The 71,612-nt window shown below is 43.9% G+C and overlaps 2 protein-coding genes and 2 long non-coding RNA genes across 5 annotated transcripts; all 4 read left to right on the top strand.

The window, feature by feature from the left end:
- The first annotated feature begins 27,582 nt into the window (after positions 1-27,582).
- LOC149402448 (uncharacterized) lies at positions 27,583-30,559 on the top strand. Its single transcript, XR_016296017.1, has 3 exons — positions 27,583-28,355; positions 29,139-29,439; positions 30,375-30,559. It is a non-coding gene; the product is annotated as an uncharacterized LOC149402448 (long non-coding RNA).
- Positions 30,560-32,195: 1,636 nt separating this feature from the next.
- LOC149402447 (uncharacterized) lies at positions 32,196-33,790 on the top strand. The gene is made up of 5 exons (XM_089608384.1): positions 32,196-32,665; positions 32,920-32,989; positions 33,053-33,374; positions 33,471-33,554; positions 33,648-33,790. The coding sequence occupies exons 1-5, from the start codon at positions 32,196-32,198 to the stop codon at positions 33,788-33,790; spliced, it is 1,089 nt and encodes a 362-aa protein (XP_089464510.1).
- A 505-nt stretch (positions 33,791-34,295) lies between these two features.
- On the top strand, positions 34,296-35,364 carry LOC149402446 (uncharacterized). Its single transcript, XM_089608383.1, has 3 exons — positions 34,296-34,555; positions 34,786-35,010; positions 35,076-35,364. Exons 1-3 carry the CDS (start codon positions 34,296-34,298, stop codon positions 35,362-35,364), a joined length of 774 nt encoding a protein of 257 aa, XP_089464509.1.
- A 393-nt stretch (positions 35,365-35,757) lies between these two features.
- Positions 35,758-38,787, top strand: LOC149402445 (uncharacterized). 2 transcript variants are annotated; one of them, XR_016296227.1, is made up of 5 exons: positions 35,758-36,248; positions 37,032-37,077; positions 37,168-37,332; positions 38,266-38,359; positions 38,509-38,787. It is a non-coding gene; the product is annotated as an uncharacterized LOC149402445 (long non-coding RNA). The 2 variants fall into 2 exon arrangements; XR_016296226.1 differs by having other exon boundaries at positions 35,763-36,248; positions 38,266-38,787.
- Positions 38,788-71,612: the final 32,825 nt, after the last annotated feature.

The raw sequence follows: 71,612 nt of genomic DNA, 5'->3' as shown, positions 1-71,612 counted from the left end.
CCTTGAGTTCGTCCAAGTACCTGAAAAGGAAGAAAGAACAGGTGAACTAGGAAGGGAAAACAGAGGGGGTGCCTCTGTTTACCTCTCCGACGCTCAACATTAGTAGGATTGAGGTGGAGTATAGAGGTTTTAGAGGTGGTGAGAGGCCAAAGATGATCGAAACGAGTGAAGTACGAGTTCGACAGCGTTTCGGGACTCAAAATTGGATTACCTTGACCAGGGGAGGGACCCCGGTATTTATAGGCAACCAAGGGGCGTTTTGAACAACCCCTTGGCCGAGGATAGCTTGGCTCGGCCATTGGCCGAGGATGGCCCTAGGGCCGGCCAACGGCCGGGTATAATTTTGGCTCGGCCATTGGCTGAGACTGGCCCTAGGGCCGGCCAATGGCCGAGGATATTTGGGCCGGCCATTGGCCGAGGCTGGTCCTAGGGCCGGCCAATGGCCGGGTATAGCTTTGGCTCGGCCATTGGCCGAGGCTGGCCCTAGGGCCGGTCAATGGCCGAGGATATTTGGGCCGGCCATTGGCCGAGGCTGGTCCTAGAGCCGGCCAATGGCCGGGTATAGTTTTTGCTCGGCCATTGGCCGAGGTTGGCACTTTGGCTGGCCAATGGCCGAGGATATTTGGGCCGGCCATTGGCCGAGGCTGGCCGTAGGGCCGGCCAATGGCCAGGTCTAGTTTTGGCTCGGCCTTTGGCCAAGGCTGGCACTTGGGTCGGCCAATGGCCGAGGATATTTGGGCCGGCCATTGGCCGAGGCTGGCCCTAGGGCCGGCCAATGGCCGGGACAAGCCATCGGGGAGCGTTTGACGTCGTTTCGCCTTTGTTCGGCCACGATCAGGATCGGGCCGATAACATTAGCCCCCCGAGTTTCTGGTCGAGCGTAGGTCGAGTGGAAACTCAAGCATCACATTGACGCGTGGACCTCAAGCGAACACTCTCCAGTTCGTGAGTGTGTCGTAGAGAGGCTTTAGTGCATCACGAGGGACGACTTTGTGCGTCGCGAGAGACGGCTTTGGTGCATCACGAGGGACGACTTTTGTGCGTCGCAAGGGACAACTTTTATGCGTCGCGAGGGACGGCTTTTGTGCGTTTAGAGGGACGGCTTTTGTGCGTACCGAGGGACGGCTTTTCTGCATCGTGAGGGACGGCTTTGATGCGTCGCGAGGGACGGCTTTGGTGCGTCGCGAGGGACGGCTTTGGTGCTTCGCGAGGGACGGCTTCGGTGCGTCGCGAGGGACGGCTTAGTTGCGTCGCGAGGGATGGCTTTGGTGCATCGCGAGGGACGGCTTTGTTGCGTCGCGAGGGACGGCTTTGATGCGTCGCGAGGGACGGCGTTGGTGCGTCGCAAGGGATGGCTTCGGTGCGTCGCGAGGGACGGCCTTGGTGCGTCGCGAGGGATGGCTTCGGTGCGTCGCGAGGGATGGCTTTGACGCGTCGCGAGGGACGGCCTTGGTGCGTCGCGAGAGACGGCTTTGGTACGTCGCGAGGGACGGCTTTGGTGCGTCGCATGGCCGGCCAATGGCCGACCCTAGGTATGGCCGGCCAATGGCCGACCCTAGGTATGGCCGGCCAATGGCCGACCTTAGGCATGGCCGGCCAATGGCCGACCTTAGGCATGGCCGGCCAATAGCCGACCCTAGGGTATGGCCGGCCAATGGCCGACCCTAGGGTCTTCTCACGGCCAAGGGGTTCCCCAAACACCCCTTGGTCGCCTATAAATGAAGAGGTTCGCCCTCTCCCAAAGATGATCCGAATTTGAGTACTGAAACGCTGTCGAACTCGTAACTTACTCGTTTCTCTCAAGTCTCGGCCTCTAAACACTCAAACCCTCTATATCCACCTCAATCCCACTAATGTCGAGCGTCAGAGAGGTAAACAGAGGCAACCCCTCTGTTTCCCCTTTGTAGTACCTGTACTCTCTACTTCTTTTCAGGTACTGAGACGAGGTGAGCTTCATTCACAGCTAAGGGACGACTTGGGATACCAAGTCCGACACGCTCGAGCCGAAGTGAGACCACTTGCTCCGGCCTTGGGTCTAACCACTTTGGGCTCCTAAATGGTTGTCCGAGAATCAGCGACAACATTTTGGCGCTAGAAGGAGGGGACCACCGACCTTAGCGCGCTCTCCCTTCCACTCCACATTTTTGCTACTTCTACGACTCTCGAGAGATGAGTCGTCTCCCCGCCACCTCTGTGGGCGCCCGAGCGACTAGCTCGAGGCACGACCTCCAAAGCTCCACGCACCGTCTCGAAGGGCAACCTCATGATAATGAGAGCCAGCCCCGAGACCCGACGAATGACCTCGAGGCCGCAGTCCGAGAGGACATGGCTCGAAGGCTCGCCGAGTTCCTAGACCGCCCCGGCGTCACCGGCATGCTCATCGCCAACCTCCTCGACTCCAACGACGTTGACGATGTCAACCACGACGAGAAAGACCCCGATTACGCGGCAAAGTCGAGAGCCAACGAGACCAACCTCCACCACGCTGTTCACGAAAGGGGACGCACGCGCACGCTTCCAAGGGGACACCCTCGGGTGACCGCGCCGAGACGTCAACTTTCTAACGAACACGCGCACGCATCCTCGAGGGGACACCCTCGGGCGACCACGTCAAGGCATCAAGTTGTTGTCAATGGTGCCAACAAGAAGAGTTGTAGTCTTTATTTTGTACATTCGATGTTATAAAGTCTCATGAAGACTCTTGCTTGTAATTGCCTATCTATTCATTAATAAAGTTGAAACGTTCATTCATTCTTTGTTTGTTTGAAGCTTTATGAAAAAAAAAACCTTAGTCTTTTAGTCCATAAACAAACTTAACAACTTACGAAGAGACAAATGTAGATTCGCATGAACAAACTCTTCGTAGTTTGCTTAAAACGATATATTCGCAATCTTAGGGTCAAAGGACTATTGACCTCAGTATGATTGTTAGAAGAATCTATGATGTCTGGTTATGAGGCATTGAGAGTTGGGGACTCTATAGTTCTTCTAGGTATCTTCCGAAGGTACTGAATTGACCAGTGCACTTCTAGAGACAATATAAGAACAAACCATTTAACCTCTTATGTCTCGAAGTCACTATGTATGAATTGCATCATGCTTACCTTAATCCTGAAATCAGACATGCCATTTCACACCTTAGTATTCTCATTTGAGAAAGTCAAAGTTCGGACTCACTATGTGATTCCGAACAAGGCCTATTGGTGAAGTACTAAGTTGTGAGTCTGTCATGAGTAACTTTGTGAAGTTCTCATAGATATGGAATTCATGTACAAGATTGCTTAAATGCAATGTATGTCACCTCATGCTTTGTTCCTTGGAGTGTGAATAAATGAACTGGCCAGTGTCCAAATTGAGTCCTGACTCTTTTGGATGAAACAATGTGACTTGTTAGCTCCTCGTCAATACATTGTTTCTAACTTATTCACAAGCGACAAAGGAGTTGAGGAAATAACAGCTAGAAGGGTAAAATGGTAATTTAGTAAATCCCGACTAGCTGATGATATTCATGAATGGTAAACATAGATAATATTCAGTGGATCCGCTCATCATAATTAGGTCGAATTCTTGAGTAGAAAACAAATTCATTTGAACCGAGAGATTTTCAGTGTAAGCTCTTTAGTGGAGTCAGTTGGCATTAAGCTAAACTTGGAAAAGGTTTGTGAACTTTTGAGTCCAAGTGTTTAGCTCAAGCTTTGTTCATTTGGGTCCATGAGGTCACTGTCACTAATCACATCGATAGGAATAGTTAAACTGGAAGCTAAGTCAAAACAAGAACGAAAATAGTCAAAAGGGTATTTTTGTCTTTTGAGACAAAGGATGAAATGAATGTTAATAAATTTTTTGACAAGTTCATTTGATGACTTAATGTCACTCGGCCATGACTTGATCATTGGGCCTTGTGAATTAATTTCATTTCATAAAAATTTTATTGAAAATTCTAAATGGGCCTTTTCTTATGTTGTCATGAACAAGTGAAGAAAATTCTAGAAGCCTTTTCTAGAAGATTATGGGCGCCTACCCTATAGAGAAATAGGAGAGTTTATTTTGTGCATAAATGTATTTAGATACTTGCCAAAAGAAAAAGAGGAAACAAATTTCCCACACATGCATGGGGAATTTCGGCCAAGTGAGAAAAGGGCAAGCCAAGGAACAAAAAAGGACACAAATCCAAGCCTCTAGGAGGCAGCCTTGGGCGCCCAAGATGGAATGGGAAATAAAGGATTTTTGCTCATGAATATGTGATATTCTATAGAAGAGGAAACTACCTTATTGAAGGTAAAACCTCTCCTATAAATAGGAGCCCCATTCCTCATATTTCATTAATCCAAGTTTAAGAGATTGAGAGACTCTCTCTCTAGAACTTGGCCGAAAATCCTCTCTCTCTCTCTCTAGTTTATTTTCGATTTTTTCTTGTCTTGGCACCTAGGTCCTCACTCGACCTAGTGTTTAGCTCTGCGACTTCGAGACTTGTTCTTAAGTCGTAGTGTTTAAAAGTGCCCACTCACTGATTCCTTCTTTTCGAGTGATTTAGTGATAGAAACTTTCGTGGTTGCTCGAGGTGCCGAGGAAAGAAAGAGAGACGTGCTGCGAGGGGAGACGAGCGTTGCAAACTTTCCACAAGCTTCTTCAAAGTTCAAGCTTCAAGAAAGGTTAGTAAACTTCTAGCTCATATTGGTTTTTAATTACATGTACTTGTTTTTTTGTCTAGGTTAGTAAAAACTGTTTTTACTTGAAAAGAAAATTTTTAAAATTCCGCCGCTTCCCGAAGCGTTTAATCTTTTTCTTAAACCCTAGATCAATTCCAACACAAGTGTCGAGTAATAATCGGGGACGCTCGACCTCCAGGTCCCGAAAGGGATGCCCCAAGCTCACCATCTGCGTCCAAAACCCCCGGGGAGATGACGACGTCAGTGCCCGTGGCAACGCTCTCCCTAAATAGTTGTCCGAAAATGAGCGACAACATTTTGGCGCTAGAAGGAGGGGATCTCCCAACCTTGGCAACACTCTCCCTTCCAATCCTTTTTCTTCCTTCTCCTACGACTCTCGAGAGATGAGTCAAGTTCCCGCCACCTCCGTGGGCACCCGAGCGACTAGCTCGAGGTGCGGCCTCAGAAACCTAGCACATCGTCTAGGAGGGCAACCTCGTGACAACGAGAGCCAGCCCCAAGACTCGGCAAATGACCGCGAGGCCACGCTCCGAGAGGACACGGCTCGAGGGCTTGCCGAGCTCCTAGACCGCCCCGGCGTCGATGGCGCGCTCATTGCCGACCTCCTCAGCTACCGCATCGAGGACCATGTCAACCATGACAAGAAAGACCCCGACTACGTGGCGAAGTCAAGAACCAACGAGACTAACCTCGACCACGCTACTCACGAAAGCGAACACATACATGCGCCCTCGAGGGGACACCCTCGAGAGACCACATCGAGGCATCGAAGATCGCACCATACCCGACGATGCTCAATCTCAAGGTCCCAAAAGGGATGCCCCGAGCTCACTATCTGCGTCCAAAACCCCCGTATGGGCGACGACACCGAAGGACGTGGCGCCCATCAAGGACACCGCTTGAACGACATATCCTCGCCAAGGGTGATAGGGACGACTGATGGAGACTTGAGAGACCACCTCAATTCCCAAAGGGAATCTCATGGATGCGACTTGAGAGAGAAACTCAACGCCCGACGCGAGACCGCGAGAGAGGCTACCTTGGGACAACAATCACCCAACATTGTTGACCGTGCATCCAACAAAAAGCGCCGCCACACTCATGGCACTGGCCACCGGTCCCGGCTCGCGAAGGAAGAGGCGTAGAAATGGTTAAGTCCCTAATGACCATCCTTCTCCGGCCCCGAAGCAATCCTTCATCCATCTCAACGTGATGCCCGATAGGATCCTGAGCTTACACAGAGGGAAGCTGGGATCCCCGCCTCCGATGAAGAAGGACCCCGCAGCGCGAGACAAGAGCAAACCGTGCGAATATCACCATGACCACGGGCACACGACAACTGAATGCTACCAACTTAGGAAGCATATTGATTCCTTGGTTCGAAGTGGGGATCTCAAGGAATTCGTCGTGTCTGATAGCAAGCCATGATTGTCATGGCTTCCGCCGTTAAACTCGCGCCCGAACTCGCTCAACTTTGTGCTCACTTTATTTCAAACATATAATTTTCTTTTTCAAAGAAGGCCAAGTGCCATGGCAACCTGTAATGACCTCCTTATTGCAATAAAGAGTTATTCTACACATGGTGACATATTATTGTAGATCCCTTACATGAGAGTTTCGTGCTTTTCGTCTCAATAACGCAAGAAACTCGGGGGGCTAATAGGGAGCAATACTCAATCAAAACAACTCAAAAACAAAACAAAAAAAAGTAATAAAAGTATAACAAAGTCTTAAGGGGCCGATGGTTAGGCCGGAGGTCCCAAAGAGAGACAATCTCTACATGACTCCTCGAGTTGAGTTTGTTGTCAATGGTGCCCACAAGAAGAGTTGTAGTGTGTATTTATGTACATTTGATGTCAAATAGTCTTACGAAGACTCTTGCTTGTAACTGCTTATTTATTACTAAAAGTTGAAACGTTCATTCAATCTTCCTTGTCTGAAGCTTTATGATAAAACCTTAGTCTTTTAGTCCATAAACAAACTTAACAACTTACGAAGAGACAAATGTAGATTTGCATGAACAAACTCTTCGTAGTTTGCTTAAAACGATATATTCGCAATCTAAGGGTCAAAGGACTATTGACCTCAGTATGATTGTTAGGAGAATCTATGATGTCTGGTTATGAGGCATTAAGAGTTGGAGACTCTATAGTTCTTCTAGGTATCTTCCGAAGGTACTGAATTGACCAGTGCACTTCTAGAGACAAAATAAGAACAAACCATTTAACCTCTTATGTCTCGAAGTCACTATGTATGAATTGCATCGTGCATACCTTAATCCTGAAATGAGACATGCCATTTCACAACTTACGTATTCTCATTTGAGAAAGTCAGAGTTCGGACTCACTATGTGATTCCGAACAGGGCCTATTGGTGAAGTACTAAGTTGTGAGAATGTCATGAGTATCTTTGTGAAGTTCTCATAGATATGGAATTCATGTACAAGATTGCTGAAATGCAATTTAAATCACCTCATGCTTTGTTCCTTGGAGTGTGAATAAATGAACTGGCCATTGTCCAAATTGAGTCTTGACTCTTTTGGATGAAACAATGTGACTTGTTAGCTCCTCGTCAATACATTGTTTCTAACTTATTCACAAGCAAGAAAGGTGTTGAGGAAATAACAGCTAGAAGGGTAAAATGGTAATATTGTAAATCCCGACTAGCTGATGATATTCATGAAGGGTAAACATAGATAATATTCAGTGGATCCGCTCATCATAATTTGGTTGAATTCTTGAGTAGAAAATAAATTCATTTGAACCGAGATATTTTCAGTGTCAACTCTTTAGTGGAGTCAGTTGACATTAAGCTAAACATGGAAAAGGTTTGTAAACTTTTGAGTCCAAGTGTTTAGCTCAAGCTTTGTTCATTTGGATCCATGAGGTCACTGTCACAAATCATATCGAGTAGGAATAGTTAAACTAGCAGCTAAGTCAAAACAAGAACGAGACAAGTTTTGTGAAAATTGTCTAAAGGGTATTTGTCTTTTTAGACATATGACGAAATGAATGTCAATAAATTTTTTGACATTGTCATATGATGACAAACGAAATTTAAATCACACGGCCAACTTAAAGAATATGGGCCTTGAGGATTAATTTCATTTCATAGAATTTTACTTGAAAATTCTTAATGGGCTTTTCTTATGTTGTCATGAACAAATGAAGAAACATCTAGAAGCTCCTTCTAGAAGCTCAAATTTCATCCAACCCTAGGAAAATAAGGCTGAATTTCGTGCATGCCATAGTGGGAAAGAGATTTTATTTTGTGCATTAATGTATGAAGATACTTGCCAAAAGAAAAAGAGGAAACAAATTTCCTCTAGAAGGAAAGTGCATTTTCGGCCAACTAAGAGAGAACGAATGAGGAAACAAATCCAAGGACTTGCATGACATGTCATGAACGTCCAACATGGGTAGAAAAGAGGAAATAAGAGTTGCTCATGCCTCCCCTATAAATAGAGACCTCATTCCTCTCATTCTAGTCATTCCACATAAGTTAGAGATTGAGAGACTCTCTCTCTAGACCTTGTGGCCGATTTTTCCTCTCTCTCTCTCTAGTTATTTTTCGTTTTGTTTTGGCACGTAGGTCTTCATTTGACCTAGTGGTTTTAGCTCCACTACCATGAGTTTTGACTTAGCTTCTAGTTTAACTATTCCTATCAATGTGATTCGTGACAGTGACCTCATGGACCCAAATGAACAAAGCTTGAGCTAAACACTTGGACTCAAAAGTTCACAAACCTTTTCCAAGTTTAGCTTAATGCCAACTGACTCCACGAAAGAGTTGACACTGAAAATCTCTTGGTTCAAATGAATTTATTTTCTACTCAAGAATTCAACCTAATTATGATGAGCGGATCCACTGAATATTATCTATGTTTACCCTTCATGAATGTCATCAGCTAGTCGGGATTTACTAAATTACCATTTTACCCTTCTAGCTGTTATTTCCTCAACTCCTTTGTCGCTTGTGAATAAGTTAGAAACAATGTATTGACGAGGAGCTAACAAGTCACATTGTTTCATCCAAAAGAGTCAGGACTCAATTTGGACACTGGCCAGTTCATTTATTCACACTCTAAGGAACAAAGCACGAGGTGACATACATTGCATTTCAGCAATCTTGTACATGAATTCCATATCTATGAGAACTTCACAAAGTTACTCATGACATTCTCACAGCTTAGTACTTCACCAATAGGCCCTGTTCGGAATCACATAGTGAGTCCGAACTCTGACTTTCTCAAATGAGAATACGTAAGCTGTGAAATGGCATGTCTCATTTCAGGATTAAGGTAAGCATGATGCAATTCATACATAGTGACTTCGAGACATAAGAGGTTAAATGGTTTGTTCTTATCTTGTCTCAAGAAGTGCATTGGTCAATTCAGTACCTTCGGAAGATACCTAGAAGAACTATAGAGTCTCCAACTCTCAATGCCTAATAACCAGACATCATAGATTCTTCTAACAATCATACTGAGATCAATAGTCCTTTGACCCTTAGATTGCGAATATATCGTTTTAAGCAAACTACGAAGAGTTTGTTCATGCAAATCTACATTTGTCTCTTCGTAAGTTGTTTAGTTTGTTTATGGACTAAAAGACTAAGGTTTTATCATAAAGCTTCAGACAAGGAAGTTTGAATGAACGTTTCAACTTTTTATTAATGAATAAGCAATTACAAGCAAGAGTCTTCATGATACTATATTACATCAAATGTACACAAATAGACACTACTACTCTTCTTGTTGGCACCATTGACAACAAACTCCCACTTGACTCAAAGAAGATGTGAGTAGTCCTACATGCCTAATCCCTCTCGAAGTTGGTCGAAGACCATGTTCGCTAGGGCCTTGGTGAATGGATCTGCCAGAGATCTACTTCACCTCCACATCTCCGCGCTGCACGATCTCTCGAATCAAATGGTATTTCCTCTCAATATGTTTAGAGCGCTTATGGCTTCGACGTTCCTTTGAGTTAGCGACAACCCAACTATTATCACAATAAAGAGTCATGGGCTCGTCGACGTTTGGAACAACTTCCAAATACTTAAGGAATTTCCTAAGCCATACATCCTCTTTGGATGCTTCACAAGCAGCCACATATTCTGCTTCCATTGTGGAGTCAGCAATGCAAGATTGCTTAATACTTCTCCACACAACAGCTCCACCATTAAGGATGAACACAGATCCTAAAGTGGATTTCCTGGAATCCTTATCCGCTTGAAAATCGGAGTCGGTATATCCCGTCATAGTCAGGTCAGTATCTAAGTATGTAAGCATCAAGTTCCTAGTTCTTCGAAGATACTTAAGAACATGCTTAATAGCAATCCAGTGCTCGGGTCCAGGGTTATATTGGAAACGGCTAACTACGCCAACGGCGAAACAGATGTCAAGTCTAGTGCAAAGCATAGCATACATAAGGCTTCCTACGGCAGAGGCGTAAGGAATTTTCCTCATGTCTTCAATCTCTTGTGCAGTCTTGGGAGACTGGTCCTCCATGCCTAAAGGGTGTTTGACCCTTCTTGGAGTCTTGCATCGAGAAGCGATCCATTACCTTATCAATATAAGATGCTTGAGAGAGCGACAGGGTCCGGTTTTTCCTATCTTGAAAGATTTGGATCCCCAGAATGTACGCGGCTTCTCCTAGATCCTTCATATCGAATTGCTTTCCTAGCCAGACCTTAACCTCAGATAACTTACCCACATCATTACCAATGAGTAGTATATCATCGACATATAGTACCAGAAACACAACTTTGCCTTCGTGTATTAACTTGTAAACACAAGGCTCATCTATTGACTGTTCAAAGCCGAAGCTTTTCACAGTTTCATCGAATCTGATATTCCATGACCTAGATGCTTGCTTTAATCCCTAAATGGACTTAAGCAACTCACAAACCTTGGTCTCTTGACCTTCTTCCACGAAACCGTCTGGTTGAGCCATGTAAATGCGCTCGTCAAGATTTCCATTCAGGAAGGCTGTCTTGACATCCATTAGCCAGATCTCATAGTCGAGAGCTGCAGCTATGGATAGGAGTATGCGGATGGATTTAAGCATCGCGACTGGTGAGAAGGTTTCTTCATAGTAAATCCCTTCTTATTGGGTATAACCCTTCGCCACAAGTCGTGCTTTGAACGTCTCGACGTTCCCATCAGGACCCCTTTTCTTCTTGTATACCCACTTACACCCTACGGGTTTAATCCCTTCAGGAAGGTCTACAAGTTTCCAGACATTGTTGACATACATTGAGTGCATTTCAACTTTCATGGCGTCAAGCCAAAGGTTTGATTCAGAACAAGCCATCGCTTGGCTATAGGAAACAGTATCATCCATGTCAGAGACAGCTACAAGAGAGTCTCCATAAGACATGTACCTGTCAGGCTTTTGAGTAGCCCTCCCACTACGTCTAAGTACTACTTGACGAGATTCTGATGAGTTAGGTTGTGTTTCAGTTGGGCTAAGAACAGTTCTTACAGATGAGGTAGAAGCTTCCTCACCCAACTTTTCTTCAAGCACAATTTTGCTTCTAGGTTTTGCATCCTTCATAAAGTCCTCCTCAAGGAAACGAACATTCGTGCTAAAGAAAGTCTTATCGTCCTCGGGACTATAGAAAGTAAAACCTTTGGTTTCCTTTGGATATCCCACAAACAGGCACAATTCTGACCTACTAGCCAACTTGCTAGTCTTTTGCCTCAGCACGTGTGCAGGGCAACCCCAAATTCGGATGCGGCCAAGATTCACTTTACGGCCAGTCCATCGTTCATAAGGAGTACCAGGAACCGTTTTGGACGGAACTTGGTTCAGAATATAGGCGGCTATTTCAAGGGCATATCCCCAAAAGGAAAGAGGGAGTGATGAGTAACTCATCATTGATCTATCCATCTCCATAAGAGTTCGGTTTCTTCTCTCTGACACTCCGTTTTGTTGAGCCGTGCCAGGTGCGGTAAGCTGAGAAGCGATACCTTCTTCTTTAAGAAAGTCATCGAACTCTCCAGACATATACTCACCACCTCGATCAGATCGAAGGGTTTTGATCACTTTGCCAGTGTGCTTTTCCACTAAAGCCCTAAAGACCTTAAATACGTTAAAGGTCTACGATTTGTGTTTGAGCAAATAGACAAACCCATATCGTGAGTAATCATCGGTAAAGGTAACAAAGTATTCGTATCCTCCACGTGCATGTTGGCTGAGCGGACCACATACATCAGAATGTACTAGTTCCAGCAACTAAGTGGCTCTTCGACCCTTATCGGAGAAAGGTCGCTTAGTCATTTTTCCTTCTATGCAGGATTCACAAGTAGGCAGTGAACCTATTGCAGAGGCTTGGAGTGGAACGTCCCTCACAATTCTCTTAATCCTATCTATACTGATATGACCAAGTCTCAAGTGCCAGAGGTATGTTGATTTTGTTAGATCGGAGGATTCAGAAAGTTTGATCCTCTTTGGATCCCTAATTAGATCATTATCTACTTCTGTGTCTAAAAGAGAAGGTTGAGTGGGATAGGTGTAAAAAAAGAGCATTCTTCATACATGCATCAGTGACAAAAGAATTATCAGGAAAGGAAATACGAATTCCATTCTTAATGAACTTTAAACAATAATCTTGCTCAAGAAGACGAGCAACGGATATTAAGTTCTTCCCAAAGGTAGGAACAAAATAAACATTATTCAAGTTTAAAGTGCGGTCTTCAAAAGACAGCGTCACGGATCCCACAGTCTTCGCAGACACCAGGCTCCCATCACCCCATTTGAAACAGAACTCGCCTTCCTCTAAGATTTTGGTTTTCTTTAAACCATTCAAGGAACAACAAATATGGTAATTAGCAGCGGAGTCAAGAATCCACATTGATACATTATCAGCTACTAAGCATGCTTCGGAAACTAGTACAATACTATATTCCTTTGCTTTGAGATATGCGGGACAGTTCTTTTTATCGGCCTTGTAAGGTACCTTCTCAGTTCTAGAGGCGGAGGCATTGTGCTCAGTAGCATGTGCCTCTCCTTGATTCCTCTTTCTCTTAGTGAGACCTACAGCAGTGTGAAGTTCCTCCATAAGCTTGGTAACAGTGTACTCTAGCTTGTTAATGGAGTAGTTCATCTTGGAGGTATCAAGAGATGCGGGGAGAGTTTCTAAGTGTTGTCAATGGTGCCCACAAGAAGAGTAGTAGTGTCTATTTGTGTACATTTGATGTAATATAGTCTTACGAAGACTCTTGCTTGTAATTGCTTATTCATTAATAAAAAGTTGAAACGTTCATTCAATCTTCCTTGTCTGAAGCTTTATGATAAAACCATAGTCTTTTAGTCCATAAACAAACTTAACAACTTACGAAGAGACAAATGTAGATTTGCATGAACAAACTCTTTGTAGTTTGCTTAAAACGATATATTCGCAATCTTAGGGTCAAAGGACTATTGACCTCAGTATGATTGTTAGAAGAATCTATGATGTCTGGTTATGAGGCATTTAGAGTTGGGGACTCTATAGTTCTTCTAGATATCTTCCGAAGGTACTGAATTGACCAGTGCATTTCTGGAGACAATATAAGAACAAACCATTTAACCTCTTATGTCTCGAAGTCACTATATATGAATTGCATCATGCTTACCTTAATCCTAAAATGAGACATGCCATTTCACACCTTAGTATTCTCATTTGAGAAAGTCAAAGTTCGGACTCACTATGTGATTCCGAACAAGGCCTATTGGTGAAGTACTAAGTTGTGAGTCTGTCATGAGTAACTTTGTGAAGTTCTCATAGATATGGAATTCATGTACAAGATTGCTGAAATGCAATGTATGTCACCTCATGCTTTGTTCCTTGGAGTGTGAATAAATGAACTGGCCAGTGTCCAAATTGAGTCCTGACTCTTTTGGATGAAACAATGTGACTTGTTAGCTCCTCGTCAATAAATTGTTTCTAACTTATTCACAAGCGACAAAGGAGTTGAGGAAATAATAGCTAGAAGGGTAAAATGGTAATTTAGTAAATCCCGACTAGCTGATGACATTCATGAAGGGTAAACATAGATAATATTAAGTGGATCCGCTCATCATAATTAGGTCGAATTCTTGAGTAGAAAATAAATTCATTTGAACCGAGAGATTTTCAGTGTCAGCTCTTTAGTGGAGTCAGTTGGCATTAAGCTAAACTTGGAAAAGGTTTGTGAACTTTTGAGTGCATGTGTTTAGCTCAAGCTTTGTTCATTTGGGTCCATGAGGTCACTGTCACGAATCACATCGATATGAATAGTTAAACTGGAAGCTAAGTCAAAACAAGAACGAAAATAGTTAAAAGGGTATTTTTGTCTTTTGAGACAAAGGATGAAATGAATGTCAATTAATTTTTTGACAAGTTCATTTGATGACTTAATGTCACTCGGCCATTACTTGATCATTGGGCCTTGTGAATTAAATTCATTTCATAAGAATTTTATTGAAAATTCTAAATGGGCCTTTTCTTATGTTGTCATGAACAAGTGAAGAAAATTCTAGAAGTCTTTCTAGAAGATTTAGGCGCCTACTACCCAAGAGGAAAGGGAGTTTATTTTGTGCATAAATGTATTTAGATACTTGCCAAAAGAAAAAGAGGAAACAAATTTCCTATGCATGGCATAATGGAATTTCGGCCATAAGGGTCAAGAGAGAAGCAAATAAAAGAGGAAACAAATCCAAGGACTTGCTTGGCAAGTCTTGGCCGTGTGCCTCATAGAAGAAAAGAGGAAATTGGCTTATTAATATGTGATATTCTATAGAAGAGGAAACTACCTTATTGAAGGTAAGACCTCTCCTATAAATAGGAGCCTCATTTCCTCACAATTCATTCATCCAAGTTTAAGAGATTTGAGAGACTCTCTCTCTAGAACTTGTGGCCGAAATCTTCTCTCTCTCTCTCTCTCTAGTTTATTTTCGATTTTTTCTTGTCTTGGCCTAGGTCCTCACTCGACCTAGTGTTTAGCTCTGCGACTTCAAGACTTGTTCTTAAGTCGTAGTGTTTAAAAGTGCCCACTCACTAATTCCTTTATTTCGAGTGATTTAGTGATAGAAACTTTCGTGGTTGCTCGAGGTGCCGAGGAAAGAAAGAGAGACGTGCTGCGAGGGGAGACGAGCGTTGCAAACTTTCCAAAAGCTTCTTCAAAGTTCAAGCTTCAAGAAAGGTTAGTAAACTTCTAGCTCATATTGGTTTTTAATTACATGTACTTGCACTTGTCTAGGTTAGTAAAAACTGTTTTACTTGTAAAAGAAAATTTTTAAAATTCCGCCGCTTACCGAAGCGTTAATTATTTTCTCAAACCCTAGATCGATTCCAATAGCTGGAGGCCGAGCTCACGAGGTCGGAGGTCGCCATGGAGCTGGAGGCCGAGCTCATGAGGCCGGAGGTTGGCCAGCGAGCTGGAGGCCGAGCTCATGAGACCGGAGGTCGGCCAAGGAGCTGGAGGCCGAGCTCAAAAGGTCAGAGGTCGGCCATGGAGCTGGAGGCCGAGCTCATGAGGTCGGAGGTCGGCCAAGGAGCTGGAGGACGAGCTCATAAGACCGGAGGTCGGCCATGTGTCGGGGGAGTCCCGGGGTGGTCGCTATCGTGGCCGTCGCTGCTCTACCGGGCCGAGATGTACCGGTAACATTAGCCCCCCGAGTTTCTGGTCGAGCGTAGGTCGAGTGGAAACTCAAAATCTACGCTTTCATGCGGATGCGGGATGAACGCTCTCGGGTTTGCGAGCATGCCGTAGAAGGGCTTTCAATGCATCGCGGGGGACGGCCTCTGGTGCGTCGCGCGGGACGGCCTTTGTGCGTCACGAGGGAAGGCTTTATGCGTGTCCTATGTTCTCGACATACTATCGTAGTCGACTCGCAGGGTTTTGTGGGTGAGCGTCTTATTTTCTCGACTTACCAGCGGAGGTGTAATCGATTTGCGCGGACGCTGGCTAGACCAGATACGTCCGGCGGACGCAAGCCTTTGAAATCCATTTGTGACTCGCTGCCTTTCGACTCACGAGTTGGGCGGCGAGCGCGGTGCCACATTTGCGTGGCCAGGTTTCCCGCGGACGCGGGCTAGACCAGATACGTCCGGCAGACGCAAGCCTTTGAAACCCATTTGTAACTCGCTGCCTTTCGGCTCACGAGCTAGGCGGCGAGCGCGGTGCCACATTTGTGTGGCCAGGTTTCCCGTGGACGCTGGCTAGACCAGATACGTCCGGCGGACGCAAGCCTTTGAAACCCATTTGTAACTCGCTGTCTTTCGGCTCACGAGCTGGGCGGCGAGCGCGGTGCCACATTTGTGTGGCCAGGTTTCCCGCGGATGCTGGCTAGACCAGATACGTCCGGCGGACGCAAGCCCTTGAAACCCATTTGTAACTCGCTGCCTTCCGGCTCACGAGCTGGGTGGCGAGTGCGGTGCCACATTTGCGTGGCCAGGTTTCCCGTGGACACTGGCTAGACCAGATACGTCCGGCGGACGCACGCCTTTGAAACCCATTTGTAACTCGTTGCCTTTCGGCTCACGAGCTGGGCGGTGAGCGCGGTGCCACATTTGCGTGGCCAGGTTTCCCGTGGACGCTGGCTAGACCAGATACGTCCGGTGGACGCAAGCCTTTGAAACCCATTTGTAACTCTCTGCCTTTCGGCTCACGAGCTGGACGGCGAGCGCGGTGCCACATTTGTGTGGCTGGGTTTCCCGTGGACGCTGGCCAGACCAGATACGTCCAGCGGACGCAAGCCTTTGAAACCCATTTGTAACTCGTTGCCTTTCGGCTCACTAGCTGGGCGGCGAGCGCGGTGCCACATTTGTGTGGCCATTCCACCTCACGAGCGTGGCACCCTTGGGTGCGCGTGTCGTGTGATAGGTGGGGTTAGGTGTAGACTTGATCCCCCGGCGAGTGTGGCACCTTGGTGCACTGGTTGCGTTTTCGGGTTGAGTCTCTTGGGTCGAGTCTTGTGCCCTGGTGAATGCGACGCCATGGCGCGCGCGTCACGCTTGGGGACTCAATTGGCCCATTCTTTCTCTTGAGAGAGAGTCGTGGAGCGAATTCTGGTTTATCGTTTAGGGGCGATTTTTGCCGCTTGCGTGAGGGCATTTAGATTTATCATCGAATCTTGTGAGTCTATCGTTGACTGGTGACTCAGGAAGTTGTAGGTTTTTGACACGAGGACATTCAAGTTAATTCGTGGGCTTTGGGACTCAACTTCAAGAACAGACTCGACTCAAGGAGTTATGCGTAAGGTCGATTCGAGGGTCAGTAAGGTGTAGAGTTGGCACGAAGACTTATCGGTCGACTCGTGGACCCGGACCCATCCTCGAGGAGTGATCTAAACTTGAGGAGTCATGTAGAGCCGGCACGAGGAGTAGTTAGTCGACTCATGGGCTCGGAACTCAACTCGAGGAGTGAACTTAACTCGAGGAGAAATATAGAGTCGGCACGAGGAGTAACTTGTCGACTCGTGGACTCGGTACTCGACCCGAGGAGTGAACTCAACTCGAGGAGGAATGTAGAGTCGGCACGAGGAGTAGCTTGTCGACTCGTGAACTCGGTGCTCGAGTCGAGGAGTGAACTCAACTCGAGGAGAAATGTAGAGTCGGCAGGAGGAGTAGCTTGTCGACTCGTGGATTCGGTGCTCGACTTGAGGAGTGAACTCAACTCGAGGAGAAATGTAGAGTCGGCACGAGGAGTAGCTTGTCGACTTGTGAACTTGGTGCTCGACTCGAGGAGCGAACTCAACTCGAGGAGAAATGTAGAGTCGGCACGAGGAGTGGCTTGTCGACTCGTGGACTCGGTGCTCGAGTCGAGGAGCAAACTCAACTCGAGGAGAAATGTAGAGTCGGCACGAGGAGTAGCTTGTCGACTCGTGGACTCGATGCTCGACTTGAGGAGTGAGCTCAACTCGAGGAGAAATGTAGAGTCGCCCCCAGGAGTAGCTTGTCGACTCGTGGACTCGGTGCTCGACTCGAGGAGCGAACTCAACTCGAGGAGAAATGTAGAGTCAGCACGAGGAGTAGCTTGTCGACTCGTGGACTCGGTGCTCGACTCGAGGAGTGAACTCAACTCGAGGAGATATGTAGAGTCGGCACGAGGAGTAGTTTGTCGACTCGTGGACTCGGTACTCGACTCAAGAAGTGAACTCAACTCGAGGAGAAATGTAGAGTCGGCACGAGGAGTAGCTTGTCGACTCGTGGACTCGTTACTCGACTCGAGGAGTGAACTCAACCCGAGGAGAAACGTAGAGTCGGCACGAGGAGTAGCTTGTCGACTCGTGGACTCGGTACTCGACTCGAGGAGTGTACTCAACTCGAGGAGAAACGTAGTGTCGGCACGAGGAGTAGCTTGTCGACTCGTGGACTCGGTACTCGACTCGAGGAGTGAACTCAACTCGAGGAGAAATGTAGAGTCGGCACGAGGAGTAGCTTGTCGACTCATGGACTCGGTACTCGACTCGAGGAGCGAAATCAACTCGAGGATTGAACTTAACTCGAGGAGCGAGCTCAACTCGAGGAGTCATGTGTAGATTGTCTCTCTTTGGGACCTCTGGCCTAACCATCGGCCCCTTGAGACTTTTTTATACTTTTATTTTTTTTGTTTTTGAGTTGTTTCGCATCGTTTGTTCTTGTCTCGCGTTGCGGTGTCCTTCTTCATCGGAGGCGGGGATCCCAGCTTCTCTCTGTGTACGCTTAGGATCCTGTCGGGTGTCGCGTTGAGAGGGACGAAGGATTGCTTCGGGGCTGGAGAAGGCTGGTCATTAGGGACTCGACCATTTCTACGCCTCTTCCTTCGCCAGCCAAGACCGGTGGCCGGTGCCATGAGTGTGGCGGCGCGTTTCTTGTTGGATGCGCGGTCGGCAACGTTGGGTGGTTGATGTCCCAAGACGACTTCTCTCTCGATCCCGCGTTGGGCGTTGAGTTTTTCTCTCAAGTCGCTCCCATGAGATTCCCTTCGGGAGTTGAGGCGATCTCTCAAGTCTCCGGTGGCCGTCCCTATCACTTTAGGCGAGGGGACATCATTCGAGTGACGTCCTCGACAGACGCCATGGCCATTGACATCGTCACCTCCCCGGGGGTTTCGGACGCTGATGGTGAGCTTGGAGCGTCCCTTTCGGGACCTAGAGGTTGAGCGTCCCCGAGTATTACTCGACACTTGACGCCTTGGCGTGGTCGCCCGAGGGTGTCCCCTCGAGGGCGCGTGCGTGTGCTCATTAGAAAGTTGACGTCTGGACGCGGTCGCCTGAGGGTGTCCCCTTGGAAGCATGCACATGCGTCCCCTTCCGTGAAGAGCGTGGTGGAGGTCGGTCTCGTTGGTTCTCGACTTTGCCACGTAATCGGGGTTTTTCTCGTCGTGGTCGACGTCATCGACGTTGTTGGCGTCGAGTAGGTCGGCGATGAGCGGGCCGGTGACGCCGGGGCGGTCTAGGAGCTCGGCGAGTCTTCGAGCCGTGTCCTCTCGGACTGCGGCCTCGGGGTCATTCGTCGGGTCTCGGGGCTGTCTCTCATTATCATGAGGTTGCCCTTCGAGACGGCGCGCGGAGCTTTGGAGGTCGTTCCTCGAGCTCGTCGCTCGGTCGACCGCGGAGGTGACGGGCAATTGACTCATCTCTCGAGAGTTTTGCCGTTGAAGGATGAAGAAGAGCGGTAGAGGGAATGCGTCGCCAAGGTCAAGAGATCCCCTCCTTCTAGCGCCAAAATGTTGTCGCCGTTTTTCGGACAACGATTTAGGAGTCACAGGCGATTAGACCCAAGGCCGGACCAAGTGGTCTCGCCTTGACTCGAGCATGTCGGACTTGGTATCCCAAGTCTTCCCTTAGCTGTCAATGGTGTTTGAGCTCGCCGGCATACCTGAAAAAGATGAGAGAACCGTGAGCTAAGAAGGGAAAATAGAGGGGGTGCCTCTGTTTACCTCTCCGACGCTCAACATTAGTGGGATTGAGGTGGAGTATAGAGGTTTTAGAGGTGGTTAGAAGCCAAAGATGAGTGAAACGAGTGCGTTATGAATTCGACAGCGTTTCGGGACTCAAAAGTGGATTACCCGGACCGGGGGAGGGACCCCCGCATTTATAGGCGACCGAGGGGCATTTTGGGCATCCCCTTGGTCGAAGGCCGACCCTGGGTCGTCCATGGGGCTGGAGGCCGACCCTAGGTCATCCATGGAGCTTGAGGCCGGCTCTAGGTCGTCCATGGAGCTGGAGGCCGACCCTGGGTCGTCCATGGAGCTGGAGGCCGACCCTGGGTCGTCCATGGAGCTGGAGGCCGGCTCTGGATCGTCCATAGAGCTGAAGGCCGGCTCTGGATCGTCCATGGGGCTGGAGGCTGAGCTCATGCCGAGGTCGAGGTCATGAGACCAAGGTCGAGCTCATGTCGAGGTCGAGCTCATGAGGCCGAGGTCGAGCTCATGCCGAGGTCGAGCTCATGAAGCTGGAGGCCAAGCTCACGAGGTCGGAGGTCGCCATGGAGCTGGAGGCCGAGCTCATGAGACCGGAGATCGGCCAAGGAGCTGGAGGCCGAGCTCATGAGGTCGGAGGTCGGCCATGGAGCTGGAGGCCGAGCTCATGAGACCGGAGGTCGGCCATGCGTCGGGGGAGTCCTGGGGTGGTCGCTATCGCGGCCGTCGCTGCTCTACTGGGCCGAGATGGACAGGTAACAGTACTCACCACCTCGTGTCCTCCTCTGACGAATAATGATTCGACTCAAGAGGACAAAGACGCCTTGGCGGCCTGGCTCTGCTCCGATGAGATTGTGAGGTGCTATTTCTTAGCATCTATGAACAATGTGTTACAACAACAACATCATGACATCTAGACTGCCGCCGACATGCTCAACAATCTCCATGAGATGTTTGGAGGGCAAAGGCGTAAAGCAAGGCAACAAGCAGTCCGACAGTTTATGAACTATCACATGAAGGCTAGGACTCCTGTTGAAGACTTTATGATAGTGATCATTAGTTTTCTAAATAAAATAGAAATTCTAGGATCTGAGATTAATGGGAAGAATGTCATAGATATGATCTTAGAAACTCTCCCCGCATCTCTTGATACCTACAAGATGAACTACTCCATAAACAAGCTAGAGTACACTGTTACCAAGCTTATAAAGGAGCTTCATACTGCTGTAGGTCTCACTAAGAGAAAGAGGAATCAAGGAGAGGCACATGCTACTAAGCAAAAAGCCTCCGCCTCTTGAACTGAGAAGAGACCTTACAAGACCGATAAAAAGAACTGTCTCAAAGCAAAGGAACATAGTATTGTACTAGTTACCGAAGCATGCTTAGTAGCTGATAATGTATCAACGTGGATTCTTGACTCTGCTGCTACTAACCATATTTGTTGTTCCTTGAATGGTTTCAAGAAAACCAAAAGCTTAGATGAAGGCGAGTTCTGTTTCAAATGGGGTGATGGGAGCCTGGTGTCTGCGAAGGCTGTGGGATCCGTGACGCTGTCTTTTGAAGACCGCATTCTAAACTTGAATAATGTTTATTTTGTTCCTACCTTTGGGAAGAACTTAATCTTCGTTGCTCGTCTTCTTGAGCAAGATTATTGTTTAAAGTTCATTAAGAATGTAATTCGTATTTCATTTCCTGATAATTCTTTTGTCACTGATGCATGTATGAAGAATGCCCTTTTCTACATCTATCCCACACAACCTTCTCTTTTAGACACCGAAATAGATAATGATCTAATAAGGGAGCCAAAGAGGATCAAACTTTCTGAATCCTCCGATCTAACAAAATCAACATACCTATGGCACTTAAGACTTGGTCATATCAGTCTAGATAGGATTAAGAGACTTGTGAGGGACGGTCAACTCCAACCCTCTGCAATAGGTTCACTACCTACTTGTGAATCCTACATAGAAGGAAAAATGACTAAGCGACCTTTCTCCGATAAGGGTCGAAGAGCCACTGAGTTGCTGGAACTAATACATTCTGATGTATGTGGTCCGCTCAGCCAACAGGAACGTGGAGGATACGAATACTTCGTTACCTTCACCGATGATTACTCGCGATATGGTTTTGTCTATTTGCTAAAACACAAATCCGAGACTTTTAACGTATTTATGGTCTTTAGGGCTTTAGTGGAAAAGCAAACTGGCAAAGTGATCAAAACACTTCGATCTAATCGAGGTGGTGAGTATATATCTGGAGAGTTCGATGACTTTCTTAAAGAAGAAGGTATCGCTTCTCAGCTTACCGCACCTGGCACACCTCAACAAAACGGAGTGTCAGAGAGAAGAAACCGAACTCTTATGGAGATGGTTAGATCAATAATGAGTCACTCATCACTCCATCTTTCCTTTTGGGGATATGCCCTCGAAACAGCCGCTTATATTCTGAACCAAGTTTCGTCCAAAACGGTTCCTGGTACTCCTTATGAAAGATGGACTGGCCGTAAAGTAAATCTGGGCCACATCCGAATTTGGGGTTGCCCTGCACATGTGCTAAGGCAAAAGACTAACAAGTTGGCTAGTAGGTCAGAATTGTGCCTGTTTGTAGGATATCCAAAAGAAACCAAGGGTTTCATCTTCTATAGTCCCGAGGACGATAAGACTTTCGTTAGCACGAATGCTCGTTTCCTTGAGGAGGACTTTATGAAAGATGCAAAACCTAGAAGCAAAATTGTTCTTGAAGAAAAGTTGGGTGAGGAAGCTTTTACCTCATCTGTAAGAACTGTTCTTACCCCAACTGAAACACAACCTAACTCATCAGAATCTCGTCAAGTAGTACTTCGACGTAGTGGGAGGGCTACTCAAAAGCCTGACAGGTACATGTCTTATGGAGACTCTCTCGTAGCCGTCTCTGACATGGATGATCCTGTTTCCTATAGCCAAGCAATGGCTTGTTCTGAATCAAACCTTTGGCTTGACGCCATGAAAGTTGAAATGCACTCGATGTATGTCAACAAAGTCTAGAAACTTGTAGACCATCATGAAGGGATTAAACCCGTAGGGTGGAAGTGGATATACAAGAAGAAAAGGGGTCTGGATGGGAACGTCGAGACGTTCAAAGCACGACTTGTGGCGAAGGGTTATACCCAACAAGAAGGGATCGACTATGAAGAAACCTTCTCGCCAGTCGCGATGCTTAAATCCATCCGCATACTCCTATCCATAGATGCAGCTCTCGACTATGAGATCTGGCAAATGGATGTCAAGACAACCTTTACATGGCTAAACCAGACGGTTTCATGGAAAAAGGTCAAGAGACCAAGGTTTGTGAGTTACTTAAGTCCATTTATGGACTAAAGCAAGCATCTAGGTCATGGAATATTAGATTCGATGAAACTGTGAAAAGCTTCGGCTTTGAACAGTCAACAGATGAGCCTTGTGTTTACAAGTTAATACACGAAGGCAAAGTTATGTTTCTGGTGCTATATGTCGATGATATGTTACTCATAGGTAACGATGTGGGTAAATTATCTTAGGTTAAGGTCTGGTTAGCAAAGCAATTCGATATGAAGGATCTAGGAGAAGCTGCGTACATTCTGGGGTTCCAAATCTTTCGAGATAGGAAAAACCTGACCCTGTCGCTCTCTCAAGCATCTTATATTGATGGATCGCTTCTCGATGCAAGACTCCATGAAGGGCCAAACACCCTTTAGGCATGGAGTCTCACTCTCTAAGGACCAGTCTCCCAAGACTGCACACGAGATTGAAGACATGAGGAAAATTCCTTACGCCTCTGCCGTAGGAAGCCTTATGTATGCTATGCTTTGCACTAGACCTCATATATGTTTCGCCGTTGGCGTAGTTAGCCATTGCCAATCTAGCCCTGGACCCGAGCACTGGATTGCTGTTAAGAATGTTCTTAAGTATCTTCGAAGAACTAGGAACTTGATGCTTACATACTCAGGTACTGACCTGACTATGACGGGATATACCGACTCCGATTTTCAAGCGGATAAGGATTCCAGGAAATCCACTTTGGGATCTGTGTTTATCCTTAATGGTGGAGCTGTTGTGTGGAGGAGTATTAAGCAAATCTTGCATTGCTGACTCCACAATGGAAGCTGAATATGTGGCTGCTTGTGAAGCATCCAAAGCGGCTGTAAGGCTTAGAAAATTCCTTAAGTATTTGGAAGTTGTTCCAAGCCTCGACGAGCCCATGACCCTTTATTGTGATAATAGTGGGGTTGTCGCTAACTCAAAGGAACCTCGAAGCCATAAGCGCTCTAAGCATATTGAGAGAAAATACCATTTGATTCGAGAGATCGCGCAGCGCGGAGATGTGGAGGTGAAGTAGATCTCTGGCAGATTCATTCACCAAGGCCCTAGCGAACAAGGTCCTCGACCAACATCGAGAGGGATGAGGCATGAACGACTACACACATCTTCTTTGAGTCAAGTGGGAGTTTGTTGTCAATGGTGCCCACAAGAAGAGTTGTAGTGTGTATTTATGTACATTTGATGTCATATAGTCTTACGAAGCCTCTTGCTTGTAACTGCTTATTTATTAATAAAAGTTGAAACATTCATTCAATCTTCCTTGTCTAAAGCTTTATGATAAAACCTTAGTCTTTTAGTCCATAAACAAACTAAACAACTTACGAAGAGACAAATGTAGATTTGCATGAACAAACTCTTCGTAGTTTGCTTAAAACGATATATTCGCAATCTAAGGGTCAAAGTACTATTGACCTTAGTATGATTGTTAGGAGAATCTATGATGTCTGGTTGTGAGGCATTAAGAGTTGGAGACTCTATAGTTCTTCTAGGTATCTTCCGAAGGTGCTGAATTGACCAGTGCACTTCTAGAGACAAAATAAGAACAAACCATTTAACCTCTTATGTCTCGAAGTCACTACGTATGAATTGCATCGTGCTTACCTTAATCCTGAAATGAGACATGCCATTTCACAACTTACGTATTCTCATTTGAGAAAGTCAGAGTTCGGAATCACTATGTGATTCCGAACAGGGCCTATTGGTGACGTACTAAGTTGTGAGAATGTCATGAGTAACTTTGTGAAGTTCTCATAGATATGGAATTCATGTACAAGATTGCTGAAATGCAATGTATATCACCTCATGCTTTGTTCCTTGTAATGTGAATAAATAAACTAGCCAGTGTCCAAATTGAGTCCTGACTCTTTTGGATGAAACAATGTGACTTGTTAGTTCCTCGTCAATACATTGTTTCTAACTTATTCACAAGCGACAAAGGAGTTGAGGAAATAACAGCTAGAAGGGTAAAATGGTAATTTAGTAAATCCCGACTAGCTGATGACATTCATGAAGGGTAAACATAGATAATATTCAGTGGATCCGCTCATCATAATTAGGTCGAATTCTTGAGTAGAAAATAAATTCATTTGAACCGAGAGATTTTCAGTGTCAGCTCTTTAGTGGAGTCAGTTGGCATTAAGCTAAACTTGGAAAAGGTTTGTGAACTTTTGAGTCCAAGTGTTTAGCTCAAGCTTTGTTCATTTGGGTCCATGAGGTCACTTTCACGAATCACATCGATAGGAATTGTTAAACTGGAAGCTAAGTCAAAACAAGAACGAAAATTGTCGAAAGGGTATTTTTGTCGTTTGAGACATAAGGATGAAATGGATGTCAATAAATTTTGACAAGTTCATTTGATGACTTAATGTCACTCGCCCATAATATGATTAACTGGGCCTTGTGAATTAATTTCATTTCATGAGAATTTTATTGAAAATTCTTAATGGGCCTTTCTCATGTTGTCATGAACAAATGAAGAAGCTTCTAGAAGCTCCTTCTAGAGAGACTTGGGCGCCTACCCTAATAGAGAAATAGGAGAGTTTATTTTGTGCATAAATGTATTTAGATACTTGCCAAAAGAAAAAGAGGAAACAAATTTCCTCCAAGAGGAAAGTGGGAATCGGCCAAGTGAGAGACAAGTCAAGGCCTTAAACAAAATAGGAAACAAATCAAGGCTTCTAGAAGCCTTGAGTTGGCCGAGTGTCTCAAAGGGAAAAAAGAGGAAATTGCTCATGAATATGTGATATTCTATAGAAGAGGAAACTACCTTATTGAAGGTGAGACCTCTCCTATAAATAGGAGCCTCATTTCCTCACATTTCATTCATCGAAGTTTAAGAGATTTGAGAGACTCTCTCTCTAGAACTTGTGGCCGAAAATCCTCTCTCTCTCTCTCTAGTTTATTTTCAATTTTTTCTTGTCTTGGCACCTAGGTCCTCACTCGACCTAGTGTTTAGCTCTGCGACTTCGAGACTCGTTCTTAAGTCGTAGTGTTTAAAAGTGCCCACTCACTGATTCCTTCTTTTCGAGTGATTTAGTGATAGAAACTTTCGTGCTTGCTCGAGGTGCCGAGGAAAGAAAGAGAGACGTGCTGCGAGGGGAGACGAGCGTTGCAAACTTTCCACAAGCTTCTTCAAAGTTCAAGCTTCAAGAACGGTTAGTAAACTTCTAGCGCATATTGGTTTTTAATTACATGTACTTGCACTTGTCTAGGTTAGTAAAAACTGTTTTACTTGTAAAAGAAAATTTTTAAAATTCCGCCGCTTACCGAAGCGTTAATTATTTTCTTAAACCCTAGATCGATTCCAACATAACGCGGGTCTCTACTTTGGCTAACCTGTTCTTCAGGTCGCTCCGGGTGTTTGCTCGAGGAGCGCAACTCGATTCGAGGAGAATGGCTCAACTCGAAGAGCAAGGCTCGATTTGAGGACAGTGATTTGACTCGAGGAGCGAAGCTCGACTTGAGGAGAATGACTCGACTCGAGGAGCGACGCTCGACTTCGAGGAGAATGACTCGACTCAAGGAGCGAAGCTCGACTCGAGGAGAATGACTCATCCCGAGGAGCAAGGCTCGACTCGAGGAGAGTGACTCGACTCAAGGAGCAAAGCTCTACTCGAGGAGAATGACTCGACTCGAGGAGCGAGGCTCGACTCGAGGAGGACGGTGATTTGACTCTAGAAGCGAAGCTCGACTTGAGGAGAATGACTCGACTCGAGGAGCAAGGTTCGACTTCGAGGAGAATGACTCGACTCGAGGAGCAAGATTCGACCCGAGGAGAATGACTCGACTCAAGGAGCGAAGCTCTACTCGAGGAGAATGACTCGACTCGAGGAGCGAGGCTCGACTCGAGGAGGACGGTGATTCAACTCGAGGAGCGAAGCTTAACTTGAGGAGAATGACTCGACTTGAGGAGCGAGGCTCGACTTCAAGGAGAATGACTCGACTCGAGGAGCAAGATTCGACCCGAGGAGAATGACTCGACTCAAGGAGTGAAGCTCTACTCGAGGAGAATGACTTCCTCGAGTCTCGACTCGAGGAGGACGGTGATTTGACTCGAGGAGCGAAGCTCGACTTGAGGAGAATGACTCGACTCGAGGAGCAAGGCTCGACTTCGAGGAGAATGACTCGACTCAAGGAGCGAAGCTCGACTTCGAGGAGAAAGACTCGACTCAAGGAGCGAAGCTCGACTCGAGGAGAATGACTCGACTCGAGGAGCAAAGCTCGACTTGAGGAGAATAACTCGACTCGAGGAGCGAGGCTCGACTTCGAGGAGAATGACTCGACTCAAGGAGCAAAGCTCGACTTCGAGGAGAAAGACTCGACTCAAGGAGCGAAGCTCGACTCGAGGAAAATGACTCGACTCGAGGAGCGGGGCTCGACTCGAGGAGAATGATTTGACTCGGGGAGCAAGGCTCGACTCGAGGACAACGACTTGACTCGAGGAGCAGGGCTCGACTCGAGAAGATTCTACACGACCTCATTCGTCACCTGGGACTTGAGGAGCTTGCTCGACTCGATGAGCTTGCTCGAGCGAAGTCTCAGCTAGCTAAGGCCGAGAGAAGTTCTTGCTAAGAGGCGGAGTTCGCGAGTCTTTGCGAGCAGCTTCAATTAGATCGCATGGAATGGGGAGTGTAAAGGATAACTTTTGAATCTCGCCATTTGTAATTTACGTTGAATAAACAAGCTTCCGTTTGTTACAATTAAATTAATGAGTGAATGATGGACGTATAAGTTTATCGAGTTAATTTAAATTATTTTAAGGTAATGGAAAATCTCGGAATAAATAAAGGATTTATCGAGTTCGCCTCGAATAATAAATTATTTTCCGAGGATATATGTCGGAATTTAATTTAAGAAATAAATTCTCAAGGACGAGAATTATTTCCGAGAAACCTTGAATATATTTAAATTAATCGAGAACGAACGAGAAAATTCTCGGTTTGAATCATATAATTATAATCCGTTTGGTTATGGATTTAATTAAATAATTATATGATGAGGACTTAGTTGTAACAATTTTTCTGGACCCATTTGAAACAAAAAGGAGAAAAAAAGGGTTGGATTGTAAATAGAAGGATAAGTTTAGCATTGCCAACTCATCACTTATCCTCATCTATTGCCTTCCTCATTAAGTCTCTCCAGCCGAGCAAGACAAAACCCACCAGCCCAAAAAGAGAAGACCACACGCAGGAAAGAAAAAAAAAAGAAAAGAGAAGAAAGAAAGGAAAAGAGAAAGAAGAAGAAGATGACCGAGAGGGAGAGAGAGAGATATCGGGGGAGAGAGAGAAGCCGAGAGAGAGAGAGCGAGTGAGCGACGGAGATGGAGTCCGAGCTCCGTGCGCGCGCGCCACCAGCCAAGAAGAGCCGCCGCCGTTGAGCCGCCGTGGTCGCCGACCGAGAATGGACGCCGGAGCAAAAGAAAACGCCGGGGAAGGCGTGGTGACTCGCCAAGGAAGCTTAATCTCACGTTTGGAAGTGGTAATTTCTTCTCCTTGGTTGGATTGAAATCTAGGGTTCTTGGAGAATTGGGGGTTTTTGATTTCGGGTTGGAATTTGTGGTTTTGGCTGTGGTTAGATGATGTTGGGGTTTGATTTGTGACGTTGATGATTTGAATTGAAAGTTTGAACTCGTTTTCTTGTGTGGTTTGGTTTTGGACGAAATCTGAGAGTAAACGGACGTGGACAGTCCGATATACTTTGATATTATTTTTGTTAGTATTTTTCCTTGAAAGTAGACGTTATGGGGTTTCTAAAATGACCAAGAACGTAATAATCCGTGGAGTATTGGAAGAGTTATGAATTTTTGAAATCTGGTACTCAAAGCTGTGAAATGTGAATTTCCAGAACAGCGACCGGAAATTTCGGATAGTTTTTCAGATAGCTATGATTCTTGAAATTGGTCTTATAATATGTTTTTAGAAAGCTACGGAAGTTGTCTTTCTCATGGAATTGGAATCGTTTGATTTGAGTTTGTGTAGCTAAAGTTATGATTCAATTTTCAGTAGTGTCTGAATAGTACGAGCCGAATGGTCGGGCCGTGAATTTTGTGACAAGTTATGTATTTGTTGACTTGTTGTGGCTGGTTGTTGTTTATGGTTACGTCGTGTTTTTACGGTTTAGTTTCGTAAACCACTCGGCCAATCAAACCGTATGGTGTGGAAATCGAATTTGAGACTTATCGGTTATCGTGGGACTCGGGGTCTCGTACATGTTTGTGAATACGAGTTGGGATTAATTTTGTGTATACGTTTTGATTCGCAGCGAGACACGCGCGAACCGTGTACGAACCGAGAAGACGCTCGAAGATGTAACGAGAACTCGAAGACGAACCTCGATCGTGAATTTTGTTTCGGGGCTGCGAAATTTAATGTTGTATTGGTTATGTTGGGAAATGCAGAGTGACGGGAACGGATCGGGACGACACGTGAGATTTGACGAGGAATTAAAGTCAAGCCTCGGTCTTGAATAACCAATGGAGCAAGTACTCTCGAGGAGCGTACGCCGACGGGTAACACGAAACGAAGCGTCAAGACTATCGAGTCGAAGCCATTGGCTATTCCAGGTAAGTGTGGAGATATAAGTCAACTACTTACCAAGGGAATAACCCTGTTTGTTTGTGCATTTATTTGTTAGTAAACAAGAGTAGGTGAAAGCCCTAAAATGAATAAACTTGAAAGTTAAGGCTTCGGCCACTCTTGCTTGAAAACTTAGTTCGGATACGCCCGTTAGGTTCAAACCCTAACTTGAACCAGCCACGTTGTTGCTTTGTTGTTGTTAGATCCCTCTGCTAACCATAGAGTTTGGCTAGATCGGAGGTGACAGGAGAGCATGTTAGACTCTCGGATTCGAGCCGAGGGTAGAAGTACCGGGAGTCACATCCTGAGTCTTCAATCTAAAACACTTAACGAGCATGAAAGGGAAACCATAATTCTTTCGGGATTTATCCCGAGACGCTCTCCTGTTTGTAATTAGTTGTATACTCTATAAGCTAGAGTATCCAAACAATAAATAATGTTGTCGGTGGTACCCACGAGTTCCGACTCGTGTTGAGGACTAAGACGGTCCTGATGGCGCTGAGTACTCCACGGGAGCTGCTGAGAGCACCCCGTTCTAGCAATGGGAAAGGTCACCCCGGCGAGCCCATTTGCTGTGTCATGAGGACATGTAGCGCCGGCGCCCAAATGAAGATGGTACCACTAGTGGATCCCAGACAGTCTTAAAACACTTAAGCTACTGATGACTACTGCTCGAAGTCTGAGGTTGGCTTCTTGTCATTCCAAGGGTTGTAGCAGGGGATGTTGTATAACCTTGTGGAATGGCAAGTGATAGCGTAGAGCGAGGCCCCACGTTAGGCATGCTCTTGAATCATATGTATCTGCATTCTGCATTCTTGTATTATTGTTTGCACGTCACATGGCATTAGTCGTTTTACTTTATAGATAGACTCCCACTTACTGAGTCAATCGACTTATAGTTTTATGACCCTTGGTAATGTAGATAAGGGAAAAGCTGGTAAGCGGGAAACGAGATTGAAGACCGAGACCGAGCGCATATTGCCTTGACCTATGGGCTATGGGGTTTCTTAATCGGGGTTAGTGTCTTCTGTTAAAACGTTCCGGAACATATTTGTATAGGAGTCGCTATAAGACTCTAAGTTATAAAAGCGAAAAATTTCCCCGAATTTTCGCAAACTATCTTATTATGTTTAATTTATGTGTTTATATTATGAGTTATGTACAGATTTGAGTTGATCAGTCGCGGTTCGTGGGCGAGCTATCGCTTGCGGGTCGCGACAAATTTTGTGGTATCAGAGCCCCAGGTTTAGACGTTTCTGTAGACTTGGGATACGCGTTCTCGGTATAGGTCGCGAGTATGCCATGTGATAGTGTTGTGCTTAGAGTCGACCTGTCTAGAGATAGGTTCGACATGATGCAGGATGAATTGCTAGGAGTTAGATCTCTCCTCCCCGATGAGATTCGTCTGTACCGCGATGCGATCACGTGAATTCCTTCGACCGCAAGTACGTTCAGTGTCGTGAGAGGCACCATCACTTAGGGGCCGGTGGATCGGTCTGACTTGTGAGTGGATGAGTGTCATCTCGACGTTTCACTGCTGCAGTACGAATATCGCGATGACCCCTCCTTATTAGCCAATGTTGAGTCGATGGACTCGTTTCACCGCTGACGGTATTATCAGCCGAGATTGTGAGATGTTCCAGAAGGTGATACAATACACGTTGGGGCCAGGAGAGGGGGACGAGTGTGAGGAGCAACTTACGAATTCTACCGGCTTGGGATTGAATCGGTTGTCCGATATGGAGACCGACTTGTCCAAGAAATTGTGGATTGGTGTCCGATGTGCTCGAGGATAGACTCCAGCGAGGTATCGAGTATTGGGAGCTATGTGTAGAGCTCCAATATCTGACGCTGGAATCTGATTGTCCCTTGTTCGCTGTCTTTGAATGCAGACTGAATTCCTCGTCGTGACGCGATGTGGTATATGAGTACCTTACCCCCGATGATTGTTTTTCCGGTGGTTGTTCCGCATGATGACGAGAAGGTTGACTGTGACGAGGGAGATTCCGAGGAGGATCCCGCTGAGCCTTCGAACGACCCAGCTGCGTAGACGTTTGCTTGTCAACCACGAGAGTGGTTGCTTTGTGTGTGTAACGAGAGAACTAGCATTTTGTGCTTAAGTCTTGTTTGACTAGGCCTTGAGAGGCTAGTCCAGGTTGGTTATGCATTCTCGATGATGTGACTAGGATTTTAACCATGCCCAATTCCATGTGTAGAATTGAGTAGGCATGGGGCCTAGACAAGACCCGTCTAATGCCGAGTATGTTACAGCGGCGGATCTCACGGAGATCAGACGCATGCTGGAGAGACAAGGTGCCGACGCAACCCAGAGAGATGAGATGAATCGGAGGTTCGCGCAGCAGCTAGAAGAGCATAACCACACGATCGCGGAACTCAACAAGGTTGAACGCGCCGTCTCAACAGCACCCAACGCCTCCAATTCCTGGAGAACGACGTGAGAATCCACAGCCAGTGCATGTGGATCCTCTTGAAGAGCTTAACCTCCTGATTCCTGACGTCGGCCCTTCAGTGGGCAAGCCTGTGTACGAGAGATTTTGTAAGCAAAAAAAAAAAAAAAAAAAAAAAAACCTCCGACGTTTGGAGGCAATGTTGATCCAGCTGCATTTGGGAATTGGATCAAGAAGATGCAGCAGATCCTCAACTTTATGCAGCTATCTAATACAGAGTGAGTGGCTTGCGTCATAATCAGCTGGAAGATGAGGCTAGGGGCTGATGGGAGGTGATGGCGTCATCTGAGGATGTCCACTCCATGACGTGGGTCCATTTCCTCAATCTGTTCCATGGGAAGTACCTGAGTGAACCTAACCTATCGAAGAAGGTACGCGAGTTTATGAGCCTACGACAAGGTTCAATGTCAGTATCAGAGTATACGACAGAGTTCGACACGTTAGCAAGGTTCGCTTCTTCCCTAGTCCCTATTGATCAGGCTAGGAAGATGAAATACATGCATGGGCTCAACGTGGATATCGTGAGCCAAGCGGATAGCGGCGATGATGGACCTCGCTCTTACGCCAACGCCGTGCAAAGAGCTTTGCGGATTGCTGGTTGGCGCGAGGTTGATCGGACTCCTGCACCAGAACCAACTGCTGCAACACCTTATAAAGCTGCTGGCCCTAAGCATAGTGAATCAAGGAAAAGATTCAGAACCCAATCGAGATGGGAGAGTCGGCCGCAGCAAAGAGACGGAATGAGGTCCCAGCAAGGCTCGAGTTATTGACCTCATGTAAGTTCTGGAAACTGATCACTGTCGGTGAACCATACCAAAAGCCGAAAAGATAGCGGACGGTCAGGGCCGCCTAGTAAGAAGCCTATGACCTCTGGAAGCAATCAGTCGCCCATGTGCCGAAGGTGTGGTAGATCGCACGAGGGAGAGTGTGATGCTCGTGCGCTGGTGTGTTTCAGATGCGGGAAATAGGGTCATCTGTCTCGGGTATGTGAGAATCCAGAAGTAAAGACCCCTGCACCCAAAGAGCGCCGAAAGCTAATGCCAGAGTCTTTTCCATCCGTGAAGATGAAGTATGAGCAGGGTCGTCCACCGCTGTCACAAGTCAGATTTTCGTGGATTCCTTCTCTACATAGGCATTGATAGGTGCAGAAGCCACGCATTCATTCATCACATCAAGAAAGTCTGACCAGTTCGGTGAGCATCAGAAGGAGGTCTCGTACCCGTTTGTTACGGCTACGCCTTCTGGAGAAAAGTACCGGTCGTTATGCTGGTATAGAGATGTGCCCATCCGAGTTCATGATTGGATAATGGAAGCACACTTGATAGAATTGGAAATGGTGGACTATGACGTAATCCTTGGAATGGATTGGTTGAGTATGCACCGTGCAATCATAGATTGCCGAGGGAAATCAGTTCTGTTCCAGAACCTAGGACTTGGACCGCTGCAGTTCCAAGGTTCCTCTTAGAAATCGAGTTTTCCGATCGTATCGGCGCTGAAGGCCGTGAAGATGATGCTTTAGGGATGTGCTGGTTACCTTGCAAGTGTGGCAGATGTCACGAAGACACTCAGGCCACAGCCGTATGGGATTCCAGTTGCTAGAGATTTCCTTGATATTTTCCCTGAAGATCTTCCAAGTCTACCTCCTAATTGAGAAGTTGAATTCAACATAGAGCTCATTCCAGGTACAGCTCTGATATCGAAAGCTCCATATCGTATGGCTTTGGCAGAGTTGAAGGAACTCAAGAGGCAGCTACAAGAGTTGCTTGACAAAGGGTTCATACGACCGAGCCATTCACCTTGGGGAGCGCATGTCTTGTTCGTTAAAAGGCTGACGGTTCATCACGGCTATGTATTAACTACCGCGGGTTGAATAAAGTAACGATCGAGAACAAGTATCCGTTGCCATGGATCGCAGATCTTTTTGATCAACTGTCAGGAGCGACAGTGTTCTCGAAGATTGACTTGCGTTCGGGATACCATCAGCTGAAGGATTACGAAACCCGATATCCTACACATAATCTAGAACTTGCTGCAGTAGTGTTTGCAGTCAAGATATGACGACACTACCTGTACGGAGTCCATTGAGACATCTATACAGACCACAAAACGGTAAACAGGGTGACTTCAAGTTGGATGAGAACGAGATTCTAAGGTGCAACGGAAGAGTTTGTGTGCCTTCCAACGAGGAAGTCAGGAAGCAGTTAATGGAAGAAGCTCACAGGACACCATATTCGGTACATCTAGGCGTGGCAAAGATGTATCGAGTCTTGAGAAAGGTGTATTGGTGGCCAGGAATGAAGAAAGACATAGCTGAGTTTGTCCAAAAGTGCATAACTTGTCAACAAGTTAAGGCATAACATAAGAAACCAGCTGGAATGCTGCAACCACTAGAGATTCCACAGTGGAAGTGGGAGCAGATAACGATGAATTTTGTGTCAGGATTGCCAAAAACCACAACTGGACACGACTCAGTATGGGTCATTGTTGGCAGATTGACCAAATTAGCTCATTTCCTGCCCATCAAAACCACTCACACCGTGAATAAGCTCGCTGAATTCTACATAAAAGAGATTGTACGTCTCCATGAGGTTCCTAGCTCGATTGTTTCTGACCGTGATGCTCGCTTCACATCCAGGTTTTGGAAGAGATTTCAAGAGAACCTAGGGACTCGCCTAAAGTTTAGTACTGTTTTTCACCTGCAAAACGATGGTCAAAGCGAACGAACGATCCAAGTGTTGGAAGACATGCTCCGAGCTTGTGTTTTAGACTTACAGGGCTCGTGAAGTCGTTATCTTCCGCTAGTTAAGCTATCATACAACAAAAGCTATCAAGCGACAATTGGGCGTCGTATGAAGCTTTGTATAGGCGGAAGTGTCGCTCTCCAGTTCACTGGGATGGAGCTGGTGAGAGCAAGTTTATTGGACCTGAAATGCTAGAGCAGACCATAGAAGCGGTTAAGAAAATCCAAGCTCGAATGAAAACGTCCCAGAGTTGTCGGAAAAACTACGCTGACAGGCGTATAAGGCCTTTAGAGTTTGAAGCAGGAAATAAAGTTTTTATGATGATCTCACCCATGCGAGGAGATATGAGGTTTGGGAAGAAGGGAAAGCTCAGTCCGAAGTATGTTGGACCTTTTGAGGTTCTTGAGCGTGTAGGCAAGACAGCTTACCGCCGTCCATGTCCAACCTTCATGACGTGTTTCACGTGTCCATGCTACAGAAGTACGTGTCTGACCCTTCGCATGTTCTACAAGAGCAAGAGGTTGAAATCTCTCCTGAAGTCAGATATGAAGAGCCAGCCGTTGCGATTCTTGATCGCAAGGATAAAGTTTTAAGGAAGAAAACCATCCCTTTGGTAAGGGTTTTGTGGAAGAGGCATGTTGTAGGAAAAACTACCTGGGAGCTCGAGAGTGAGATGCAAAAGAAGTACCCTGCTCTGTTTTAAGTTTCGAGGACGAAACTCTTTTAAGGGGGTAGGGATTATAAAGGATAACTTTTGAATCTCGCCGTTTGTAATTTACGTTGAATAAACGAGCTTCCGTTTGTTACAATTAAATTAATGAGTGAATGATGGACGTATAAGTTTATCGAGTTAATTTAAATTATTTTAAGGTAATGGAAAATCTCGGAATAAATAAAGGATTTATCGAGTTCGCCTCGAATAATAAATTATTTTCCGAGGATATATGTCGGAATTTAATTTAAGAAATAAATTCTCAAGGACGAGAATTATTTCCGAGAAACCTTGAATATATTTAAATTAATCGAGAACGAACGAGAAAATTCTCGGTTTGAATCATATAATTATAATCCGTTTGGTTATGGATTTAATTAAATAATTATATGATGAGGACTTAGTTGTAACAATTTTTCTGGACCCATTTGAAACAAAAAGGAGAAAAAAAGGGTTGGATTGTAAATAGAAGGATAAGTTTAGCATTGCCAACTCATCACTTATCCTCATCTATTGCCTTCCTCATTAAGTCTCTCCAGCCGAGCAAGACAAAACCCACCAGCCCAAAAAGAGAAGACCACACGCAGGAAAGAAAAAAAAAAGAAAAGAGAAGAAAGAAAGGAAAAGAGAAAGAAGAAGAAGATGACCGAGAGGGAGAGAGAGAGATATCGGGGGAGAGAGAGAAGCCGAGAGAGAGAGAGCGAGTGAGCGACGGAGATGGAGTCCGAGCTCCGTGCGCGCGCGCCACCAGCCAAGAAGAGCCGCCGCCGTTGAGCCGCCGTGGTCGCCGACCGAGAAAGGACGCCGGAGCAAAAGAAAACGCCGGGGAAGGCGTGGTGACTCGCCAAGGAAGCTTAATCTCACGTTTGGAAGTGGTAATTTCTTCTCCTTGGTTGGATTGAAATCTAGGGTTCTTGGAGAATTGGGGGTTTTTGATTTCGGGTTGGAATTTGTGGTTTTGGCTGTGGTTAGATGATGTTGGGGTTTGATTTGTGACGTTGATGATTTGAATTGAAAGTTTGAACTCGTTTTCTTGTGTGGTTTGGTTTTGGACGAAATCTGAGAGTAAACGGACGTGGACAGTCCGATATACTTTGATATTATTTTTGTTAGTATTTTTCCTTGAAAGTAGACGTTATGGGGTTTCTAAAATGACCAAGAACGTAATAATCCGTGGAGTATTGGAAGAGTTATGAATTTTTGAAATCTGGTACTCAAAGCTGTGAAATGTGAATTTCCAGAACAGCGACCGGAAATTTCGGATAGTTTTTCAGATAGCTATGATTCTTGAAATTGGTCTTATAATATGTTTTTAGAAAGCTACGGAAGTTGTCTTTCTCATGGAATTGGAATCGTTTGATTTGAGTTTGTGTAGCTAAAGTTATGATTCAATTTTCAGTAGTGTCTGAATAGTACGAGCCGAATGGTCGGGCCGTGAATTTTGTGACAAGTTATGTATTTGTTGACTTGTTGTGGCTGGTTGTTGTTTATGGTTACGTCGTGTTTTTACGGTTTAGTTTCGTAAACCACTCGGCCAATCAAACCGTATGGTGTGGAAATCGAATTTGAGACTTATCGGTTATCGTGGGACTCGGGGTCTCGTACATGTTTGTGAATACGAGTTGGGATTAATTTTGTGTATACGTTTTGATTCGCAGCGAGACACGCGCGAACCGTGTACGAACCGAGAAGACGCTCGAAGATGTAACGAGAACTCGAAGACGAACCTCGATCGTGAATTTTGTTTCGGGGCTGCAAAATTTAATGTTGTATTGGTTATGTTGGGAAATGCAGAGTGACGGGAACGGATCGGGACGACACGTGAGATTTGACGAGGAATTAAAGTCAAGCCTCGGTCTTGAATAACCAATGGACCAAGTACTCTCGAGGAGCGTACGCAGACGGGTAACACGAAACGAAACGTCAAGACTATCGAGTCGAAGCCATTGGCTATTCCAGGTAAGTGTGGAGATATAAGTCAACTACTTACCAAGGGAATAACCCTGTTTGTTTGTGCATTTATTTGTTAGTAAACAAGAGTAGGTGAAAGCCCTAAAATGAATAAACTTGAAAGTTAAGGCTTCGGCCACTCTTGCTTGAAAACTTAGTTCGGGTACGCCCGTTAGGTTCAAACGCTAACTTGAACCAGCCACGTTGTTGCTTTGTTGTTGTTAGATCCCTCTGCTAACCATAGAGTTTGGCTAGATCGGAGGTGACAGGAGAGCATGTTAGACTCTCGGATTCGAGCCGAGGGTAGAAGTACCGGGAGTCACATCCTGAGTCTTCAATCTAAAACACTTAACGAGCATGAAAGGGAAACCATAATTCTTTCGGGATTTATCCCGAGACGCTCTCCTGTTTGTAATTAGTTGTATACTCTATAAGCTAGAGTATCCAAACAATAAATAATGTTGTCGGTGGTACCCACGAGTTCCGACTCATGTTGAGGACTAAGACGGTCCTGATTGCGCTTAGTACTCCACGGGAGCTGCTGAGAGCACCCCGTTCTAGCAATGGGAAAGGTCGCCCCGGCGAGCCCATTTGCTGTGTCATGACGACATGTAGCGCCGGCGCCCAAATGAAGATGGTACCACTAGTGGATCCCAGACAGTCTTAAAACACTTAAGCTACTGATGACTACTGCTCGAAGTCTGAGGTTGGCTTCTTGTCATTCCAAGGGTTGTAGCAGGAGATGTTGTATAACCTTGTGGAATGGCAAGTGATAGCGTAGAGCGAGGCCCCACGTGGCATGCTCTTGAATCATATGTATCTGCATTCTGCATTCTTGTATATTTGTTTGCAGGTCACATGGCATTAGTCGTTTTACTTTATAGATAGACTCCCACTTACTGAGTCAATCGACTCATAGTTTTATGACCTTTGGTAATGTAGATAAGGGAAAAGCTGGTAAGCGGGAAACGAGATTGAAGACCGAGACCGAGCGCGTATTGCCTTGACCTATGGGCTATGGGGTTTCTTAATCGGGGTTAGTGTCTTCTGTTAAAACGTTCCGGAACATATTTGTATAGGAGTCGCTATAAGACTCTAAGTTATAAAAGCGAAAAATTTCCCCGAATTTTCGCAAACTATTTTATTATGTTTAATTTATGTGTTTATATTATGAGTTATGTACAGATTTGAGTTGATCAGTCGCGGTTCGTGGGCGAGCTATCGCTTGCGGGTCGTGACAGGGAGTCTCCGAAGGCGAGTGCGATCGCGCTTAGTCAGCGGTGGCGAAGATGGCATGACATACGCCTTGTATGGCGGTTCAGGTGCGTCGTGATTGTTGTCAATGGTGCCCACAAGAAGAGTAGTAGTGTCTATTTATGTACATTTGATGTCATATAGTCTTACGAAGACTCTTGCTTGTAATTGCTTATTCATTAATAAAAAGTTGAAACGTTCATTCAATCTTCCTTGTCTGAAGCTTTATGATAAAACCCTGGTCTTTTAGTCCATAAACAAACCTAACAACTTACGAAGAGACAAATGTAGATTTGCATGAACAAACTCTTCGTAGTTTGCTTAAAACGATATATTCGCAATCTTAGGGTCAAATGACTATTGACCTCAGTATGATTGTTAGAAGAATCTATGATGTCTGGTTATGAGGCATTGAGAGTTGGGGACTCTATAGTTCTTCTAGGTATCTTCCGAAGGTACTGAATTGACCAGTGCACTTCTAGAGACAATATAAGAACAAACCATTTAACCTCTTATGTCTTGAAGTCACTATGTATGAATTGCATCATGCTTACCTTAATCCTGAAATGAGATATGCCATTTCACACCTTAGTATTCTCATTTGAGAAAGTCAGAGTTCGGACTCACTATGTCATTCCGAACAGGGCCTATTGGTGAAATACTAAGTTGTGAGTATGTCATGAGTAACTTTGTGAAGTTCTCATAGATATGGAATTCATGTACAAGATTGCTGAAATGCAATGTATGTCACCTCATGCTTTGTTCCTTGGAGTGTGAATAAATGAACTGGCCAGTGTCCAAATTGAGTCCTGACTCTTTTGGATGAAACAATGTGACTTGTTAGCTCCTCGTCAATACATTGTTTCTAACTTATTCACAAGCGACAAAGGAGTTGAGGAAATAACAGCTAGAAGGGTAAAATGGTAATTTAGTAAATCCCGACTAGCTGATGACATTCATGAAGGGTAGCATAGATAATATTCAGTGGATCCGCTCATCATAATTAGGTCGAATTCTTGAGTAGAAAATAAATTCATTTTAACCGAGAGATTTTCAGTGTCAGCTCTTTAGTGGAGTCAGTTGGCATTAAGCTAAACTTGGAAAAGGTTTGTGAACTTTTGAGTCCAAGTGTTTAGCTCAAGCTTTGTTCATTTGGGTCCATGAGGTCACTGTCACGAATCACATCGATAGGAATAGTTAAACTGGAAGCTAAGTCAAAACAAGAATGAAAATAGTCAAAAGGGTATTTTTGTCTTTTGAGACAAAGGATGAAATGAATGTCAATAAATTTTTTGACAAGTTCATTTGATGACTTAATGTCACTCGGCCATAATATGATTAATTGGGCCTTGTGGATTAATTTCATTTCATAAGAATTTTATTGAAAATTCTTAATGGGCCTTTTTCATGTTGTCATGAACAAAATGGAAAAGCTTCTAGAAGCCCCTTCAAGAAGGTGATAGGCGCCCATAATACCCATAGGAAGAGAGAATATTTTGTGCATAAATGTATCAAGATACTTGCCAAAAGAAAAAGAGGAAACAAATTTCCTCTAAGAGGAAACATGGTGGGCGCCCAAATGTGGTCAAGAGAGAAGCAAACAAAAGAGGAAACAAATCCAGGGACTTACTTGTTTTGTCTTGGACGTGCACCTCTTTGAAGGAAAAGGGAAATTGGCTCATGAATATGTGATATTCTATAGAAGAGGAAACTACCTTATTGAAGGTGAGACCTCTCCTATAAATAGGAGCCTCATTCCACACTTTTCATTCATGCAAAGTTTTAGAGATTGAGAGTTTCTCTCTCTAGACTTGGCCGCCCCTTCCTCTCTCTCTCTCTAGTTTATATTTTCGATTTTTCTTGTCTTGGCACCTAGGTCCTCACTCGACCTAGTGTTTAGCTCTGCGACTTCGAGACTCGTTCTTAAGTCGTAGTGTTTAAAAGTGCCCACTCACTGATTCCTTCTTTTCGAGTGATTTAGTGATAGAAACTTTCGTGGTTGCTCGAGTTGCCGAGGAAAGAAAGAGAGACGTGCTGCGAGGGGAGACGAGCATTGCAACTTTCCAAAAGCTTCTACAAGGTTCAAGCTTCAAGAAAGGTTAGTAACTTTTATAGCTCATATTAGTTTTTATTTACATGTACATGCTCTTGTCTAGGTTAGTAAAAACTAGTTTTACTTAAAAAGAAATTTTTTAAAATTCCGCCGCTTAACGAAGCGTTAAACTTTTTCTTAAACCCTAGATCGATTCCAACAGTGATTAGTCATCACATGCAACACCTTGTGGTGACTCAGAGCGCGTCGTGAGAGACGGTTTTAGTGCGCCATGTAGGCGTCTTAGGTGCGCCATGTAGGCGTCTTTGGTGCGTCGTGAGAGACGGCTTTGGTGCGCCATGTAGGCGTCTTAGGTGCGTCACGAGGGACGACTTCAGCCTGCATCTCTGGGATGTCTTATGGTGCGCCACAGAGGCGTCTTAGGTGCGTCACGAGGGACGACGTGGTAGCGCCATGTAGGCATCTTACGTGCGCCATGTAGGCGTCTTAGGTGCGCCATGTAGGTGTCTTAAGTGCGTCGCGAGGGACGGCTTTGGTGCGCCATGTAGGCGTCTTAGGTGCGCCATGTAGGCGTCTTTGGTGCATCACGAGGGATGACTTTTATCCGTCCCTCGCGACGCACCAAAGTCGTCCCTCGCGACGCGAAAGAGTCGTCCCTCGTGATGCACAAAATACATCCCTCGCGACGCATAAAAGTCATCCCTCGTGACGCACCAAAGCCATCCCTCGCGATGCGTTAAAAGCCTTTCTGCGACGCACTTGCGAACTCGAGAGTGTTCGTCAGAAGTCCACGCATCAACGTGATTCTTGAGTTTCAACTCGACCCACGCTCAACCGAAAACTCGGGGGGCTAATGTTGTCGGCTCGTCAACGATCGACAAGGGCAAAATCACAACGCCACCTCCCGGCCGGCCAAGGCCCGTCCAGTCGACTCCCGGTCGGTCAAGTCCCGTCCGACTGACTCCCAGCTGGCCAAGTCCCGTCTGGCCGACTCCCGGCCGGCCAAGTCCCGTACGGTCGACTCCCGGCCGGTCAAGTCCCGTCCGGCTGACTCCCGGCCGGCCAAGTCCCGTCCGGTCGACTCCCGGCCGGTCAAGTCCCGTCCGGCTGACTCCTGGCCGGCCAAGTCCCATCCGGAAAGCTCCTGGCCGGCCATGTCTTGTCTGGTCGACTCCCGGCCGGTCAAGTCCCTACCGGCCGGCAAAGCTCTCCCCGGCCAATGGCCGACCCTAGCTATCCCCCGCCAATGGCCGACCCTACCCTAGGTATGGCCGGCCGATGGCCGACCCTAGGGTATGGCCGGCCGATGGCCGACCCTAGGGTATGGCCGGCCGATGGCCGACCTGGGCATGGCCGGCAAATGGCCGACCCTGGGCATGGCCGGCCAATGGCCGACCCTAGGCATGGCCGGCCAATGGCCGACCCTAGGGTCTTCCCACGGCCAAGGGGTTCCCCAAACACCCCTTGGTCGCCTATAAATGAAGAGGTCCGCCCTCTCCCAAAGGTGATCTGAATTTGAGTACTGAAACACTGTCGAACTCGTAACTCACTCGTTTCTCTCAAGTCTCGGCCTCTAAACACTCAAACCCTCTATATCCACCTCAATCCTGCTAATGTTGAGCGTCGGAGAGGTAAACAGAGGCAACCCCTATGTTTCCCCTTTGTAGTTCACGTACTCTGTACTTCTTTTCAGGTACTGAGACGAAGTGAGCTTCATCCACAGCTAAGGGACGACTTGGGATACCAAGTCCGACACGCTCGAGCCGAAGTGAGACCACTTGGTCCGGCCTTGTGTCTAACCACTTTGGGCTCCTAAATAGTTGTCCGAAAATGAGCGACAACAGTCACGAATCTTACAACCTTCGCAGACACCAGGCTCCTATCACCCCATTTAAAACAGAAGTCACCTTCCTCTAAGCTTTTGGTTTTCTTGAAACCAGTCAAGGAACAACCAATATGGTTAGTAGCAGCGGAGTCAAGAATCCACTTTGATAAATTATCAGCTACTTAGCATGCTTCGGTAATTAATACAATACTACGTTCCTTTGCTTTGAGATAGGCAGGATAGGTCTTCATATCGGCCTTGTGAGGTCTCTTCTTAGATCCAAAGGTGGAGACTTTGTGCTCATTAGCATGTGCCTCTCTTTGATTCCTCTTTCTCTTAGTGAGACCTTCAGTAGTGTGAAACTCCTTCATAAGCTCAGTAACAGTGTACTCTAGCTTTTTCATGGAGTAGTTCAGCTTGAAGGTATCGAAAGATTCGGGAGAGATTCGAAGATCATAAACTGTCGGACCGCTTGTTGCCTTGCTTGACGTCCTTGCCCTCCAAACATCTCATGGAGATTGTAGAGCATGTCGGCGGCAGTCTCGATAACATGATTTTGTTGTTGCAACACATTGTTCATCGCTGCTAAGATATAGCACCTCACAATCTCATCGGATCGGAGCCAGGCCCCCAAGGCGTCTTTTTCCTCTTGTGTCAAATCATCATTCGTTTGAGGATAGGGTGTGGTGAGTACCCATTTGTGCTTGTTAATGGTAAGGACGATGTCAAGGTTATGTTTCGAATCTACGTAGTTTTTGTTTTCGAGTTTGTTTGAGGAAAGGATGATCGAGAGAGGTTGAGAGACATGTTTCTTAATTAAGTTAAAACAAGTTTATGATTTAGTCTTTGGTTTAGGGTTCAAGTTTGTTTAAGACTTGATATAATCCAAAGGTGTTATAAGCTAAACGATAATTTACTCCCTCAAGAGAAGGCCGCAACAAATCTCCATTTATAAGAAAATGACACATCATTAATGCTTAGCCAAGATGTCAATAAACCAATTTTGACTAGCCACCCTTTAAATTGGTTTGATCACTCACATCCTTTCCCAAAGCCTCAAGGGAGGATTACTAGGGATTGAGCCTAACTTTGCAACCAACCACTTAGTCCAAAAGGTCAACTTTGAAAAAACAACCCCCCAAGAGGAGCCCTTGTCTTCATCGTCTCACTCTCGAACGTAGCTCATTGAGCAATGATCGAAGCAAAAACGCCATAGAGTACTCCCATTGAAGAGATGGCAACAAGAGTGAATCTTAGTCTCACGTTAATTGCTTCTTTTATTAGTGTTGGGGATCATGGGTTACAAACAACAAGTATAACCATCCCACTTAGTTTTTGGAGTTGGCACATCGTCTTTATAAGTTTGGAAACAAATTTCCTAGTTATAGAGCGACGGAGCGGACTACTCGAAAGGAATACTAGATCTTCATGTTCAAGGAAGAGCAGTGTTAGTACATAAAGGCACAAGGTACATACTCGGACATTTTCCTATTTTCTATTCGGGAAAGTGCACGAGGGAAGTGTGAACTTTAATTCACTCGAACACTTGAAAGTTTGAGATTGTACATCTTTATTTTTCGGCTTGTCTACAAGGAGAGCTCCCACTCAAATTTTCAAGAGCATATAGATTTTGAACATATGTGATATAGACATAGTTTTGAAAATATTTTGAAAACTTATTTGGTTTTGATGACAAAATATTTTCAAGTTTGAAAACGAAAACGGTTTTTCAAAATTCAAACTAGTTTTGTAAAAATTCAATTTCAATTAAACTTTCAAAAATCAAAACATTTTAATATGGGTTATTAAGTTATATAGCCACACGGATATAGTGGATTGAGATATAGCCCACCTTTGGTTAATTTCTTGTAAATAGACAAGTAAACTTATTAACAGATTAATAAAAGCCTTATTTAACACAACCAAACATATATTTTAGGTAGTTAATAGGCTTCCACGTATGCAAGTTGGCTATTTACAAATTATTTACCAAAGGTTGGCTAATTTACAATTCCTATAGTTTAGGTGGCTTACGTAGCCAATTTATTGTTTTAATATTTCACATTATGTTTATAATCTTATAAAAAACAATTTTTCTCAAGAAAATTTTCTCATTAGAGTTCTATAACTCATGGTAGTGGGGCTGAAAATCCGGAATTATAAAAAAAACTGGACTTTCGGAGCAGCCACGCACCTCGGAGTAAAATCGCTATAGCTGGCGGCTCCGATGTCCTTTTGACCTAACACCATTGCATTGGCAAGAGGACAAACAGACCTTTAATTTGATTATAGAATCATTAAATTTCGAATTCTGAGCTGACAGTTATGCCACTTTTACTGCGGGTTTTCTCGAGCTCGAAGAAAACTGGAAATAATTAAAGGTCGAACTTTGAGTGCGAAAAAATAATCGAGTGTAACAGAACGTTTTATGAAATTTTTAAAGCTTTTATTTTTGTTTTATTAACAAGGTAATAACATGGTATAAAAAAAATAACAACAAGCATAAAACAAATCAAGTAAATAAAAGAAACTAGAAAGACAAGATACCCAGTCACAAAAATTTACCGAAATTTCCTCAAACTTAAAAACACGTTTTTCATTATATAAAATTAAAAACTTTTAGAACTGATTCTAATGTGTTTTAATAACATCCCAAACTCTTAGAAAATCATCATGATTTTTAATTTAAAGGCATGAGCAATAAATTTAAAAAAAAAATCTAAGAAAACAATTCTAACTTGTCACAACATTAGTAAACTTTCGAAAATGATTTTCAAGCTCATAATTTTAATTACATATACATGCATATCTTTGACCATAGCTCTGATACCATTTGTGGAATTGATCTAAGGTTAAGAAAAAGTTTAACGCTTCGAGCAAGCGGCGGAATTTAAAAATTTTCTTTAAAACAAGTAAAACGTTTTTACTAACATAGACAAAGAGCAAGTACACATAAATTAAAATTATAAAAGAGCAATATAAGTTTACTAACCTTTGAGAAGCTTGAACGTTAAGAAGCCTTTGGATGGTTGAAACGTTCGTCTCCCCTCGCAGCATGTCTCTCTTCTTTCCTCAGGAACTCGAGCAACCACGAAAGTTTCTATCACTAAAATCACTCGAGAAAGAAAGGAATTCGTGTGTAGGCACTTTTAAACACGACAACTCAAGAACAAGCCTTAAAGTCGAAGAGCTAAAACACTAGGTCAAATGCGGACCTAGGTGCCAAAACAATAACCGAAAAATAACTAGAGAGAGAGAGAGAGAGCAGAGAGAGGATCGGCCACCATAAAGTCTAGAGAGAGAAGCTCTGAATCTCTAACTTATGTGGAATGAGAAAACAATGAGAATGAGGCCTCTATTTATAGGGGAGGGATTACCTTCATAAAGGTAGTTTCCTCTTCTATAGAATATCACATATTCATGAGCAAATATCGGCCTCCTTCCCTTTATTCCACATCGCCAACTAGTCTTCTAGAAGGCCTTGGATTTGTTTCCTCTTTTGTTTTCTCCCTTGCCTTGGCCGCCCACTTGGTTTCCTTGTAGAGGAAATTTGTTTCCTCTTTTTCTTTTGGCAAGTATCTTCATACATTAATGCACAAAATAAACTCTCTTTTCTCCGTTGGTATGGACGAAATTCGGGCATCTAGAACATGCTTCTAGATGTTTCTTCATTTGTTCATGACAATATAAGAAAACCCATTAAGAATTTTCAAATAAAATTCTACGAAATGAAACTAATCCTTAAGGCCCAATTAACTTGAACTTGGCCATGTGATATGGTTTCACTTGTCATCATCTGACAACGTCAAAAAAGATTATTGACATTCATTTCATCCAATGTCCAAAATGACAAAAATACCCTTTAGACAATTTTCGTAAAACTTGTCTCGTTCTTGTTTTGACTTAACTTCTAGTTTAACAAAGCTTGAGATAAAATACTTGGACTCAAAAGTTCACAAACCTTTTCCAAGTTTAGCTTAATGTCAACGGACTCCACTATGGAGTTGACACTTAGAATCTCTCGGTTCAGATGAATTTATTTGCTACTCAAGAATTCAACTAAATTGTGATGAGTGGATCCACTGAATATTATCTATGTTTACCCTTCATGAATATCATCAGCTAGTCGGGATTTAAAAAATTACGATTTTACACTTCTAGCTGTTATTTCCTCAACTCCTTTGTCGCTTGTGAATAAGTTATAAACAATGTATTGACGAGGAGCTAAAAAGTTGCATTGTTTCATCCAAAAGAGTCAAGACTCAATTTGGACACTGGCCAGTTCATTTATTCACATTCCAAGGAACAAACCATGAGGTGATATACATCGCATTTCAACAATCTTGTACATGAATTCTATATCTATGAGATCTTCACACAGTTACTCATGACATCTTCATAACTCAATACTTCACCAATAGGTCTCATTAAGAATCAAATAGTGAATCCAAACTCTGACTTTCTCAAATGAGAATACGTAAGCTATGAAATGGCATGTCTCATTTCAGGATTGAGGTAAGCATGATGCAATTCATACGTAGTGACTTCGAGACATAAGAGGTTAAGTGGTTTGTTCTTATCTTGTCTCTAGAAGTGCACTGGTGAATTCAGTACCTTCAGAAGATACGTAGAGAACTATAGAGTTGCCAACTCTCAATGTCCCATAACCAGACATCATAGATTCTCCTAACAATCGTACTGAGGTCAATAGTCCTTTGACCCTTAGATTGCGAATATATCATTTTAAGCAAACCATGAAGAGTTTGTTTATGCAAATCTACATTTGTCTCTTCATGTGTTGTTAGGTTTGTTTATGGACTAAAGACTGAGGTTTTATCATAAAATTTCACAAAAGGAATAATGAATGAACGTTTCAACTTTTTGTTAATGAATAAACACTTACAAGCAAGAGTCTTTGTGAGACTTTATTACATCAAATGTACTAAAGTAAAGACTACAACTCTTCTTGTGGGCACCATTGACAACATTTACTTCTCCGACGCTCAACATAGGGAGGATTGAGGTGGAGTATAGAGGGTTTTGTGTTTATAGGGCCAAAGCTTGGGAGAAACGAGTGAAGTACGAGTTCAGCAACGTTTCAGTACTCAATTTCGGATTAACTGATTCGAGGGGTTGAGCCATGTATTTATAGATGACCAAGGGGTGTTTGGGGAACCCCTTGGCGGAGGGAAGACTCTAAGGCCGGCCATTGGATGAGCATGCCCGAGGGCTGGCCGATGGCCGAGGTTGACCCTTGGGCCGGCCATTAGCCGAGCATGCCCTAAGGCCGGCTAATGGCCGTGGTTGACCCTTAGGCCGACCATTGGCTGGGCATGCCCTAGGGCTGGCCATTGGCTGAGCAGGCCGAGGTTGACCCTTGGGCCGGCCATTGGCCGAGCATGCTCTAGGGCCGGCCAATGGCCTAGGTTGACCCTTAGGCCGGCCATTGGCCGGGCATGCCCTAGGGCCGGCAATTGGCTGAGCATGCCCTAGGGCCGGCCATTGGCTGAGCATTCCCTAGGGCCGGCCAATGGCCAAGGTTGACCCTATGGCCAGCCATTGGTCTAGCATGCCCTAAGGCCGGCCAATGGCTGAGGCTGGCCCTTGGGCCGGCCATTGGCCGAGCATGTCCTAGGGTCGGCCAATGGCCGAGGTTGACCCTTGGGCAGGCCATTGGCCGAGCCAGCCCTAGGCCCGGCCATTGGTCAAGCATGCCCTAGGGCCGGCCAATGGCCGAGGTTGACCCTTCGCTCGGGCATGCCCTAAGGCCGACCATCGGCTGAGCATGCCCTAGGGCCGGTCAATTGTGGACGATGTCCCTTGGGCTGGCCATTGGCCAAGAATGCCCTAGGGCCGGCCCATGGCCGAGGCTGACCCATGGGCCAACCATTGGCCAAGCATGCCCTGGGGTCGGCCAATGGCGAGGCTGACCCTTGGGACGGCCATTGGCCGAGCATGCCCTATGATTGGCCAATGGACGAGGCTAGCCCTTGGGCCGGCCATTGGCCGAGCATGGTCGCGCGGCCATCGGCCGGACGAGAGATGGCCAAACGGGCATTGGCCGGCCGGGAGAATGCTAGGCGGGCAGTGGCCAGCCAGGAGAAGGCCGGACCGGCTTTGGCCGGTCGGGAGGCGTCGTGACGGTTTTTCCCTTGTTGGTCCGGACTGGCCAAAAACAACTCGCTTCCACGTGGTTCTTCGAACCGTGACGCGTATTGACTTCTTTGCCCCTGTCGGTCATCGACGGGCTGACAACAGAGAACGCGTCTCGCGGTATCACCTTCACTTTCTTCGACGGCATGTTTCCTTCGCTAGATAACGTACCATAAGCGACTAGCTCTCGCGCTGATCCTCTCGTTGCGGCTGCCCAGCCCACAAACAGTCCCCTAGACGGGGAGGTCACCGGGGAGTCGGGTCTTCCCCAACCAGGAGTTGAGGAGGAGCAGATCGACTTCAGCTTTGAGTATATGTGTTTGGATTGGTTTTTCACACTATTTGTTTAGCGCTTGCTTTACTTGATGTATTGGATATTTCTCATATCTTCTTTACTGTTGGATTCTTTTCTTGACATCGGTTGTTTTTATTTAAGCTTCTCAGGTTTATTACGTGTCTTATTTTCTCGATCTACTATGTCCAACGTAATCGATTTGCACGATTTTTTTGATGCGCGTCTTATTTTCTTGATTTACCGATGAAGGCGTAAACGATTTGCACGGCTTGGGCCTCGAGGGGCCTCGGTGCCACATCGCGTGGTCAAGTTTTCCATGGACGCTGGCCAAACTAGTTACCTATCCGGCGGGCATAAGCCGTTCATCCCAATCGTGACTCGTTGCCTATCGGCGCATGAGCTGGGCGACGAGCGAGCCTCTTTCCCGGTATGTGCGTTGCCTATCGGCGTGCACGTTGCGCATTGAGATGGGCTTGAAGTAGTCTTAGCTCCCAGTGAGCGTGGCACCTGTTGGTGCGCATGTCACGTGTTGAGATTTGTCTATTACCTTGGGACTCGCTTACGGTGCGCGAGCCACTCTTGAGTTGTGTGGATTGCCTTTATTGTGCGAGTGTGTCATGCAAACGAGTCCTGGATGAGTCATCCTTAATAGGCCCCGAGTTTCTTGGGTACTGGTAGAGGAGACTAAAAAATATAGTAATGTGAAATGAAACGCAAAATGAAATGTAACCCGATAGTCTTGTATTACGTAAAAGAAAATGAAATTACAACCCATGGCTGCTGCCCTCTTTTAAACTTAAAACCGTCATTAACAAACTCGAATTAAAGGAAAAAGGAGAGTTGAGGGCGAACTTTATTGGTAATATTGTCTCAAGTGCTCGGCGTTCAAAGGATGTGTGAATACGAGTCCTTCAAGGTTCTCAAGTGTTGGAATCGATCTAGGGTTTAAGAAAATAATTAACGCTTCGGTAAGCGGCGGAAGTTCAAAAATTTTCTTTTACAAGTAAAACAGTTTTTACTAACCTAGACAAGTGCAAGTAAATGTAATTAAAAACCAATATGAGCTAGAAGTTTACTAACCTTTCTTGAAGCTTGAACTTTGAAGAAGCTTGTGGAAAGTTTGCAACGCACGTCTCCCCTCGCAGCACGTCTCTCTTTCTTTCCTCGGCACCTCGAGCAACCACGAAAGTTTCTATCACTAAATCACTCGAAAAGAAGGAATCAGTGAGTGGGCACTTTTAAACACTACGACTTAAGAACGAGTCTCGAAGTCGCAGAGCTAAACACTAGGTCGAGTGAGGACCTAGGTGCCAAAACAAGAAAGATCGAAAATAAACTAGAGAGAGAGAGAGGGGCGGCAACCACAAGTTCTAGAGAGAGAAGCTCTCAATCTCTAACTTATGTGGAATGAGAAAAATGAGAAGAATGAGGCTCCTATTTATAGGAGAGGTCTCACCTTCAATAAGGTAGTTTCCTCTTCTATAGAATATCACATATTCATGAGCCAATTTCCCTTTTTCCTTCATGAGGTGCACGGCCAAGACATATCAAGTAAGTCCTTGGATTTGTTTCCTCTTTTGTTTGCTTCTCCCTTGACCATACTTGGGCGCCCACCTTGTGCATCCATATGCAAATTTGTTTCCTCTTTTTCTTTTGGCAAGTATCTTGATACATTTATTCACTAAAGAGTTGACACTGAAAATCTCTCGGTTCAAATGAATTTATTTTCTACTCAAGAATTCGACCTAATTATGATGAGCGGATCCACTGAATATTATCTATGTTTACCCTTCATCAATGTCATCAGCTAGTCGGGATTTACTAAATTACCATTTTACCCTTGTAGCTGTTATTTCCTCAACTCCTTTGTCGCTTGTGAAGAAGTTAGAAACAATGTATTGACGAGGAGCTAACAAGTCACATTGTTTCATCCAAAAGAGTCAGGACTCAATTTGGACACTGGCCAGTTCATTTATTCACACTCCAAGGAACAAAGCATGAGGTGACATACATTACATTCCATCGATGAGAACTTCACAAAGTTGCTCATGACAGACTCACAACTTAGTACTTCACCAATAGGCCTTGTTCGGAATCACATAGTGAGTCCGAACTTTGACTTTCTCAAATGAGAATACTAAGGTGTGAAATGGCATGTCTCATTTCAGGATTAAGGTAAGCATGATGCAATTCATACATAGTGACTTCGAGACATAAGAGGTTAAATGGTTTGTTCTTATATTGTCTCTAGAAGTGCACTGGTCAATTCAGTACCTTCGGAAGATACCTAGAAGAACTATAGAGTCTCCAACTCTCAATGCCTCATAACCAGACATCATAGATTCTTCTAACAATCATACTGAGGTCAATAGTCCTTTGACCCTAAGATTGCGAATATATCGTTTTAAGCAAACTACGAAGAGTTTGTTCATGCAAACCTACATTTGTCTCTTCGTAAGTTGTTTAGTTTGTTTATGGACTAAAAGACTATGGTTTTATCATAAAGCTTCAGACAAGGAAGATTGAATGAACGTTTCAACTTTATTAATGAATGAATAGGCAATTACAAGCAAGAGTCTTCATGAGACTTTATTACATCAAATGTTCAAAATAAAGATTACAACTCTTCTTGTGGGCACCATTGACAACATCTTCAAAGCCAAAGCTCTTTACAGTTTCATCGAATCTAATATTCCATGACCTAGATGCTTGCTTTAATCCATAAATGGACTTAAGCAACTCACAAACCTTGGTCTCTTAACCTTCTTCCACGAAACCGTCTGGTTGAGCCATGTAAATGCGCTCGTCAAGATTGCCATTCAGAAAGGCTGTCTTGACATCCATTTGCCAGATCTCATAGTCGAGAGCTGCATCTATGGATATGAGTATGCGGATGGATTTAAGCATCGTGACTGGCGAGAAGGTTTCTTCATAGTCAATCCCTTCTTGTTGGGTATAACCTTTTGCAACAAGTCGTGCTATAAACGTCTCGACGTTCCCATCGAGACCCCTTTTCTTCTTGTATATCCACTTACACCCTACGGGTTTAATCCCTTCAGGAAGGTCTACAAGTTTCCAGACTTTGTTGACATACATCGAGTGCATTTCAACTTTCATGGCGTCAAGCCAAAGGTTTGATTCAGAACAAGCCATCGCTTGGCTATAGGAAACAGGATCATCCATGTCAGAGACCGCTACAAGAGAGTCTCCATAAGACATGTACCTGTCAGGCTTTTGAGTAGCCCTCCTACTACGTCTAAGTACTACTTGACGAGATTCTGATGAGTTAGGTTGTGTTTCAGTTGGGGTAAGAACAGTTCTTACAGATGAGGTAGAAGCTTCCTCACCCAACTTTTCTTCAAGCACAATTTTGCTTCTAGGTTTTGCATCCTTCATAAATTCCTCCTCAAGGGAACGAGCATTCGTGCTAACAAAAGTCTTATTGTCCTCGGGACTATAGAAGATGAAACCCTTGGTTTCCTTTGGATATCCCACAAACAAGCACAATTCTGACCTACTAGCCAACTTGCTAGTCCTTTGCCTTAGCACGTGTGCAGGGCAACCCCAAATTCTGATGCGGCCAAGATTCACTTTATGGCCAGTCCATCGTTCATAAGGAGTACCAGGAACCGTCTTGGATGGAACTTGGTTCAGAATATAAGCGGCTGTTTCGAGGGTATATCCCCAAAAGGAAGGAGGGAGTGATGAGTAACTCATCATTGATCTAACCATCTCCATAAGAGTTCAGTTTCTTCTCTCTGACACTCCGTTTTGTTGAGGTGTGCCAGGTGCGGTAAGCTGAGAAGCGATACCTTCTTCTTTAAGAAAGTCATTGAACTCTCCAGACATATACTCACCACCTCGATCAGATCGAAGGGTTTTGATCACTTTGCCAGTTTGCTTTTCCACTAAAGCCCTAAAGACCTTAAATACGTTAAAGGTCTCGGATTTGTGTTTGAGCAAATAGACAAAACCATATCGTGAGTAATCATCGGTGAAGGTAACGAAGTATTCGTATCCTCCACGTGCATGTTTGCTGAGCGGACCACATACATCAGAATGTACTAGTTCCAGCAACTCAGTGGCTCTTCGACCTTTATCGGAGAAAGATCGCTTAGTCATTTTTCCTTCTATGCAGGATTCACAAGTAGGTAGTGAACCTATTGTAGAGGCTTGGAGTGGACCATCCCTCACAAGTCTCTTAATCCTATCTAGACTGATATGACCAAGTCTTAAGTGCCATAGGTATGTTGATTTTGTTAGATCGGAGGATTCTGAAAGTTTGATCCTCTTTGGCTCCCTAATTAGATCATTATCTATTTCGGTGTCTAAAAGAGAAGGTTGAGTGGGATAGATGTAAAAAAGAGCATTCTTCATACATGCATCAGTGACAAAAGAATTATCAGGAAACGAAATACGAATTCCATTCTTAATAAACTTTAAACAATAATATTGCTCAAGAAGACGAGCAACGGATATTAAGTTCTTCCCAAAGGTAGGAACAAAATAAACATTATTCAAGTTTAAAGTGCGGTCTTCAAAAGACAGCGTCACGGATCCCACAGCCTTCGCAGACACCAGGCTCCCATCACCCCATTTGAAACAGAACTCGCCTTCCTCTAAGCTTTTGGTTTTCTTGAAACCATTCAAGGAACAGCAAATATGGTTAGTAGCAGCGGAGTCAAGAATCCATGTTGATACATTATCAGCTACTAAGCATGCTTCGGTAACTAGTACAATACTATGTTCCTTTGCTTTGAGATAGGCGGGACAGTTCTTTTTATCGGCTTTGTAAGGTCTCTTCTTAGTTCCAGAGGCGGAGGCTTTTTCTCAGTAGCATGTGCCTCTCCTTGATTCCTCTTTCTCTTAGTGAGACCTACAGCAGTGTGAAGTTCCTCCATAAGCTTGGTAACAGTGTACTCTAGCTTGTTATTGGAGTAGTTCATCTTGGAGGTATCAAGAGATGCGGGGAGAGTTTCTAAGATCACATCTATGACATTCTTCCCATCAATCTCAGATCCTAGGATTTCCATTTTACTCAGATGACTAATGATCAGTATCATAAAGTCTCCAACCTAGCCTTCATGCAACAGTTCATAAACTGTCGGACAGCTTTTTGCCTTGCTTGCCGCCTTTGCCCTCCAAACATCTCATGGAGATTGGTGAGCATGTCGGTGGCAGTCTCGATGTCACGATGTTGTTGTTGCAATACATTGTTCATTGATGCTAAGATATAGCACCTCACAATCTCATCGGAGCAGAGCCAGGCCGCCAAGTCGTCTTTGTCCTCTTGAGTTGAATCATTATTCGTCAGAGGAGGACATGGGGTGGTGAGTACCCATTTGTGCTTGGTAAGGATTATGGCGAGGTTAGGTTTCGAATCTACGCAGTTATTGTTTTCGAGTTTGTTCAAGGAAAGGATGAACGAGAGAGTGTTGAGAGACATGTTGCTTATTTAAGTTGAAACAAGTTTATGATAAGTCTTTGGTTTAGGATTTAAGTTTTATTTCAGACTTTATAAAATCCAAAGGTGTTATAAACCAAACGATAATTTACTCCTTCGAGGGAAGGCCGCAAAAAATCTCCATTTATAAGTAAATGACACATCATTAATGCTTAGCCAAGATGTCAATACACCAAATTTTGACTAGCCACCTTGTAAATTGGTTTGATCACTCACATCCTTTCGCAGGGCCTCGAGGGAGGATTACTAGGGATTGAGTCTAAGTGTGTAACCAACCACTTAGTCCAAGAGATTGACCTTGAAAAACAATCCACCGAGGGGAGGTCTTGTCTCATTGTCCCACTCTTGGACTTAGCTCATTGAGCAATGATCAGAGCAAAGCGCCCTTGAGTACTCTCATTTAAGAGAGGGCCACGAGGGTGACTCTTAGTCTGGCGACACTTGCACTTTTCATTAGTGTTGGAGATCGTGGGTTACAAACAACAAGTATAACCCTCCCACTTAGTTTTTGGAGTTGGTTCATCTACTCTTATAAGTTCGGAAACGGTTTTCCTAGTTATAGAGCGATAGAGCGGACAACTAGAAGAGAATCCTAGATCGACATGTTCATAGCAGTATTAGTGCATAAAGGCACAAGGTACATACTCGATCTTTTCCTATTTTCTATTTCGGGAAAGTGCATGAGGGAAGTGTGAACTTCAACTCACTCGAACACTTGATAGTTTGAGATTACACATCTTTTTATTTTTCGGCTTGTCTATAAGGAGACCTCCCACTCAAATTTTTCAAGAGCATATAGATTTTGAACATATGTGATATAGATATAGTTTTGAAAACATTTTGAAAACTTATTTGATTTGGATGACAAAATACTTTCAAGTTTGAAAGTGAAAACGGTTTTTCAAAATTCAAACTAGTTTTGTAAAATCTCAATTTTAATTAATCTTTCAAAAATCAAAACTTTTTAATCTTACACATCATGTTTATAATCTTATAAAAAAACAATTTTGCTCAAGAAAATTTTCTCGTTAGAGTTCTATAACTCATGGTAGTGGGGCTGAAAATCTGGAATTCTAAAAAACTGGAGTTTCGGAACAGCCGCGCACCTCGGAGTAAAATCGCCATAACTGGCGGCTCCGATGTCCCTTTGACCTGAAACTGGTGGCATTGGACAGAGGACAGACAGAGCTTTAATTTGATTCAAGAATCATTAAATTTAGATTTCTGAGCAGAGAGTTATACCACTTTTAATGCGGGTTTACTCCAGCTCGAAGAAAAAGAAATAATTAAAGCTTGGTCCTTTTTAGGTGCGAAAAAGAATCGAGTGTAACGGAACGTTTTAAGAAGGTTGTTAAAACTTTTATTTGTGTTTTATTAGCAAGGTAATAACATGATATAAAAGAAATAACAACAAGCATAAAACGATTCAAGTAAAAAATAAGAAACTAGCAAGACAATATAATTAGTCACAAAATTTTACTCGAAATTTCTCAAACCTTTAAAACACGTTTTTCAATATAAGACATTAAAAACTTTTAGAACTGATTCTAATGTGTTTTAATATCATCCCAAACTCATAGAAAATCAACATGATTTTTAATTTAAAGGCAAGAGCAATAAATTAAAAAAAAATCTACGAAAACAATTCTAACTTGTCACAAAATTAGTAAACTTTCGAAAACGATTTTCAAGCTCATATTTTTAAATACATGTACATGCATATCTTTGACCATAGCTCTGATACCATTTGTTGGAATCGATCTAGGGTTTAAGAAAATAATTAACGCTTCGGTAAGCGGCGGAAATTTAAAAATTTTCTTTTACAAGTAAAACAGTTTTTACTAACCTAGACAAAGAGCAAGTACATATAAATAAAACCTATTATGAGCTAAGAAGTTTACTAACCTTTCTTGAAGCTTGAACTTTGAGAAGCTTTTGGAAAGTTTGCAACGCTCGTCTCTCCTCGCAGCACGTCTCTCTTTCTTTCCTCGCCAACTCGAGCAACCACGAAAATTTCTATCACATGAATCACTCGAGAATAAAGGAATTAGTCAGTGGGCACTTTTAAACACGACGACTCGAGAACAAGTCTCAAAGTCGAAGAGCTAAAACCACTAGGTCAAATGAGGACCTAGGTACCAAAACAAAAACAAAAATAACTAGAGAGAGAGAGAGGAGAAATCGGCCACAAGGTTTAGATAGAGAGTCTCTCAATCTCTAACTTATGTGGAATGAATCAAATGAGAGGAATGAGGTGGGGTATTTATAGGAGGAGGATTACCTTCAAAAGGTAGTTTCCTCATACCCCTTGCACGTCCAAATGAGCTTCTAGAAGCCTTTGGATTTGTTTCCTCATTTGCTTTCTCTCTTAGTTGGCCGAAAATGCACTTTCCTTCTAAAGGAAATTTGTTTCCTCCTTTTCTTTTGGCAAGTATCTTCATACATCGATGCACAAAATAAACTCTCTTTTTCTCTATGGGGCTGCACGAAATTAGTCTCCCATTCTCTTGGGTTGGACGGCCAAAGGGCTTCCAAAAAGCCTTTCTAGATTTTTCTTTACTTGTTCATGACAACATAAGAAAAGCCCATTGAGAATTTTCAAGTAAAATTCTATGAAATGAAATTAATCCACAAGGCCCAATGAAGACATCATGGCCAAGTGATCTAGGCCATCATATGACCATGTCAAAAAAATTTATTGACATTCATTTCATGCTATGTCCAAAAAGACAAATTTACCCTTTTGACAATTTTCGTAAAACTTGTCTCGTTCTTGTTTAACTATTCCTACTCGATATGATTTGTGACAGTGACCTCAAGGATCCAAATGAACAAAGCTTGAGCTAAACACTTGGACTCAAAAGTTCACAAACCTGTTCCAAGTTTAGTTTAATGCCAACTGACTCCACAAAAGAGTTGACACTGAAAATCTCTCGGTTCAAATGAATTTATTTTTTACTCAAGAATTCAACCAAATTATAATGAGCGGATCCACATAATATTATCTATATTTACCCTTCATGAATATCATCAGCTAGTCGGGATTTACAAAATTACCATTTTACCCTTCTAGCTGTTATTTCCTCAACTCCTTTGTCGCTTGTGAATAAGTTAGAAACAATGTATTGACGAGGAGCTAACAAGTCACATTGTTTCATCCAAAAGAGTCAAGACTCAATTTGGACACTGGCCAGTTCATTTATTCACACTCCAAGGAACAAAGCATGAGGTGATATACATTGCATTTCAGCAATCTTGAACCTGAATTCCATATCTATGAGAACTTCACAAAGTTACTCATGACATTCTCACAACTTAGTATTTCACCAATAGGCCTTGTTCGGAATCACATAGTGAGTCCGAATTCTGACTTTCTCAAATGAGAATACTAAGGTGTGAAATGACATGTCTCATTTCAGGATTAAGGTAAGCATGATGCAATTCATACGTAGTGACTTCGAGACATAAGAGGTTAAATGGTTTGTTCTTATCTTGTCTCTAGAAGTGCACTGGTCAATTCAGTACCTTCGGAAGATACCTAGAAGAACTATAGAGTCCCCAACTCTCAATGCCTCATAACCAGACATTATAGATTCTTCTAACAATCATACTGAGGTCAATAGTCCTTTGACCCTTAGATTGCGAATATATCGTTTTAAGCAAACTACGAAGAGTTTGTTCATGCAAATCTACATTTGTCTCTTCGTAAGTTGTTTAGTTTGTTTATGGACTAAAGACTAATGTTTTATCATAAAGCTTCAGACAAGGAAGATTGAATGAACGTTTCAACTTTTTATTAATGAATAAGCAATTACAAGCAAGAGTCTTCATGAGACTTTATTACATCAAATGTAGAATATAAAGATTACAACTCTTCTTGTGGGCACCATTGACAACAGTGACCTCATGGATCCAAATGAACAAAGCTTTAGCTAAAATACTTGGACTCAAAAGTTCACAAACCTTTTCCAAGTTTAGCTTAATGTCAACTGACTCCACTAAAGAGTTGACACTGAAAATCTCTCGGTTCAAATGAATTTATTTTCTACTCAAGAATTCAACCTAATTATGATGAGCAGATCCACAGAATATTATCAGTGTTTACCCTTCATGAATATCATCAGCTAGTCGGGATTTACAAAATTACCATTTTACCCTTCTAACTGTTATTTCCTCAACTCCTTTGTCGCTTGTGAATAAGTTAGAAACAATGTATTGACGAGGACCTAACAAGTCACATTGTTTCGTCCAAAAGAGTCAAGACTCAATTTGGACACTGGCCAGTTCTTTTATTCACACTCCAAGGAACAAAGCATCAGGTGATATACATTGCATTTCAGCAATCTTGTACATGAATTCCATATCTATGAGAACTTCACAAAGTTACTCATGACATTCTCACAACTTATTACTTCACCAATAGGCCTTGTTCGGAATCACATAGTGAGTCCGAATTCTGACTTTCTCAAATTAGAGGTGTGAAATGACATGTCTCATTCCAGGATTAAGGTAAGCACGATGCAATTCATACGTAGTGACTTCGAGACATAAGAGGTTAAATGGTTTGTTCTTATCTTGTTTCTAGAAGTGCACTGGTCAATTCAGTACCTTCGGAAGATACCTAGAAGAACTATAGAGTCTCCAACTCTCAATGCCTCATAACCAGACATCATAGATTCTCCTAACAATCGTACTGAGGTCAATAGTCCTTTGACCCTTAGATTGCGAATATATCGTTTTAAGCTAACTACGAAGAGTTTGTTCATGCAAATCTACATTTTTCTCTTCGTAAGTTGTTTAGTTTGTTTATGGACTAAAGATTATTGTTTTATCATAAAGCTTCAAACAGACATGGAAGAATGAATGAACGTTTCAAACTTTTTATTAGTGAATAAGCAATTACAAGCAAGAGTCTTCATGAGACTTTATTACATCAAATGTACAATATAAAGATTACAACTCTTCTTGTGGGCACCATTGACAACAAACTCCCACTTGACTCAAAGAATATGTGTGTAGTCTTTCATGCCTAATCCCTCTCGATGTTTGTCGAAGACCTTGTTCGCTAGGGCCTTAGTGACTGGATCTGCTAGGTTGTCCACCGTTGAGATCTTCTTCACTTCCACGTCTCCGAGCTGCACGATCTCTCGAATCAAATGGTATTTCCTCTCAATATGCTTAGAGCGCTTATGGCTTCGAGGTTCCTTTGAGTTAGCGACAGCCCCACTTTTATCACAATAAAGGGTCATGGGCTCGTCGACGTTTGGAACAATTTCCAAATACTTAAGGAATTTTCTAAGCCATACATCCTCTTTGGATGCTTCACAAGCAGCCACATATTCTGCTTCCATTGTGGAGTCAGCAATGCAAGATTGCTTAATACTCCTCCACACAACAGCTCCACCATTAAGGATGAACACAGATCCCGAAGTGGATTTCCTGGAATCCTTATCCTCTTGAAAATCGGAGTCGGTATATCCCGTCATAGTCAGGTCAGTACCTGAGTATGTAAGCATCAAGTTCCTAGTTCTTCGAAGATACTTAAGAACAAGCTTAACAGCAATCCAGTGCTCGGGTCCAGGGTTGGATTGGAAACGGCTAACTACGCCAACGGCGAAACAGATCTCAGGTCTAGTGCAAAGCATAGCATACATAAGGCTTCCTACGGCAGAGGCGTAAGGAATTTTCCTCATGTCTTCAATCTCTTGTGCAGTCTTGGGAGACTGGTCCTTAGAGAGTGAAACTCCATGCCTAAAGGATGTTTGACCCTTGTTGGAGTCTTGCATCGAGAAGCGATCCATTACCTTATCAATATAAGATGCTTGAGAGAGAGACAGGGTTCGGTTTTTCCTATCTCGAAATATTTGGATCCCCAGAATGTACGCGGCTTCTCCTAGATCCTTCATATCGAATTGCTTTGCAAGCCAGACCTTAACCTCATATAACTTACCCACGTCATTACCAATGAGTAGTATATCATCGACATATAGCACCAGAAACACAACTTTGCCTTTGTGTATTAACTTGTAAACACAAGGCTCATCTATTGACTGTTCAAAGCCGAAGCTTTTCACAGTTTCATCGAATCTGATATTCCATGACCTAGATGCTTGCTTTAATCCATAAATGGACTTAAGCAACTCACAAACCTTTGTCTCTTGACCTTGTTCCACGAAACCGTCTGGTTGAGCCATGTAAATGCGCTCGTCAAGATTGCCATTCAGAAAGGCTGTCTTGACATCCATTTGCCAGATCTCATGGTCGAGAGCTGCAGCTATGGATAGGAGTATGCGGATGGATTCAAGCATCGCGACTGGTGAGAAGGTTTCTTCATAGTCAATCCCTTCTTGTTGGATATAACCCTTCACCACAAGTCGTGCTTTGAACGTCTCGACGTTCCCATCAGGACCCCTTTTCTTCTTGTATATCCACTTACACCCTACGGATTTAATCCCTTCAGGAAGGTCTACAAGTTTCCAGACTTTGTTGACATACATCGAGTGCATTTCAACTTTCATGGCATCAAGCCAAAGGTTTGATTCAGAACAAGCCATCGCTTGGCTATAGGAAACAGGATCATCCATGTCAGAGACGGCTACAAGAGAGTCTCCATAAGACATGTACCTGTCAGACTTTTGAGTAGCCCTCCCACTACGTCGAAGTACTACTTGACGAGATTCTGATGAGTTAGGTTGTGTTTCAGTTGGAGTAAGAACAGTTCTTACAGATGAGGTAGAAGCTTCCTCACCCAACTTTTCTTCAAGCACAATTTTGCTTCTAGGTTTTGCATCCTTCATAAAGTCCACCTCAAGGAAACGAGCATTCTTGCTAACGAAAGTCTTATCGTCCTCGGGACTATAGAAGATCAAACCCTTGGTTTCCTTTGGATATCCCACAAACAAGCATAATTCTAACCTACTAGCCAACTTGCTAGTCTTTTGCCTTAGCACGTGTGTAGCGCAACCCCAAATTCTGATGCGGCCAAGGTTCACTTTACGGCCAATCCATCGTTCATAAGGAGTACTAGGAGCCGTCTTGGATGGAACTTGGTTCAGAATATAATCGGCTGTTTCGAGGGCATATCCCCAAAAGGAAAGATGGAGTGATGAGTAACTCATCATTGATCTAACCATCTCCATAAGAGTTCGGTTTCTTCTCTCTGACACTCCGTTTTGCTGAGGTGTGCCAGGTGCGGTAAGCTGAAAAGCGATACCTTCTTCTTAAAGAAAGTCATCGAACTCTCCAGACATATACTCACCACCTCGATCAGATCGAATGGTTTTGATCACTTTGCCAGTTTCCTTTTCCACTAAAGCCCTAAAGACCTTAAAGGATTTGTGTTTGAGCAAATAGACAAAACCATATCGCGAGTAATCATCGGTGAAGGCAACGAAGTATTCGTATCCTCCACGTGCATGTTGGCTCAGCGGACCACATACATCAGAATGTACTATTTCCAGCAACTCAGTGGCTCTTCGACCCTTATCGAAGAAAGGTCACTTAGTCATTTTTCCTTCTATGCAGGATTCACAAGTAGGTAGTGGACCTATTGCAGAGGCTTGGAGTGTACCGTCCCTCACAAGTCTCTTAATCCTATCTAGACTGATATGACCAAGTCTTAAGAGCCATAGGTATGGTAATTTGGTTAGATCGGAGGATTCAGAAAGTTTGATCCTCTTTGGCTCCCTAATTAGATCATTATCTATTTCGGTGTCTAAGATGGAAGGTTGAGTGGGATAAATGTAAAAAAGACCATTCTTCATACATGCATCAGTGACAAAATAATTAGAAAAAGAAATACGAATTCTGTTGTCGCTGTTTTTCGGACAACCATTTAGGAGCCCAAAGTGGTTAGACCCAAGGCCAAACCAAGTGGTCTCACTTTGGCTCGAGCGTGTCGGACTTGGTATCCCAAGTCGTCCCTTAGCTGTGAATGTCCCTTGAGTTCGTCCAAGTACCTGAAAAGGAAGAAAAAACAGGTGAACTAGGAAGGGAAAACAGAGGGGGTGCCTCTGTTTACCTCTCCCACGCTCAACATTAGTAGGATTGAGGTGGAGTATAGAGGTTTTAGAGGTGGTGAGAGGCCAAAGATGAGCGAAACGAGTGAAGTACGAGTTCGACAGCGTTTCGGGACTCCAAAATGGATTCCCTTTGGGAGAGGACGGACCTCTCTATTTATAGGCGACCAAGGGGTGTTTTGGGGGACCCCTTGGCCGAGTGAGCAAGCTTGAGTCGGCCATTGGCCGAGTGAACTGCATGGTCGGCTGAGGGTTCACTCGGCCAATGGCCGAGTGAACTGTTTTGGAGGTTCACTCGGCCATTGGCCGAGTGAACTGCATGGCCGGCTGAGCATATGGCCGACCGTGGGCCGGCTGACCCTTGGACCGGCCATGGGCCGGCTTAGCACATGGTCGGCCATTGGCCGGCTGACCCTTGGACCGTCCATCGGCCGGTTGAGCATATGGCTGGCCATTGGCCGGCTGAACCTTGGGTCGGCCATTGGGTTGCGCCGGCCAATGGCTGAGGCAAGGCTCCGCCGCCAGAGGCCTCGCGCCGGTCGCGTGGGTCGAGTGGAAACTCAGTACTTCCGCTGACGTGCGGACTTGGGACAAACGCCCTCGAGCTTGTGAGCCTGCCACGAAAGGGCTTTTGGTGCGTCGCGAGGGACGACTTTTGTGCGTCGCGAGGGATGGCTTTCGATGTCTTTCGTTTTGCGTGTCTTATGTTCTCGACATACTATCGTAGTCAACTCACATGGTTTTGTTGGTGAGCGTCTTATTTTCTCGATTTGCCGAAGGGGGCGTAATCGATTTGTGCGGCTTGGCAATGCGTGGCTTATTTTCTCGATTTACCAACGAAGGCGTAATCGATTTGCACGGCTTTGTAGGTGGTGCGTAGCTTATTTTCCCGTCTTACCAATGAAGGCGTAATAGATTCGCACGTCTTGATAGTATGTGGCTTATTTTCTCGACCTACCAGTGAAGGCGCGATTGATTTGCACGGCCTTATCGTGCACGGCTTATTTTCTCGACCTACCAATGAAGGCGCGATTGATTTGCACGGCCTTATCGTGCACGGCTTATTTTCTCGACCTACCAATGAAGGCGTGATCGATTTGCACGGCTTTGTCGGTGGTGCGTGGCTTATTTTCTCGACCTACCAATGAAGGCGTAATCGATTTACACGGCTTGGGCCTCGGGGGGCCTTGGTGTCACGTTGGTGTGAATGGGTTTTCCGTGGACGCTGGCTAGACCAGTTACGTCCGGCGGGCGCAGGCCTTTGAAACCCATTTGTAACTTGCTGCCTATCGGCACACGAGCTGGGCGGCGAGCGCGGTGCCACATTTGCGTGACCAGGTTTCCCGTGGACGCTGGCTAGACCAGGTACGTCCGGCGGACGCAAGCCTTTGAAACCCATTTGTGACTCGCTGCCTATCGGCGCACGAGCTGGGCGGCGAGCGCGGTGCCACATTTGCGTGACCAGGTTTCCCGTGGACGCTGGCTAGACCAGGTACGTCCGGCGGACGCAAGCCTTTGAAACCCATTTGTGACTCGCTGCCTTTCGGCTCACGAGCTGGGCGGCGAGCGCTGTGCCACATTTGTGGCCAGGTTTCCCGTGGACGCTGGCTAGACCAGGTACGTCCGGCGGACGCAAGCCTTTGAAACCCATTTGTGACTCGCTGCCTTTCGGCTCACGAGCTGGGCGGCGAGCGCGGTGCCACATTTGTGTGGCCAGGTTTCCCGTGGACGCTGGCTAGACCAGGTACGTCTGGCGGACGCAAGCCTTTGAAACCCATTTGTGACTCGCTGCCTTTCGGCTCACGAGCTGGGCGGCGAGCGCGGTGCCACATTTGTGTGGCCGTTCCACTTCACGAGCGTGGCACCCTTAGGTGCGCGTGTCATGTGATAGGTGGGGTTAGGTGTAGACTTGATCCACTGGCGAGTGCGGCACCTTAGTGCACTGGTCGCGTTTCCGGGTTGAGTCTCTTGGGTCGAGTCTTGTGTCCTTGGGAATGCGACGCCATGGCGCGCGCGTCGGTTTGTGACGTGACTCGAGGAGAAATGTAGAGTCGGCACGAGGGGTAGCTTGTCAACTCGTTGTCTCGATACTCGACTCGAGGAATGAACTCAACTCGAGGAGAAATGTAGAGTCGGCGCGAGGAGTAGTTTGTCGACTCGTGGACTCGTCACTCGACTCGAGGAGTGAACTCACCTCAAGGAGTGAACTCAACTCGAGGAGAAATATGTAGGGTTTGCACGAGGACTTGTCGATCGACTCGTGGACTCGAAACTCAACTCGAGGAGTGATCTTAACTCGAGGATTTACGTGTAAAGTCGGCACGAGGACTTGTCGATCGACTCGTGGACTCGGGCCTATCCTCGAGGAGTGATCTCAACTCGAGGAGTCATGTAGAGTCGGCTGTTGTCAATAGTGCCCACAAGAAGAGTAGTAGTGTCTATTTATGTACATTTGATGTCATATAGTCTTACGAAGACTCTTGCTTGTAATTGCTTATTCATTAATATAAAGTTGAAACGTTCATTCATTCTTTCTTTGTTTGAAGCTTTATGATAAAACCTTAGTCTTTTAGTCCATAAACAAACTTAACAACTTACGAAGAGACAAATGTAGATTTGCATGAACAAACTCTTCGTTGTTTGCTTAAAACGATATATTTGCAATCTTAGGGTCAAATGACTATTGACCTCAGTACGATTGTTAGAATAATCTATTATGATGTCTGAGTCTGAGGCATTGAGAGTTGGAGACTCTATAGTTCTTCTAGGTATCTTCCAAAGGTACTGAATTGACCAGTGCACTTCTAGAGACAAGATAAGAACAAACCATTTAACCTCTTATGTCTCGAAGTCACTATGTATGAATTGCATCATGCTTACCTTAATCCTGAAATGAGACATGCCATTTCACAGCTTACGTATTCTCATTTGAGAAAGTCAGAGTTCGAACTCACTATGTGATTCCGAACAGGGCCTATTGGTGAAGTACTAAGTTGTGAGAATGTCATGAGTAACTTTGTGAAGTTCTCATAGATATGGAATTCATGTACAAGATTGCTGAAATGCAATGTATGTCACCTCATGCTTTGTTCCTTGGAGTGTGAATAAATGAACTGGCCAGTGTCCAAATTGAGTCCTGACTCTTTTGATGAAACAATGTGACTTGTTAGCTCCTCGTCAATACATTGTTTCTAACTTATTCACAAGCGACAAATGAGTTGAGGAAATAACAGCTAGAAGGGTAAAATGGTAATTTAGTAAATCCCGACTAGCTGATGACATTCATGAAGGGTAAACATAGATAATATTCAGTGGATCCGCTCATCATAATTAGGTTGAATTCTTGAGTAGAAAATAAATTCATTTGAACCGAGAGATTTTCAGTGTCAACTCTTTAGTGGAGTCAGTTGGCATTAAGCTAAACTTGGAAAAGGTTTGTGAACTTTTGAGTCCAAGTGTTTAGCTCAAGCTTTGTTCATTTGGGTCCATGAGGTCACTGTCACGAATCACATTGAGTAGGAATAGTTAAACTGGAAGCTAAGTCAAAACAAAAACAAAAATAGTCAAAAGGGTATTTTTGTCTTTTGAGACAAAGGATGAAATGAATGTCAATAATTTTTTTTTGACAAGGTCATTTGATGACTTAATGTCACTCGGCCATGACTTGATCATTGGGCCTTGTGAATTAATTTCATTTCATAAGAATTTTATTGAAAATTCTTAATGGGTTTTCTCATGTTGTCATGAACAAATGAAGAAGCTTATAGAAGCTCCTTCTAGAGACATAATGGGCGCCCAACATACCCAAATAAAGAGAGAATATTTTGTGCATGAATGTATGAAGATACTTGCCAAAAGAAAAAGAGGAAACAAATTTCCCCTAAGGGGAAACCAAGGTAGGCGCCCAAAAGGATCAAGAGAGAAGCAAATAAAAGAGGAAACAAATCCAAGGACTTGCTTGGCAAGTCTTGGCCGTGTGACTCTTTGAAGGAAAAGCGAAATTGGCTCATGAATATGTGATATTTTATGGAAGAGGAAACTACCTTATTGAAGGTGAGACCTCTCCTATAAATAGGAGCCTCATTCCACACTTTTCATTCATCCAAGTTTAAGAGATTTGAGAGACTCTCTCTCTAGAACTTGGCCGCCCCTTCCTCTCTCTCTCTAGTTTATTTTCGATTTTTTGTTTTGGCACCTATGTGCTCATTCGACCTAGTGTTTAGCTCTGCGACTTCAAGACTCGTTCTTAAGTCATAGTGTTTAAAAGTGCCCACTCACTGATTCCTTTATTTCGAGTGATTTAGTGATAGAAACTTTCGTGGTTGCTCGAGGTGCCGAGGAAAGAAAGAGAGACGTGCTGCGAGGGGAGACTAGCGTTGCAAACTTTCCAAAAGCTTCTTCAAAGTTCAAGCTTCAAGAAACGTTAGTAAACTACTTAGCTCATAATAGTTTTTAATTACGTGTACTTGGTCTTTTGTCTAGGTTAGTAAAAACTAGTTTTACTTGTAAAAGAAAATTTTTAAAATTCCGCCGCTTACCGAAGCGTTAATTATTTTCTTAAACCCTAGATCGATTCCAACAAATGGTATCAGAGCTATGGTCAAAGATATGCATGTACATGTTTTTAAAATTATGAGCTGTAAAATCGTTTTCGAAAGTTTACTAATTTTGTGACAAGTTAGTATTGTTTTCTTATATATTTTTTTAATTTATTGCTCTTGCCTTTAAATTAAAAATCATGTTGATTTTATATGAGTTTGGGATGTTGTTAAAACACATTAAAATCAGTTCTAAAAGTTTTTAATTTTTTATATTGAAAAACGTGTTTTAAAGGTTTGAGAAATTTCGAGTAAATTTTGTGACTAGTTTTCTTGTCTTACTAGTTTCGTTTATTTACTTGAATCGTTTTATGCTTGTTGTTATTTATTTTATGCCTTGTTATTACCTTGCTAATAAAACACAAATAAAAGCTTTAACAACCTTCATAAAACGTTCCGTTACACTCGATTCTTTTTCGCACCTAAAAGGACCAAGCTTTAATTATTTCTTTTTCTTCGAGCTGGAGTAAACACGCATTAAAAGTGGCATAACTCTCTCCTCAGAAATCTAAATTTAATGATTCTTGAATCAAATTAAAGCTCTGTCTGTTCTCTGTCTAATGCCACCGGTTTCAGCTCAAAAGGATATCGGACCCGCCAGATATGGCGATTTTACTCCGAGGTGCGCGGCTGTGCTGAAACTCCAGTTTTTTTACATCGAATAAGAAAATTTTCTTGAGCAAAAATGTTTTTCATATGATTATAAACTGTTGGAAACGATCTAGGGTTTAAGAAAATAATTAACGCTTCGGGAAGCGGCGGAATTTTAAAAAATTTCTTTTACAAGTAAAAACGGTTTTTACTAACCTAGACAAGTGCAAGTACATGTAATTAAAAACCAATATGAGCTAGAAGTTTACTAACCTTTCTTGAAGCTTGAACTTTGAAGAAGCTTGTGGAAAGTTTGCAACGCTCGTCTCCCCTCACAGCACGTCTCTCTTTCTTTCCTCGGCACCTCGAGCAACCACGAAAGTTTCTATCACTAAATCACTCGAAAAGAAGGAATCAGTGAGTGGGCACTTTTAAACACTACGACTTAAGAACAAGTCTCGAAGTCGCAGAGCTAAACACTAGGTCGAGTGAGGACCTAGGTGCCAAGACAAGAAAAAATCGAAAATAAACTAGAGAGAGAGAGAGAGGATTTTCGGCCACAATGTCTAGAGAGAGAGTCTCTCAATCTCTAACTTGTGTGGGATGAGAAAACAATGAGAATGAGAGCCCTATTTATAGGAGAAGGGTTGGCCTTAGAAAAAGAAGTTTCCTATTTTTTCCAAGCATTCATGAGCAATCCCTTATTGCCCTTTTCTCCTATATGCGCCCAAGTCTCGATTCCTTTAAGGGATTTGTTTCCTAATTTGTTTCCTCTCTTTGGCCGAATTCCCTTAAGCATCATTATGCAAATTTGTTTCCTCTTTTTCTTTTGGCAAGTATCTTGATACATTTATGCACAAAATATTCTCTCTTTCTCTTGGGTATTTGGGCGCCCAACACTTCTAGAAAGGCTTCTAGAATTTTCTTCACTTGTTCATGACAACATAAGAAAAGGCCCATTTAGAATTTTAAATAATATTCTTATGAAATGAAATTAATTCACAAGGCCCAATGATCAAGTCATGGCCGAGTGACATTAAGTCATCAAATGAACTTGTCAAAAAATTTATTGACATTCATTTCATCCTTTGTCTCAAAAGACAAAAATACCCTTTTGACTATTTTCGTTCTTGTTTTGACTTAGCTTCCAGTTTAACTATTCCTATCGATGTGATTCGTGACAGTGACCTCATGGACCCAAATGAACAAAGCTTTAGCTAAACACTTGGACTCAAAAGTTCACAAACCTTTTCCAAGTTTAGCTTAATGCCAACTGACTCCACTAAAGAGCTGACACTGAAAATCTCTCGGTTCAAATGAATTTATTTTCTACTCAAGAATTCGACCTAATTATGATGAGCGGATCCACTGAATATTATCTATGCTTACCCTTCATGAATGTCATCAGCTAGTCGGGATTTACTAAATTACCATTTTACCCTTCTAGCTGTTATTTCCTCAACTCCTTTGTCGCTTGTGAATAAGTTAGAAACAATGTATTGACGAGGAGCTAACAAGTCACATTGTTTCATCCAAAAGAGTCGGGACTCAATTTGGACACTGGCCAGTTCATTTATTCACACTCCAAGGAACAAAGCATGAGGTGACATACATTGCATTTCAGCAATCTTGTACATGAATTCCATATCTATGAGAACTTCACAAAGTTACTCATGACAGACTCACAACTTAGTACTTCACCAATACGCCTTGTTCGGAATCACATAGTGAGTCCGAACTTTGACTTTCTCAAATGAGAATACTAAGGTGTGAAATGGCATGTCTCATTTCAGGATTAAGGTAAGCATGATGCAATTCATACATAGTGACTTCGAGACATAAGAGGTTAAATGGTTTGTTCTTATATTGTCTCTAGAAGTGCACTGGTCAATTCAGTACCTTCAGAAGATACCTAGAAGAACTATAGAGTCCCCAACTCTCAATGCCTCATAACCAGACATCATAGATTCTTCTAACAATCATACTGAGGTCAATAGTCCTTTGACCCTAAGATTGCGAATATATCGTTTTAAGCAAACTACGAAGAGTTTGTTCATGCAAATCTACATTTGTCTCTTCGTAAGTTGTTAAGTTTGTTTATGGACTAAAAGACTAAGGTTTTATCATAAAGCTTCAAACAAAGAAAGAATGAATGAACGTTTCAACTTTATTAATGAATAGATAGGCAATTACAAGCAAGAGTCTTCATGAGACTTTATTACATCAAATGTACAAAATAAAGACTACAACTCTTCTTGTGGGCACCATTGACAACATAAACATGATGTGTAAGATTAAAATGTTTTGATTTTTGAAAAGTTTAATTGAAATTGAGTTTTTACAAAACTAGTTTGAATTTTGAAAAACCGTTTTCACTTTCAAACTTGAAAATATTTTGTCATCCAAATCAAATAAATTTTCAAAATGTTTTCAAAACTATATCTATATCACATATGTTCAAAATCTAAATGCTTTTGAAAATTTGAGTGGGAGGTCTCCTTGTAGACAAGCCGAAAAATAAAAAGATGTGTAATCTCAAACTTTCAAGTGTTCGAGTGAGTTGAAGTTCACACATCCCTCATGCACTTTCCCGAAATAGAAAATAGGAAAAGATCGAGTATGTACCTTGTGCCTTTATGCACTAATACTGCTCTGAACATAACGATCTAGGATTCTCTTCTAGTTGTCCGCTCTGTCGCTCTTTAACTCGAAAATCTGTTTCCAAACTTATAAGAGTCGATGAACCAACTCCAAAAACTAAGTGGGAGGGTTATACTTGTTGTTTGCAACCCACGATCCCCAACACTAATGAAAGAAGCAATTAGCGTGGGACTAAGAGCCGCTCTTGCGACCCTCACTTAAATGGGAGTACTCCAAGGCGTTATTGCTTCGATCATTGCTCAATGAGCTACGTCCGAGAGTGAGACGATGATGGCAAGGCCTCCCCTTGGGGGATTGTTTTTCAAAGTTGACCTTTTGGACTAAGTGGTTGGTTGCACACTTAGGCTCAATCCCTAGTAATCCTCCCTTGAGGCTTTGCGAAAGGATGTGAGTGATCAAACTAATTTAAAAGGTGGCTAGTCAAAATAGATGTATTGACATCTTGGCTAAGCATTAATGATGTGTCATTTACTTATAAATGGAGATTTTTTGCGGCCTTCTCTTGAGGGAGTAAATTATCGTTTGGTTTATAACACCTTTGGATTTTATAAAAGTCTTAATAAAACTTAAATCCTAAACCAAAGACTAATCATAAACTTGTTTCAACTTTTATAGGCAATATGTCTCCCAACTCTCTCTCTCTTTCATCCTATCCTCGAACAAACTCGAAAACGAAAACTACATAGACTCGAAACTTAACCTCGACATCATCCTTGCCATTAACAAGCACAAATGGATACTCACCACCCCGTGTCCTCCTTTGACGAATGATGATTCGACTCAAGAGGACAATGACGGCTTAGCGGCCTGGCTTCGATCCGATGAGATTGTGAGGTGCTATATCTTGGCATCTATGAACAATATGCTGAAAGAGCAACATCGTAACATCGAGACTGCCGCCAAAATGCTCTACAATCTCCTTGAGATGTTTGGAGGGCAAGGGCGTCAAACAAGGCAACAAGCAGTCCGACAGTTTATGAACTGTCACATGAAGGCTAGGACTCCTGTTGGAGACTTTATGATACTGATCATTAGTTTTCTAAATAAAATGGAAATCCTAGGATCTGAGATTGATGAGAAGAGTGTCATAGATATGATCTTAGAAACTCTCCCCGCATCTCTTGATTCCTCCAAGATGAACTACTCCATAAACAAGCTAGAGTACACTGTTACCAAGTTTATGAAGGAACTTCACACTGCTGTAGGTCTCACTAAGAGAAAGAGGAATCAAGGAGAGGCACATGCTACTGAGCACAAAGCCTCCGCCTCTAGAACTGAGAAGGGACCTTACAAGGCCGATAAAAGGAACTGTCCCGCCTATCTCAAAGCAAAGGAACAGAGTATTGTACTAGTTACCGAAGCATGCTTAGTCGCTGA

This window comes from Urtica dioica, chromosome 3 (assembly GCF_054948205.1).
Source record: "Urtica dioica subsp. dioica isolate 48M chromosome 3, U.dioica_male_clone48M_v1_H2, whole genome shotgun sequence".
Classification (NCBI taxonomy): Eukaryota; Viridiplantae; Streptophyta; class Magnoliopsida; order Rosales; family Urticaceae; genus Urtica; species Urtica dioica.
The sequence above is the reverse complement of the archived record's forward strand: the minus strand, read 5'-3'. Positions and strand labels throughout refer to the sequence as shown.

Coding starts and splice junctions, on each gene's coding strand:
- LOC149402446 (XM_089608383.1), top strand. CDS start 34,296: ATGCTGCAACCACTAGAGATTCCACAGTGGAAGTGGGAGCAGATAACG. Junction 34,556..34,785: donor GATGCTCGCTTCACATCCAG/GTTTTGGAAGAG, acceptor AGCTTTGTATAG/GCGGAAGTGTCGCTCTCCAG. Junction 35,011..35,075: donor CCCATGCGAGGAGATATGAG/GTTTGGGAAGAA, acceptor TTGAGCGTGTAG/GCAAGACAGCTTACCGCCGT.
- LOC149402447 (XM_089608384.1), top strand. CDS start 32,196: ATGGCGTCATCTGAGGATGTCCACTCCATGACGTGGGTCCATTTCCTC. Junction 32,990..33,052: donor TTTCCATCCGTGAAGATGAA/GTATGAGCAGGG, acceptor TTCTCTACATAG/GCATTGATAGGTGCAGAAGC. Junction 33,555..33,647: donor TTTCCCTGAAGATCTTCCAA/GTCTACCTCCTA, acceptor TGGCTTTGGCAG/AGTTGAAGGAACTCAAGAGG.